This window comes from Trichomycterus rosablanca, chromosome 7, assembly GCF_030014385.1.
Source record: "Trichomycterus rosablanca isolate fTriRos1 chromosome 7, fTriRos1.hap1, whole genome shotgun sequence".
Taxonomy (NCBI): domain Eukaryota; kingdom Metazoa; phylum Chordata; class Actinopteri; order Siluriformes; family Trichomycteridae; genus Trichomycterus; species Trichomycterus rosablanca.
The window spans coordinates 39,921,900-39,993,988 of record NC_085994.1 but is presented as its reverse complement, the minus strand read 5'-3'; the positions used below and the strand labels follow the sequence as shown (position 1 = coordinate 39,993,988).

The window sequence follows — 72,089 nt, the reverse complement described above, 5'->3', positions numbered from 1 at the left end:
TGTTTTCATCCCTGCCTTTAGTCACAGTCTGTCAGGAGTTTAACATGTTCTCCACAATTGAGAATCGTGCAGAAGTTGGATTGGCAGCTCTAAATTCCATCCTTGTTTATGTATAAGCGATGTTGTTCAGGGTGTGTTGGCGCCAGATCTTTCACGACCCCCACGATGATGAAACTGTTATTACGAATGAATGAATGAATGGAAGAACTACTAACTGAACCATGCCACCTACTGGTATGTTGAATAATGTGCTTTTTGTCCCTTTGCAGGGCCTGTACGGGGCTGCTAGTGACATCATCAGACACCTGAAGCAGCGTTTTCCTCCTCACACTCAACATGCCAAGGTGAGACCACAATCAGAGTCCAGCCAAACTATTTCTCTTGCCCCCTTACAATCATTATAATGTTTATGCAACGCTGCTGCATTTTACTCCCAATTTAGTCATGTCCAATTCCTTTTTTTAGCTCCTGGTTGCACTACACACGCACACACGCACACACACACACACACACACACACACACACACACACACACTTCAAGCACTTCTTTTCACTTGATAACATTGATAAAGACACACGGCTTTCCTCCTCTGTGAGTTCCTATTCCCTTATGCAGGTGCCACGACCAGCCAGCAGAGGTCGCAATTCAGCAGCAATGAGGAACCCTGTTGACTTCTGTTAATCACAGCAGAGATTCGAACCCATGAGCCCTAGCTCACCACTGCTGCCACCCAGGTTCGAACCTCAGCGGTGCTGTCAGCCCTGTGATGGATGTCCTTTAAGCCCAATGATTCCTGGTGGAACCAAACCCCCTGTGACCCTGACCACAATAAAGCATTTAGATTACAAACTAAAGACCAATTTTAGCTCCCTCAGAATGACTAAACCCGGGCTGGTGAAGGATCATGTAAAGAAAATACACACTAATTCCAAAACTCCATGAAGCTCTACCGTGTGTTCCCTGTGGTTGCAGATCTGGATGCTGTGTGATCTGAATATCCAGTTTGAGAAAGCTATGAATGATGGGAAACATAACCTGGCTGAACCTCATGTCACCTCCATCTCAGCCCTCAGCAGTACGGAGGGTCTTTACAGGTACTGAGTTTGCGCATCTGGTTTGATCTCCATGATGACGTGTGTGTGTGTGTGTGTGTGTGTACACATTATAGTGTGTGTGTTCGTGATCGTGTGTGTGGGTTCATGAGTGTGTGTGTACTTGATGGTGTTTGTTCATTAGTGTGTGTGTGTGTGTATGTGTGTGTGTGTGTACATGATGGTGTGTGTGTACATGATGGTGTGTGTGGGTTCATGAGTGTGTGTGTACTTGATGGTGTTTGTTCATTAGTGTGTGTGTGTGTGTGTGTGTGTGTACATGTACATGATGGTGTGTGTGTACATGATGGTGTGTGTGTTCATGATTGTGTGTACATGATGGTGTGTGTACATAATGGTGTGTGTGTGTGTGTGTACATGATGGTGTGTACATAATGGTGTGTGTGTGTGCATGCAGGTGTGTGTGATTGTGTGTGTGTACATGATGGATTGTGTGTGTTCATGATGGTGTGTGCTTATGATTGTGTGTCATGATTTTGTGTGTGTGTACATGATGGTGTGTGTGTTCATGATTGTGTGTGTGTCCATGATGGTGTGTGTTCATGATTGTGTGTGTGTCCATGATGGTGTGTGTCCATGATGGTGTGTGTTCATGTTTGTGTGTGTGTCCATGATGGTGTGTGTTCATGAGTGTGTGTGTACATGATGGTGTGTGTTCGTTCATGATTGTGTGTGTGTGTGTTCATGATGAACTGTGTGTCTACATTATAGTGTGTGTTCATGAGTGTGTGTGTACTTGATGGTGTTTGTGTTCATGATTGTGTGTTTGTGTGTGTTCATGATGGTGTGTGTGTGTGTGTTCATGGTTGTGTGTGTGTGTTTACACAATGGTGTGTGTGTTCATGATGATGTGTGTGTGTGTGTGTGTGTTTAAAGAAAAGCTCAGCTGTTGAAGGCTATAAAACGAACATCAGAAGCATCTAAGATCCTGCAGCAGCTACAGCAGCAGTGTGAGAAGAACAAGAAGACTGAGATGCTCATCAGGTACAATAACACTCCTTACTCTGCATCATAGGGTCTGTCTCAAAACCTAGTGAGCTACCTTACTGCCTACTGCCTACAAAGCTGGTGTGTGTGTGTGTTTTGTAGGGTGATGTTAGCCACCGCAGAGCTACACTGGGACTCCAGTGGATTTTCGGCTGCTCTTCCTCTCCTGCTGAAGGCTCTAGCGCTCACACGCCAACACAACCTGCAGAGACTGGAGTCTAAAACTGTACTGCACCTCGCATACACACAGGTACACACACACACACACCATTATTTTCCTAAAATAAAAAATCGCCTTGATTTATGAAATATTCTGAACTGTGTGTGTGTGTGTGTGTGTGTGTGTTATATAGTTGATGTTGGGAGTACCAGAGCAGGCCCTTTCTCTGGTGGGTGACGTTTTGGAGAGTGTATTAGCCCACAGTGCACTGATGGATAAAGCTAAAGCTCTGCTGCTAATGGCACAGTGCCACATAGCTCTGTCTGCATCTGCCCCCGACCAAAACCGAACCCCCGGTGAGTTCAGATGCACCAATGTTGGCATTAATCCGAACATCGCTGGTACTAACAGCACGCTGTATCTCCTGTCCCGTTCTGTGTGTGTCTGTAGCACTGGAGTTGGCAGTACAGACTCTGGACGAGGCCGGTCTGTATTTCTCCCAGCTGGACTGTAAGCAGAGATTGCGGGACGTTCATTACCTGCAGGCTCGATTACATCACAAGCTGGGTAACGTCACGGAGCGCAATAAATGCGCCCTGCTGTTCCGCCTGCTGAACCAGGAACTGCTGCACTCGCCCGCCACGCCCGTGCATCAGCTCTGATCACACACAAACGTATTCATAGTCATGATGTCAATAATAAAAAAATGCTGTAAATTATACTGTCTACATTTTATGAAATGGTGTAATTTAACTTTGTGACATGGCTGCTGACTTCTCTGTGTCCATATTATTTGGGCTAGCTTGACTACACCTATTAAACAAAACCTTGTATTGCAATGGAAAAGTTTAAGAACTCCTGTACAGATTTTAGAAAGCACAGATCAGGAATGTGACTTCTATGTCCTAAAACTTGTCTTGATGGGTCAGATGTAATCCAAGAAGCAGTGCCATGAATTACTGTAGAAGCTGCTGGAACGAGGCTTGGAAGCTGCAGGACCAAAAATGTAGCTCCTGCACCAAATTTGGCACCAGGAAGCTAGACTGAGTTGTTTGCTGATTACATGATTACAAGGCAAAGCCTTCTGTAGGAAACTTCATTCAGGTACAGGGACCAGAAGAATTGTTTGTATGACTAAAAGTGAGCCATTCAATCCCAAAAACTTTACACTGTACCTACTGTGACGTATAATGGTGGTGTTATGCTCTGAGTTTTGTCTGACCTATCGAGAATGTGAATTGTACTGATAAGGCCAAGTCTGGGCCAGTAAACTAATAGTAATAGTACTAATTTACAAAACAGGTCTGTTGTTAGTTTGTATGGATTTCAGCTCATGATCTCAAAGTTAATTTCAATAAGAACACACATACTATTTATTCCTGGTGCTTTAGTGTGTATTCATGCCAACATCTAGTCATCTCTGAAACCTTGGTGTTGTCCTGAAGTCCCATCAGAAAATGCGTGCGCACAGCTGGTTTTCAATCTATGCAAGTGCTGCCACATCAGAAACTATAAAGACACGAGGAAGATGGACATCAAGGCTCTTCTTTGTACCAGGACCCAGGTGGTGGAATGAACTTCCCCTGTCTATTCGAACAGCTGAATCTCTTGCTGCCAAAAGCTTCTATCTGTTGTACCTATATTATTTTTGTTCTAACAGGGTTCCAGCAGAAACGGGTTCTTAGACTGATGTCTTCTGGTACTAGAATAAGAAAATGTTTAGCAAAAGCTGTACAGTCAGTTGCTCTGTATAAGTGCATCTAAACAGCTAAATGCTGTAAATATAACGATTAAGGGGTGATTCCTATTAAGTCCAATTAAGTCCTATTCCTATTAAAAAAAGGAATTTATTTATTAAGATTTTAACATTACACAAGATTCATCAGTCTACAAGGTCATATTGAACACAGTCGTGGACAATTTTGTATCTCCAGTTCACCTCACTTGCACGTCTTTGGACTGTGGGAGGAAACAGGAGCTCCCGGAAAAAACCCACACAGACACGGGGAGAACATGCAAACTCCACACAGAAAGGACCCAGACCGCCCCACCTAGGGATCAAACCCAGGACCTTCTTGCTGTCAGGCGACAGTGCTATCCACTGAGCCACCGTGCCCCCCAAACAAGTAATGAATTAGAACATAGCTATGTTGTTGGCTTGCTTAGACTGTAGGACTGCTTTTAAATCGTGACCGCAGGTAAATTGTTGGAATGGTTTGGTAAGCTGGGCTTTAAATTTGTGCCATAATAAGGGGCTTTATAAATATGTTAGTGGCCAATTATGCTATGGGTTACAGTGTGATTGTTCTCATGCTCGCCAACAGTTCCATTACTAATTTACCTGCTGGAATGTTATCAACTCTAACACAATTTTGTACGCACCAGAGTTACGTTTAAACATGTAATTCAGAACTAAAGTTTTAATGCTGAATAAACAAACTTGTCTTGGCTGGTCAGCTACATTTCAGGTGAGATGAGCAATGTGTAAATTCATCATCTAAAGGTTCTCAACTCTGGGTTTTAATATAGGGTTTAGTGAGAAACGTGGCTTCTTGTTGCTAAACTGCTCTGGAAGGTTCCTGCAGACTTTTTTGTTGTAATCTGATTCCTTCTCCACCTCCAAACATCTCCACTCCTCAACCCAAGTCCTGCATCTGCACTCCCCAACATGGAGGCTCTGGGTGGCTATCCCACCAAACCCTCCAGCTCCAAACCCGGAGTATCTCTAACCCTCTTACTGACTTCTGCGTTCTGCATGGCTTCTCTTTATCTACTGCACACTAAATTATCCAAACCCCGCAAATCTAAAGACTTCTACACGTTCCAGGTGACGGACAGCAGAGGACGGTTCGTTTCTCTGGAGAAGTTCAGGGGGAAAGTAAGTACAGCTACGTGTCACATTCAGTTCATCAATAACTGCGCTTGTTTTTATCACTTTATTACCATTAAACTACAACATAACAAACATACGTTCGCCATTAAAGGTTAGCGGCGGGTTCACAAACTTTTATCTATCAGTTTTAAGATTTTAGTCACAATCTGAGCTCCCTCACAGAAGAATCGCTGTGAATCACTTTACTGATTTGATTCTTTTTAGGAATCATTTGTAAGTGATTCGAGTTTTGATTCATCAGCTTCACACTAACAACTGTTTTGAATCATTTCGCCGACTCGATTTATCAGACGGAGCTGAGAAATCTATTTTTTTGTTAATTTGTGGCTTAAAATATAAATGTTAACATTTCTTGATAAGTTCTACCTGAGTGGTTTGCATTTTGGTTAATAAGATTTACAGAGAGGTTGTAAATATCGAAACAAATATGAATCGATTCGATTATCTCAAACGACACTTTCTAGGTGAATCATCACATATTAAATGTTGTTATCTCAGTAAAATATAATTTTTACCACCATTTTTCATTTATTCGTTGTTTAAAGAACCCAGTTGAGTTATTTAGGTTTTTAATTAGCTTATTTACACTTACTCACACTGCTGTCTGCTGTCTGTTATGAATCCACGTACCGATTCTTTGTAGAAGAATCGTTTGGTTTCCTATACAGATGAACTGCTATTTTACTCTCAATTTTCATTAATTTAATGTAAAATCCATGTGCATCATACCTAAATAGATTTTCACTATAAATTACCTTAATGTTCAATTATTTCAAATGCTGACAAATGCATGTTTTTTTTTTGTTTAAAAAAAGTTGAATGTGAGAAGTCTACAGCCCATAACATTATTAAAAGATTAAGAGAATGGATGGAACTATGTGTATAAAGGGCATGGCTAAGACCACTGAATACCAGTGAACTTTACTCCGTAATATTTCAGAAAACCCTCATCAATAAATACGGTTCATCGCTACTTTTACAAATAAAAGTTCAGACTTAAACACACAAAGCAGAAACCAACTATCAACAACATCCATAAATGCCAATGACTTCTCTGGGTTCAAACTCATCCACCTTTTAAACTGTTATTTGTACTGTTACTGTTATTTTGTTATTTGTAAGTAATGTTCTTTGATTACCAAAGGCCAAAGAGGGGAAATTGTGTTCGCAGAGACCCATCAGGTTTGCCTGTATAGTAGATGGAATTGGCCCACTATACCCATTTTATATTTTCCTGTATGTGTTGTGGTTTCAGGTTTCCTTGGCTGTAAATGTGGCGAGTCACAGTGAGCAGACAGAGCAGAATTACCGGAATCTACAGGAGCTTCACCGTGATCTGGGTACCGCTCATTTTACCGTGTTGGCGTTTCCGTGCTCACAATACGGAGAGACAGAAACCGGCACTAGCCGCGAGGCCGAGGCCTTTGCCAGATCCAACTACGGTGTAACCTTCCCCTTCTTTAACAAGATCAAAATCATGGGATCTGAGGCAGAGCCTGCTTTTAAATTTCTCACAGGTAAAAACCTACATATACAGTAGTTAGAAAAAGTAATTGCCCCCTTTCTGATTGTCTCTGTGATCACATATTTGTCACACTGAAAACATGATAGAAAGAAAACCTGATTAAAGCATTATTTAATTTATTTAATACAGTATACTATACTGGTAAACCATGAAAACAGCCACAACTTTAGCATCAGTCATCTTATATTTATGGTTCTTAGCAGACGCATTTTTTCAATGCGTCTTGAACCAGCAACCATCTGATTACTAGTCTTTTTTTTCTGATGACCTATCAGCAGACTACAAAGTTTTATATGTAAGGTCATTGAGCTTAGGTTTGCAAATCAGAATGAAAGTTTTTAAACAGCCTAGTCAAAGTCCTGGAACCGAGTAGAGACCAATATTAATAAATACTGTGTGTTCAAATGGATCACCATGTTTTTTTTTTGTACATAAGCTCCACAGCCAATCACAAAACATGTTTAATTATTGCTGGATTGATTGTTATTGTCAACTAAACTTACACTCACATCTCATCACACAGATTCTGTTAAGCGAATACCCAAGTGGAACTTCTGGAAGTTCCTGGTGAGCGCCGAGGGTCAGGTTCTGCGGGTCTGGAAGCCGGAGGAACCGATAGAGGAGATCAGAAAAGAGGTGGCGGTGCTCGTGCGAGAAATCATACTGAAGAAGAGACATGAGCTCTGAGAGATCTTAGTTACCGGGTGCTGTAAAGTGATGTGGAAAACGTTCAGAGGTTCCTGAGAGGAGAACCGGTACTTCTCAGAACAGGAAATGTGGAACTGAACTGTGTGTGTGTGTGAATATTTTTATTGTTGTGACTGAAGGGTGAATCTCAGGAATTCACATTGACCAATCAAATCGAACTGAACTGTGATGTTTATAAAGATTTATTATCGTTTATGCTGGTCGAGTTTCATCTCGGCTTTGACGTCTGCACGACCACTTTCATCTGAAATTCTAAGAAAAATAAAGCAAAACTAAAAAGCTAAAAAAAAATCAACATTACAGACACGTGTTCATTTGTAGGGATTTAAATTTGTTTTGTTTTTGCTTTTGTCTTTTCCAATTAAAACTTCTTAAGGCTGAGTGGCCGAGTAGATCCGATACTATTTGTCACAAATTATAATTTTGTTTTTACTTAATTCAGGGTTATGTGGAACTACTAGAGCAGCCAATAAACCCTCTTTATGTTTTTTTATTTGAGAGAAGAAACCCACACAGACTTAAATCCAAATGAAAAAAAGATTTCCTTTTATTTTTGCATAATCGCAAGCAGGATTACATTTAATAGCATTTACATTTACAACATCAAACCAAAATATTTTTAAAAATCTGATATTTACACAAATTAACATCAAATACACTATAAGGACAAAAGTATTGAGTCGTCCCTTCTAATTAATGCGTTTCGGCCACAATAATGGCTAACGGGTGTAATAAATCAATTAATTAAAGGGAATTATATGCTTCTGACTGTGAGAAGGTTTAGGGAAGGCCCCTCCTGTTCCAGAATGACTGCAGCCCTGTGCACAAATCAAGCCCTATAAAGACATGAAAATAGAGAGCACAGAGCCCTGACTCAACTCAGCCCCACTTAACAGCTCTGGAATGAACCGGAACATTATTTAAGGCACACAAATTCCCACAGAAATGATCTCAAAACAGCGACTGTTAAAGCTTAAAGATCACAGAGAGGTCACTCTGTTTCAGTACAGTTGGTTTTGGAAATGAGCTCATGATCTCAACAAGCTCATGATCAGGTGTCCAAATACTTTTGGACATATAGTGTATCAAATATCGGTAATATAATGCTATAATGCTTAGAAGGCACAATAATACAGCTATAATTTACACAGCATAAGACTAAAATACAGCATAGAGGGAAGGACAGACGAGGGCTCACCATGTTGTTCTACCACAAACGTGGTGGCTTACAGGATGTATAGCATGTTCTTTCATCTGTATGGTATTGGATTACTTAGATTAATTACACTGTTGGGCCCCTAAGCAAGGCCCTTAATCTTCAATTGCTTGAATTGTATTCAGTCATAGCTTCGGTTAGTCACTTTGGATAAAAGTGCTGTAAATGCATGAAAGCTTGAACTTGGGTGCCAGTCTAAAGATAAGGGATGTGTGTAAGAGCCTGAAAACCTCCCATACCAGACCATAACATTTTATGTTATTGTCCTATGTCAGTGAGCAACTCCAGGGTGGAAAAGCTGATTCTGCTGCACCCCTGGATGGGTGTTGCAGCACCCTTTGGAACTGGCACTTTACAGACTGAAGCGCCTCTGTTATCCACGCCATGTTATGTTTACTATTTAATGTGAAGAGCTACCGATTTATCCAGCGTCTGGAATACAGGGCAGACCTCCTCTCCGGGTTCCAGCTTCATGTTTTTGAAGGTGTAGATACAATCTCTGGTCTCAACGTTGTAGAACGTGACCCACTTCTCGTCCACGTCCAGGCACACTCCCAGCGTGCGGGGGACACCTTTGATTGGGAGCCGGGTAACGGGCTCGCTCAGGGCCGAGAAGGAGAGCCAGTAGTGAAAAACACACCAGTAGCCCTGAGATGGACCGAAGCTGAAGTGGCCCTTCCTGACCGCTGAAGCCTTCATCACACCAATGGTGAACTCTTTATTCACCTCCACCTGCAAACACACACACACACACACACACACACAAACATCATGCTTCATTTCAGCAAAGAAGCAGAGCAGGTGTGTTATCAGAAACAACATCGTGGCCGTAATTCAGTCAGGTAGGAACTGAAGATGAGTTTTGTAAATAATCACCTCTGTATTGTTATTAATGAAAACACACAAGTCATTTATGATAAAAAGCCAAACAAGACTAATGACGTCCATGATGACTTCTCATTCATTTGATTGAATGCAGTAATAATTGATGTTATAATGCAGTAGATAAACGGTACCCATGATAATCGGTCGGCTCATACCTCCCAGCAATGTCGGCCGGAGTTGAAGCCCTGCGTAGCGATCACGCAATGCCACCTGTCAAAACTGTTCGGACCCCGAGGGTGCTGCGATTTGACCCCTAGTCGGACTTGTTTACTATCACTGGAGAGGACAAGTGCGCTGTGGGCCGTCGTTCTATCCAAAATCACATCGACTAGAAGGAGAGAGAGAGTGTACAGTCATGAGCATGGTGAAACAAACCATCATCCAACCAGCCATTCATCCATCACTCACCTGACCCTGTAATGCATGAAAAAAAATCTACCTGGATAACATTTTGTCCATCCATTCATTTATCCATCCATCAAATCACCAATCAATCCATCCATTAATCACATCAATCCATCCATCTGTCCATCAAATCACCATCCATCCATGAAATCACCAATCCATCCATCAATCACATCACCAATTTATTCCTCCATCCATCCATCCATCCATCCATCAAGAATCCATCCATCGAGCACATCACCAATCCATTCCTCCCTCTATCATCCATCAAATCACCAATCCATCCACCCATCCATCACATCACCAATCCATTCCTCCATCCATCCATCCATCCATCACATCACCAATCCATTCCTCCATCCATTCATCCATCACATCACCATCTATCCATCCATCCATCACATCACCAATCCATTCCTCCATCCATTCATCCATCACATCACCATCTATCCATCCATCAATCATATCACCAATCCATTCTTCATCCATTCATCCATCCATCAAATCACCAGTTTATTTACTCGGATAACATTTTGTCCATCCATCCATTTATCTATCAAATCACACATCCATTAAATCACCAACCCAGCCATCCATCCATCCATCCATTAAATCACCAATCCATTTATCAATCACCTACCTGTTCCTCTAACTATGTATTGCCATTTTAATAGTTTGGGACTAGTATTAAAGAAAATAATGTTTTGGGACGCTGTTGTTTTGAGCAGAGAGCATGTTTTAAGCATTAGCCAGGACTTGAACTGCATTTGTTCAGCCTGTGAGTTAAATTAAAACTGAAGTTCAGGTGTTACTGCCCAGTGATGGATGTAGCAGCTACCCATTTACTCACACTTATTATTCTAAATATGCAGAAGGTGGATCGACTGCTTCTAAATTGCCTCTAGATGTGAGTTTTCATTTCTGTCCAATGTTAGCAGGTGACACGAGACCAACAATGACCCTGACCAGTATGAAAGATTTAGTAAAAATGAATGAATGCTGAATACTACTTCTTTCTCCGGTTCTTTACCTGCCGTAGGCGTTTTTCCTTTACAGATGTATTCAGGGAGCTGGGGCGTGGTCCTCTTCTGTTTCAGAGCATTGACCTCCTTCATCAGGGCGTTGTTCTCCTCCCTCACCATCGTGACCATCATCTTCAGCTTGGCGTTCTCGATGTAGATGTTCAGATTTTCTGTCACCTCTACCATCTGGTGCGTGGACATGATCTCGCGCATGTAGTGATCCCTCACGTGCTTCTCGCAGAAGGAACGGACACACGTCAGGCACGACTTACACGCTTTGAGTTTCCGTCCTTCACACAGACCGCAGGCCACATCGTCGGGTCCGGCGTACTGAGGCTCTGGTCTTGGTGCTCCGGTCATTGGTGATGACAGCTGGACCGAGGGGTTAGTGTACATTGACGGGTAGCTGAATGCTGGTGATGGGGGCCTAGAGTCAAAAATGAAATCAGTTACTATAGTGTTTTAATAACGTTTTTATCCACCAACCCTCATTTACACAGTTTTACTACAATTTTTAAAGCAAACGTGCAGCGGATGTGCAGATCGATTTACCTTTCTCCACCGAGACTCGGCGGTCTCTCCTTCGAGTAGTTACTCGCTACTGAAATCATTTCCTCCCTGTAAAGCGTACACATTTCAGTACCGGTTTGATCACCAGTGCTTTGTTAACTGAAGTAAACAGCGTTTGGTAGAATCAGATATATTTTGGTGTCGTGCTGCAGATCGATTTACCTTCCTCCACCGAGACTCGGCGGTCTCTCCTTCGAGTAGTGACTCGCTATCGAAATGGTGTCATTACTGTGATGCACAAAATGCACTTAATTAAAAACCTACACACATAAACATTACATAAAGAACACATACTATATGACCAAAAGTAAGAGGACACCACTTCTAGTTACTGAGTTCAGGTGCTTTAGCCACACACACTGCTTACAGGTGAATAAAATCAGTGACATTGATTGATTAGATGCTTTAGGAAGGCCTGTAGATGTTCCAGTATGACTGTAACCCTGTGATCAAACTGAGGTCCATAAAGACGCGTTTTGTGTGGCCTGCACAAATGCTGTTTTGACTAAAGAAGCACAAACATTCAAAATTCCGTATAGTATTTAAGATGCTACACAATAAGCAAGAAAGTCTGACATGTTTTCATTTGTGAACATTAAAATAGGGGGTGGAGTGAAGGGCAGGTCTAGCAGGAGGAATATAATGGCCGGTAATAATGAATGGCCGGTGTGATCTGATATATTTCGGTTTTGAAAGCGAATGTCGGAGGTGTTGATGTGCAGATCGATTTACCTTCCTCCACCGAGACTCGGTGGTCTCTCCTTCGAGTAGTGACTCGCTAACGAAATGTTGTGGTTACTGTGAAGCATAAAATGCACTTTATTTAAAACCTACATACACAAACATTACATAGAGAACACATACTATAGAAAGATTAGAAAGAAAGGTATCCTTTATTTGTCATATATACATATACAGATGTACAGTACAATAAAATTCTTTCTTCGCATATCCCAGCTGGTGTTGGAAGCTGGGGTCAGAGCGCAGGGTCAGCCAACTTACGGCGCCCCTGGAGCAGACAGGGTTAAGGGCCTTGCTCAAGGACCCAACAGTGGCTACATAGCAGAGCCAGGATTTGAACCGCCAATCTTCCGGTTGATAGCCCAAAGCCCTACCCACTAGGCTACCACAGGCCCAAAGTATAAGACCAAAAGTTGATGGACACCACTTCTAGTTACTAAGTTCAGGTGCTTCAGCCACTTCAAGGCCTTTAGCTGTTCCAGATGCTATACAATAAGCAAGAAAGTCTGACATGTTTTCATTTGTGAGTATTAAAATAGGTGGTGGAGTGAAGGGCAGGTATAGCAGGAGGAATATAATAGCCGGTTATAATGAATGGCCGGTGTGATCTGATATGGTGTGGATGTGCAGACTGATTTACCTTCCTCCGCCGAGACTCGGCGGTCTCTCCTTCGAGTAGTAACTCGCTTCTGAAATCATTTCGTCCCTGTAAAGCAGAGAATGCCACGTAAACATTTCAGTATCACTTTATTTATTGTATGAACTGTACCTGCATTCAACCTTCAGAACATGTTTCAGAACCCAATCCAAAAAAATGTGACGGTCAACTTTATTGATTTTTGAAAACATATACTAATTCCTAATTTGTTGCCTTCAACACATTTCAGAGAGTCGGAAACACTGTAAAACGATCATGTTTTTTTAAAAATCATGATTACACATGAGCAGGGATGCTTAAGGTTGCCAAATGGGTGAGCGAATAGTCCAACAGTTTCTGGAGAAGAATCTATCTATGCAATTAGCAAGAAAGTCTGACATGTTTTCATTTGTGAGCATTAAAACCAGGGGGTGGAGAGAGAAGCAGGTCTAGCAGGAGGAACCTAAGCAAGCCAGCCCGGCTCAGTGATTTTCAAATGTTGTTTTCTCAGTCTGATGCTCCACTTGATCTGATTTCATCATGTTCTTCAGATGTTTCAGTAATAATCAGTGCACCTTTATAAACTTTATAAGTCTTACCTTTCATGATCCATAGAGTCTAAATCAGAAGGACAATAAGAAGAGGCGTCAAAGTCAGTTTCCTGAGGGAGGAACCTAGAGAAGAGAACACAGAGATTATTATTTACATTAATGGCATTTAGCAGACGCTTTTATCCATTAATTGAGGGTTAAGGGCCTCCGTCAAGGGCTCAACAGTGACAGCTGGGTGGGAGTGAGGCTTGAAATGGCAACCTTCTGATTATTAGTCCAGTATTACTTAGCTATCACAGCCCTTATATATAAATATAGAGAAAGATAAACACCAGAACGCTTTACATTCACATGTAAATATTTAAGTGCCAGATATCTGCCATAATTATAATGTAAGGTCACTTAGCCAATGAGTGTATTAATGTTTAGAAGACAATTTCTAATCTCTAAGGACCACAGTTGGAAATTTGTAAAAACAGGAGCGTTTGGCATGACCAGATCTTTAAATGTACAATTTAATACTAACTAAATACACTTGATGGTAGTTTTGTATAGTTCAGGTGTTGAATGCTGCAGATCTGATCAACATGACGACCTCAGGGACCAAACAGACCATTGGGTTGAAGTATCTCCCAAACAGCAATGATTGTTTTAAAAAAACAGACACGCACCAACAAGGGACAAGCCACTAAACACTGACAGGTTGTTGGGCGGCATGTACTCATTGATGCCGGATGACATGGAGGCTATGGAGTCTGGTACGGACCAACAGAAGATCTACTGTGAATCCATGTCCCAGTGGGTCAGAGCAGTTTTGACAGCCTATTTAGTTTGAGTTCCTTGTGCTAAAAGCCAGAGTCACTAGTAGGTACTACTGGAAGTTTGTCTGGAACCAAATATATGGCTTTTGTTTGTTTGTTTATTAGGATTTTAACGTCATGTTTTACACTTTGGTTACATTCCTGACAGGAACGGTAGTTACTCATTACACAAGGTTCATCATTTTACACAAGGTTATATCGAACACAGTCGTGGACAATTTAGTATCTTCAATTTACCTCACTTGCATGTCTTTGGACTGTGGGAGGAAACCGGAGCACCCGGAGTAAACCCACGCAGACACGTGGAGAACATGCAAACTCCACACAGAAAGGACCCGGACTGCCCCACCTGGGGATTGAACCCAGGACCTTCTTGCTGTGAGGCGACAGTGCTACACACTTAGCCACCGTGCCGCCCTATATGGCTTTTTGGAAACTGGGTTTGGGATTTGGGGTAAAAGAATGATGACCCAACATCAATCTCCACTCTAAAATGTCCAAGTCTGCAGAAGGTTTATGGAAACCTTATTATACATGGAATCATGAACTATGAAATACCTGAAGACAAAATAATTTGTCTTTCATTGCCAAGAGTCTTCCAGCAGTAAAATGATCCATTACATATCATCATACAGGAGCACAGAATCATCCAGAGCACCCCAGTTTCCTGATCTAAAGGCCATTGGGAGACTGTTGGGTGAAGCTGAAGAGGAGTGTCTATAAAAATGACCTAAACGCCTGAAAGATCTGAGGACATTCTGACTTTGAGGGTTCACTCTGAATTCTTTTATCATATTAAGCATTACAGGAGAAGACTTAGGGCTCTGATCCTCATTTAAGATTGGATTTCTTTACCAAGGGTGCCAATAATTCTGGAGCTGACTGTACACGTGCAGTCTGAGGTGCCTGATTTACCTCTCATCAGAATCCGCTCCTCTGAAATGTTTTTCCGGTGACTCCACAGATGATGCACTCCTGGTGGAGCGTGTGCTCGCTCTAAAGATGTTTTTCAATGAGAAGCTGTACGACCTCGACCTGGACTCCATCCTGCTTCAGAGAAAAATCATTAGCGTCATACAATAGCAGTCATACAGGCATTACGGCCACTTTATTAGGAACACCTGGACACCTCTTCGTTCATGTCATTATTCGAAGTGTATAAAGTCATACAGACATGGGTCAGGAGCTGGTTTGTATCCCAGAAGCTGCTGATCTGCTAGAACTTTCACCATGAATGGTGGTAATTTCAAAGTGGACAGGATAATGGCCTCTCTAGTCACCAGATCTGAATCTAATAGACCAGCTTTGGGTTTGTGGTAGAACAGCATGAATGTGCAGCTGAGAAATCATCTCAACATGGAGCCACATTCAGAAGAAATGTTTCTAACATGAGGAGGTTCCGAGAGCAAAGCAGGTTCTACCCAGTGTTAGTATGGTGTTCCTAATAAAGTGGTCGGTGAGTGTGTGTAACAGTGTAGGGTTTCAATCATGTACTCGGGCGGCACGGTGGCTCGGTTATATCTGCGTGGGTTTACTCCAGGTGCTCCGGTTTCCTCCCACAGTCCAAAGACATGCAAGTGAGGTGAATTGGAGATACAAATTTGTCCAAATTGTCCGTAACTGTGTTTGATATAACCTTGTGAGCTGATGAATCTTGTGTAATGAGTAACTACTGTTCCTGTCATAAATGTAACCGAAGTGTAAAACATGACGTTAAAATTCTAATAAACAAACAAACAAACAAACAGTCATGTACTCCGGTTTCTGTTTGCCTCCTAAACATGCAGCAGGTGGATTTGCTGCAAGAAATTGCCCCATATGTGTGTGTCGCCCTGTTTTTTTTTTTCTAACTTGGGCCTAGTGTTTCTAGGTAGGCTTCCAAACCCAGTTCTGACTCTTATCAGGTTAAAGTGGTTAGTAAAAAATAATAAATAAATATGCTGGTCTTATCCAAATTAACTAATATTTACATTTTATACGTCTGTGTTTCCTTTATTTTCCTGTTAATTTCCCCACATCTTTCTCTGTTTTTATTTAGTTTTTTTAGTCCATTATTTATTATAAAATATATCAGACTTAACTTAATAAAACTTAACGTATAAAAAAAATAACATAAAACTTTATTATGAACAATAAATAAATGAAATTGTTCCAAACCCAGTCGTGGTCTTTCTTTTTAATAAGATTTATCCATATTAACTAATATTTACATTTTATACGTCTTTCCTTCCTTTATTTTCCTGTTTACTTATTTTTTATTATTTTATATTTATATATACGGGCGGCATGGTGGCTAAGTGGGTAGCACTGTCACCTCACAGCAAGAAGGTCCCGGGTTCGATCCCCAGGTGCGGCGGTCCGGGTCCTTTCTGTGTGGAGTTTGCATGTTCTCCCTGTGTTCGCGTGTGTTTTTCCTCTGGGAGCTCCGGTTTTCTCCCACAGTCTAAAGACGTGCAAGTGAGGTGAATTTGAGAGACTAAATTGTCATCTGGTTTCATTTTCTGTGGTCTGTTTTTGTAGATTACTCTCTGATAATTATGTTATAGTTTAATTATTGCACTGGATATGATATGTAAAGTAAATTAAATGTTCTACAGGAACACTGTTTAATATGTTTGATTATTTTAATGTAAATGTCCTTTAGATTTTTATCATTATGTAATTAGACTAGAGTGATTATCAAGTGAGGATTCATATAAATTCAGTAATTAAACATTGTAATGATGTCATTAAGATGATTCTTATGTTATATTTCTATATAAATATAGTATAAATATTTATAAAGCTCTTTTCTTACCCAGTTTTCTTACACCGCGGTGTGTTTGGTGTTCGTAAACCTGCGCTGAGGACGATAAGTAGGAAATGTACCTGCTCTTACCGTCACTTCTCCGGTCGTTTAGGAATGTGGATCAGCAGGTTCTCATTTCTCACGCAGGTTCTGCTTTGTGCTACTGAAAGTTTAAAGGTGTTGGTGAAAGGTGAAATGAAAGTATTTCCTTATAATCCCTTTAAATCCCCTGATCATTTTATTAAAGAACACCATAATTACTTTTACATTTGCAGCATTTAGCAGACAAGGAGACAATTACGCCTGATTAACCTATTAAAGGTTAAAAGCTCATGGGCCCAACAGTGGCATCTTGGACCAGCAACCTTCTAAATACTAGTTCATTACCTTAACCACTGAGCTACCATAATAATACTGGGTAGTGCCGGCTGCTTTCAAAACATCCTTAATTATTCGTTGCATTATTTCCACAATATTTTGCTCCGTGTTGACACGATTGCATCACTTCATCGCTGCAGAATCTCCAGTTCTGCTACATCTGTACAAGTGGAGCTGTATTAGATTCAGATCTGGTGCCTGTGGAGGCCATTGAAGCACACCAAACCCATTGTAATGTTTATTTTATGACATAGTGCTTCATCATCCTGGAAGTCGTAATCATAAGATCAGTTACTGTTATGGAGGATAGCATTCAAGCTGTGATTGCTATTAGGAAAACATTTACCTCACCACCACTAGCAGAGCTAGATTCATGCTGTTTAAGCCAAATTCTGACCCTACATCCTGCATGTCGCACCAGAAATCAAGATTCATCACACCAGGCAATGTTTTCCAATCTTCATCTGTTCGGTTTTGGTGAACCTGTGCCCACTGTGCAGGCGCCATCAATCAGCCAGCAGAGGTCGTAATTGCATTGGTTATGAGAGAGTCCCTATCCGGCTTAATCCCACCCCTATCTGAACAACAGGCCAATCGTTTGTTCATGTGGTTGCTCAGCCCGGCCGGCAGACAGAGCTAAGACTTGGTACGATGTATTCGAGATCCAGTTCTGGTTCCAGCGTGTGTTTTTACTGCTGTGCCACCTGAGTGGCCTTCCTTGGACCACTTTTGATAGATACTGACCACTGCAGACTGGGAACACCCACTAAGGTATAATTATTATTGATTATTATTGCACACTTAAATTTTCTCTCAAGTAAAAAAGCACGAGTGCGTTAGCAATTAATTTCAGTTATATCGTTTTTATTACTGAAGGTTCGTGTAACAGTCGTATAAATTATTGTTAAACACACAATTATGTAACAAACACTGATCACCAAAAATTATTACACAAATACGTACAAACGTTAACAAACACGTACCGGCCTCAACACCGAACCCTAACACTGTATCACTGAGTTACCGTTTACATGTGTGGTATTTAGCTAACGCTTTAACCCACGTGACTTACGATTGTGACTGAACACAGTGTGAGCAAATAGTGGTGAAATTGGCAGATGTGGGGCTCAAACCAGTGACCTTCAGATTACTAATTCTGTACCTTAACCTTACATTAATCTAACCACTAAGCCATATAGCGTCAAGATTAGTACGTTCTGAAAATGCACTGATACTAAATGTTTACACTAATTATTTATCATAGCAAAGAGCAAACTGATTAACGCAGTAAGCTAGCTACTAATGCTAGTCTGTTATATTAGCTAGCTACAATTAACTGCAGGAATAACGAACACCAAAAGCATCTTCTGCTGATCCTCAAGCACAAACTGTTTGGGTAGTTTCGGGTTTTTAAAATGTACATTTGGAGTTTACTCATACTGCCTTCCAACATCGCTATGTTAGTTAGCTTGCTCTTCACTCTTTACGCTGAATACCACAAGTGAACCAAACAGAACCAAAAAGAACCAAAAAGAAAAGAACGGAACAGAACATAACCAAACAGAACCAAGCAGAACAGAATGGAACAGAACAGAACCACACAGAACCAAACAAAACCGAAAAGAACAGAACCAAAAAGAACAGAACCAAAAAGGTGGAAATCAGATGGAGCTAAATCAGGACTATAAGTGTCTCTCAGTCTCTCAGACACGACCGATTACTACAGAACAGAACCAAAAAGAACAGAACGGAACAGAACAGATGGAAATCAGATGGAGCTAAATCTGGACTATAAGCGTCTCTCAGACACGACTGATTTCAACAGAACAGAACCAAACAGAACAGAACCAAACAGAACAGAACCAATAAGAACAGAACGTAAAAGAACAGAACCAAAAAGGTGGAAATCAGATGGAGCTAAATCAGGACTATAAGCGTCTCGCAGTCTCTCAGACACGACCGATTCCTCCTCCCTCACCGCTTATAACCAGAATATAAAAGATCCCTCGTATAATCGGACACTGTGTACACATTATATCTTAGATATTTTTGAATAATGGAGTAACCACGCTGGTGTTGCTGATTCAGTCTGTTTGAAGTTGAGCTGTGATGAGACCAGAAACCTGATGATCAGATCTGCTGGTTAGCACTGGGAAACCGAAGACAAACTCTTCCTTTCACTACTGTTAAATATGCTAAATATTGTTTAAATCCTGTGTACGACCAAATTTAGGCATATTTATAACCATAAATTACACAAGACGCACCGAATAACACAGACGACTGACGACAGACGTTAATTACAGACAGAACACTGAGACGACGTCACACCAGTACAGAAACACACACGGTGGAAGGACAACAGGTTATATCGTACAGGTACATCACAGATGTGCAGTATGATCGTCCTCTTAAAGTCCAGGTGTGGAAAACACCTGCTTTACATAAATGCTAACACGCTAGGACGAAGTGTTTACAACAACAGAGCGATAAATATTTCAAACGTCACATTTCTTACAGAAAATTAGCCATCTGTGGCTAACATGTGCAAAAAATATTTCTGTCCGCAGGTTTTCTCATTACACAGAAAGTCGTGAAGCTCGTATATGCTAGCTCTGCCTCTAAAGCCGACTAAGTACATGGTTAAATAACAGATCAGCTAGTTAATACAACCGACGTAAGGATGCGATGGCACCGGAAATGAGAACAGACTGCTGGGAATCTGTATGACTAAAATAGCACTGTTATTAATTTAGCATCGGCTGCTAATTTAACCGAAGCCCTTCATGCTATCTGAACCTCTAACTTTCCTTTGGCTACCTGAACCTAGAGCTCTCCTCGTGCTAGCCGAACCTAGAGTTTTCCTACTGCTAAGTAAACTTGGAGCTCTCCTCTTGCTAAAACTAGAGCTCTGCTCATGCTAACGGCACCTGGACCTTATGCTACATGATTCTAGAGCTTTCAACATGCTAAATGAACCTAGAGCTCTGATCACGCTGATGGCACCTGGAGCTCTCCTCATGCTATCTAAACCTATAAGTCTCCATATGCTAACAGAACCTAGGGCTCTACCCATTCTACCGAAATCTGGAACGCTCCTCATGCTAAATATACCTAGAGCTCTCATCATGCTACCTGATTCTAAAACTTTCATCACGTCAACTGAAACTAGAGTTATACTCACGCTATCTAAACCTATAGCTGTCCTTATGCTAACTAAACCCAGAGCACTCATTATGCTAAGTGAACCTAGAGCTCTCCTTATGCTAACTACACCTAGAGCTCTACTCATGCTACCTGAACCTAGAGCTTTCATCATGCTAACTGAACCTAGAGCTCTCCTTATGCTAACAAAACCTGGATCTCTACTCATGCTAACTGAACCCACAGCTTTCCACATGCTACTGACACCTGGAACTCTACTCATGCTAACTATACCCAGAGCGCTCTTTATGCTACCTGAAACTAGAGCTTTCATCATGCTAACTGAACCTAGAGCTATCCTCACGCTAACTAAACTTAGAGCTCTCCCCGTGCTACCTGATCCTAGAGCTTTCATAATGCTACTGACACCTGGACCTCTCCTCATGCTAACTATACCCAGAGCGCTCTTTATGCTACCTGAACCTGGATCTCTCCTAAAGCTAACTGAACCTAGAGCTCTGCTCATGGTAACTAAACACTTTGTGGACCAAAGCAGACTTGTTTCCTAGATGCTTTCAAAACAGACTAACTTTAAAGGGTCGACAAACCTACAGGAAGTAATAAAAACTAGCCCTTCTCTTCTTAGCCTACTTAGAGAAATGATAGTTACTAACAGTCAACGTAATTGTGAATAATTGCTTTAAACAAAGAGGAAACGCTAAATATGTTAAAACAGTTAAAAGTTCTGAAGGCAGGCTAATGCTATTAGCATTACCACAGGTCAACAATTTAAAATGACGTTTTTAATGTAGCATCACTGCCGTGCTAATGCCAGCAAGACCTTGCAGGCTAGTTTTTAGAACTACGTTATACTTTATCTCTCTTGTTTAAACGGTGTTAGCGTAGAGAAACGAATGAAGTCAAAAGTTTACATACACGCTTGAAACATCAGTTCTGCAACTGTTTAGCGTCTGTGACCAAATGTAAGATCTTGAACGTGTTACTCGCGGGTTTTCTGAAACTGGTTACACACTAGATGTCCTGAAGCAGGGGTGTCCATACCGTCGTGGAGATCCACTTGAGATCCACTAGACATATTCGAAATCCGATTTGAGTTTAGTTTTCTTTACAAAAATCTACACAAAATAGCCCATAATGACAAAGTGAAAACATGTTTTCAGACATTTTTGTAAATCTTTTAAAAATGTAAACATTTAAACATAATAGGTACATAAGTATTCACACCCTTTGCTATGACGCTCAAAATTGAGCTCAGGTGCATCCAGTTTACACTGATCATCCTTGAGATGCTTCTACAACTTGATTGGACACCACCTGTGGTCAATTCAGTTGATTGAACATAATTTGGAAGGTCTCACAGTTGACAGTGCATATCAGAGCAGAAACCAAGCAATGAAGTCAAAGGAATTGCATTTAGACCTCCGAGACCGGATCGTGTCAAGGCACAAATCTGGGGAAGGATACAAAAAAATTTCGGCAGCATTGAAGGTCCCGAAAAGCACTGTGGTCTCCATTATTCGGAAATGGAAGAAGTTTGGAACCACCAGAACCCTCCCTAGATCTGGCCGCCCGACCAAACTGAGTAATCGGGGAAGAAGGGCCTTGGTCAGAGAGGTGACCAAGAACCCAATGGTCACTAAGGCGGAGCTCCAGTGTTCCCTTGTGGAGATAGGACAACCATCCAGTAGGTCAACCATTGCTAACACACTCCACCAATCAGGCCTTTATGGTAGAGTGGTCAGATGGAAGCCACTCCTCACTAAAAGGCACATGGCAGCCCGCTTAAGGATTCTCAGACCAGAGGAATCAAAATTCTCTGGTCTGATGAAACCAAAATAGAACTTTTTGGCCTGAACTACAAGCGTCATGTCCGAAGAAAAACAGGCACTGCTCATCGCCTGGCTAACACCATCCCTACTGTCAAGCATGGTGGTGGTAGCATCATGCTGTGGGGATGTTTTTCTGCGGCAGGAACTGGGCGACTAGTCCGCATAGGGGGTAAGATGACAGCAGCCAAATATAGAGAGATTCTTCAAGAAAACCTGCTCCAGAGTGCTCTGGAACTCAGACTAGGGCGACGATTCATCTTCCAACACGACAATGACCCAAAGCACACAGCCAAGATAACAAAGGAGTGGCTCCAGGAGCAGTCTGTGTATGTCCTTGAGTGGCCCAGCCAGAGCCCGGACTTGAATCCAATTGAACATCTCTGGAAAGACCTAAAAATGGCCGTCTACAGACGCTGCCCATCCAACCTGACTGAGCTTGAGAGGATCTGCAGAGAAGAACGGGAGAAAATGCCCAGAAACAGGCGTGCCAAGCTTGTACAGACATACCCAAGAAGACTTGAGGCTGTGATCGCTGCCAAAGGTGCTTCAACAAAATATTAAGCCATGGGTGTGAATACTTATGTACCTATTATGTTTAAATGTTTACATTTGTAATAAATTTACAAAAATGTCTGAAAACATGTTTTCACTTTGTCATTATGGGCTATTTCGTGTAGATTTTTTTTAAAAGAAAACTAAACTCAAATAGGTTTTCAAATATGTCTGTAACGTAACAAAATGTGGAAAAAGTGACGGGGTGTGAATACTTTCTGATGGCACTGTATATATATATATGATCCGACATCATTCTGATCGTGTCATTTTCTGCTCTCTAATAATAATAATGGTCGTCTTAACCCACAACACACACAATGTGTAAATGTTCCAGCCAGCTTCCGGCGTAGTGATGAAGCGTCGCTCCCTACTTAAAATGGTGGAATACCCTACCTAGTGCACTTCACAGTAACAGATCATGTGAATGGAACGCTCCTACAGAATCGGCGCTAATGATTGTAAGAACCGCTTTCTGAACCAATCAGAGCTTCTGATTGTAATTGTTAGTAAGAAATGCTGTTATTTGCATTTATTCAGTTTGCAGCGTCACACAGATGACGTGGTAATGAAACGCTCGATCGGCTTTCTAACGACTTCCTGTTTTACTTCACAATCGGGAAAAGTTTGGAGGTTTTTAATTATAAGCACATTTACAAAATAACGGATTCTGTTCCTAATGGGACACACGCTTATAAATGTAATAGCATCTGGAAGAACAGAAGCTAAGGTAAGCAGTATTATGGATTTTTTGCTGTGTTTGGGATTTTGGCCGCTGTGCCGTAATTTGCAATGAAAACAAAACGTCAGTTGAAGCTTTTAACTGGTAACGAGGAAAGTAAAGGCACGAAGTAAAACGGGTAAATACACTCGCTAATCTGTTGTTGTTTTTTATCTGAACTTACAGATTATTTCTTTATTTCTACGCTACACTTGCAATATGTGTTTTGTGTTTATTATATTGACTCGTGACTCGACTCGGACTCTAGCCTGAAGACTCGTGACTCGACTCGGACTCGTATTTTGTGACTTGTGAACATCTCTGGTATTGGGCACCCCTGATCCAGACCATTTTTTCTTAGCATAAGGAAGCAGATTTGATTTTTTTTTCCTTGACCATGAGACCACTGTTCCATGTATTTGTCATATTTCCAGAGAACCCACAATACGCTTATATTTGTGAGAAAAGACATGAACTGCACGTTGCTTGCAGGCGTATGTAAACTTTTGACGTCAGCGTGGTCTTACAGCTAGCATCACAATGTTGCTATTTTTATGGAAAGCTTTTCCCAAAGAAAATCTGATTCCTGTTCTGTCACCAAGTTAGAGCTGAATGAGGAACTAGCGCTTTACGCTCTGAGCTAAAAAAGACGCTGGCGCTAATCATTAACACACATAAAATAACAACACATCTATGTTAAGTGTAGCAAGTGTAGCATATTCCACAGATACACGAGTGAATACTGACGAGCGGACATTTCGGAAAGAAGGGGAGAAAAGTCTTGACTTAGCGGTTTTGCTAAGCACACGTGACACAGGCTGGGTTTGTCGAGCGGCGCTCATGGCTTTTGTTGGAAGATTAGCAAAGAAAACAGCGGTGAGAAAGCGACAGTAGTGTTAGGAGTAGCGCTCGCCGAACCTCTTTGCCCGGTGCACACACACATATACGCACACACACATACGCACACACACACCCAACCGACCCTACATTAGCTAAACGTTTACATACCCAGAACTTCAAAAACCATCAGTATGCTAATCAGCTAGCCATGCCGCTACACTTTATCTGGATTACTACCCATGCAGAAGAAAGAAACGTCTCTGAAACGCGTCACGTTCCCTCCAACGGTCCGTCGCTCCACGCCGATCAGCGTCCACGACCAAAACGGTAAGTGCGGCTAATTTTTTTACGCTACTCGAACCTTGGTCACATCCGGCTCCCCGTGTGAATGCGATGGTGTTGGATCACGAACAAGAAGCCACAATGGGGAACAGGAAACTGATGGAGCAACAACAAGTAGTGCAGAGAGGTAGCGTCGGGTTCCTCCATCCCTCCGCCTTGCATCGGCTTCCTCGTTACCTCAAATTCTCCATCGCCGGGTGATGCCACGGGTCCGAGGTTAGCTTCACCTTTGGCAGTAATTCAGGGTGAAGCTGCCTGAACTTTTCTGCTCGGCGATGCTCCACTGCTCCAGATCCAGCTTATCGTCTAGCTCATCGTCTTCCTCTTCCTCCTCCTCGTCCTCCTCGTACAGACTCGGCTCCTCTATAGAGCTCTCCATGCGGTAGCAGTACGGCTGGCCCTCCGTGTACTCGTATATGGTGGGTAGACTGCTCTTCAAGCTGCACCGTCGCCTCAGCGCCACCAGGAGGGGCTGTAACAAGAGAAAAATTGACTTTATTGAAATCCGTTATATGACCAGAAGTATGATTTTAAGTGTTTCAGCTACACCCATAACAGATAAGTTTAGGGAAGGCCCTTTCTGTTCTAGCATCACTATCACCCCCCCCCCCCCCCCATGTCAATAAAGACACGACTCGGTCTAAAGCAGCCGTCCCCAACCTTTTTTTCACCACAGACCAGTTTCATATAAGATATAATTTCATCGACCGGTTGTTCATGCCTTGTTTCCTCATCAAACACGAGTAAAAATAAAGAAACAATGACGTCAAATTAGTCATTCAGTCTTATAAAAATGGTTTCAGCACTCAGATACACTCAGATACATTCAGCATTGTCTGGAATTCCTACTAAAACGTTTGGTTTTTACTGCCACCTAGTGTCTGTATACTTGAACTAACACTAAAATGTGTAGTATAGTAAAATTTGACAGGTTGAGAACATAAAATCTTGCAGAATTTCTACATAAAATCTTGAATTTATTCATAACGCTATATGGCCAGAAGTATATGGACATTCCTACTTATCGCTGATTTCAAGTGTTTCAGCCACAATCATAACAAATAAGTTTGAGGAAGGCTCTTTCTTTCCAGCATGACTATGACCCCCAATGTCCATAAAGGTTTGGCTTGGTCTACAGGAACCCAGGTAGCCTGCACAGTCCTGACCTCAACCCCACTGAAAACCTTTGGGATGAATTGGGATGTTGATTGTGAGCCATATCTTCTCGTCCAACACCAGTGCCTGATCTCATAAATGTTTTTTTTTCTGTCAAAATGGACACGTTATGCACAGTATGAAGTCTAAATTACAGAACAAAAAGGATGCAACGTGGTCTTGTTGTTCATGCCTTGTCTGTTCATCAAATACGAGCAAGAATAAAGAAACAGTAACTAATATTAGTCATTCAGTCTTATAAAAATGGTTTCAGCTCTCAGATACATTCAGCAGCGTCAGAAATTCCTTGATGATCTCCTGCAGAATTTCTAAATACAATCTTGAATTTATTTGTTGTTCTTTCTGTAATTGGAAGCTGAGGGAGCTAAGTAATCTCAGTCCATATTTTTCTTGCTTATTCACATGAAGCATGACTTGATTTATTTCCCCGTCTAAGAGTGAACAATGATGACTTACTAAAAAGTTTAAAACATAACATTTGTATAAAAATTGCCACTGTGAACGATGCTAAGCTAAACAATGAAGTGTGATTTTTTTTCTGTGACTTCTCCCTCTACCCAACCCTGATGATGATCCAGATGGGCCAGTGATAGCTCAGTGGTTAAGGTACTGGACTTGTAAGCAGAAGGTTGCCGGTTCAAGCCCCGCCACCACCAAGTTGCCACGGTTGGGTCCCTAAGCAAGGCCCTTAACCCTCAATTGCTCATCGTGTTCAGCTCATTGTGTAAGTCGCTTTGGATAAAAGCGTCTGCTAAATGCTGAAAATGTAAATGTAAATGTAAATGATGATATGTCAGGTGAACGCTGGTGTTCTAGGTCGCACCCGTTACCTGTGGCATGGTGAAAATGTCCACGTTGTTTCCCAGGTCGATCCAGGCCAGACAGGTGAAACTTTTGGGATTCTTCATGGCCTCTGTGAGATCCTTCATGATGGAAAAGGTCAGTCGGTTCCCGTTCAGTGCCAGCGTGGTGAGTTTGGGCAGAACACTCAGGATGGGCAGCAGGATTCTCATCCCTTCGTCCCTCAGCTCTGTGAAGCTCAGATCTACTGATATAACGGCGCCCCCGCTGTTCTGGAGGTAGTAGGCTACGTGTCGAACATCTCGGGTGGATAGTGGGATCCCGGCGAGATCCACAGAATCACTGCAGAGCTTCTTCTGAAGAGTCGTCTTCAACCTGCAGAGAGAAAACGACTTTATTAATCAGACCAAGAGGATCCAGCACTGAGAAGATAATCAAGACTACTTCAGTCAGTACTGTTAGTGTTAAATCAAAAGGCTTTTCTTACATGGTACATTATAGGTTAAAACTATCTGGACACCCCTCTTTATTATACCCCAGATGTTTCAGCCACACCCACTGCTAACACTTTGTGTAAGACCCTCCAGTTCCAGCATGACTGTGCCACTGTACACAAAGGGAGGTTAATGGTTCGATTGCTTTGGCGTGGAGGAACTCCAGTGGCTTGCACAGAGCCCTAAGGTCAACCACACTGAACACCTTTGGGATAAATTGGAACTTTGACTGTCAGCAACCTGGCCACTGGAGTTCTGACATCAGTGTCTAACCTCACCAATGCTCTACTGACCAAATGGGCACACATTCTCACAACCACAAGCCTTCACAAAGTGGGGCTACATACGAGGTGGGGCTACATATACATGTACAGGGCAGGCTGGCTGTAGCTAAAGACTGAGGGTCCTAATGTAGCCATGTGTGTACGTACTTGTATGCACATGCATGTGCAAATGTATATATATATGTGTATTTATTTGCATATGTGTATATGTATGTATATGTGTATATACAGTGTATCACAAAAGTGAGTACACCCCTCACATTTCTGCAAATATTTCATTATATCTTTTCATGGGACAACACTATAGACATGAAACTTGGATATAACTTAGAGTAGTCAGTGTACAACTTGTATAGCAGTGTAGATTTACTGTCTTCTGAAAATAACTCAACACACAGCCATTAATGTCTAAATAGCTGGCAACATAAGTGAGTACACCCCACAGTGAACATGTCCAAATTGTGCCCAAAGTGTCAATATTTTGTGTGACCACCATTATTATCCACCACTGCCTTAACCCTCCTGGGCATGGAATTCACCAGAGCTGCACAGGTTGCTACTGGAATCCTCTTCCACTCCTCCATGATGACATCACGGAGCTGGTGGATGTTAGACACCTTGAACTCCTCCACCTTCCACTTGAGGATGCGCCACAGGTGCTCAATTGGGTTTAGTCCATCACCTTTACCTTCAGCTTCCTCAGCAAGGCAGTTGTCATCTTGGAGGTTGTGTTTGGGGTCGTTATCCTGTTGGAAAACTGCCATGAGGCCCAGTTTTCGAAGGGAGGGGATCATGCTCTGTTTCAGAATGTCACAGTACATGTTGGAATTCATGTTTCCCTCAATGAACTGCAGCTCCCCAGTGCCAGCAACACTCATGCAGCCCAAGACCATGATGCTACCACCACCATGCTTGACTGTAGGCAAGATACAGTTGTCTTGGTACTTCTCACCAGGGCGCCGCCACACATGCTGGACACCATCTGAGCCAAACAAGTTTATCTTGGTCTCATCAGACCACAGGGCATTCCAGTAATCCATGTTCTTGGACTGCTTGTCTTCAGCAAACTGTTTGCGGGCTTTCTTGTGCGTCAGCTTCCTTCTGGGATGACGACCATGCAGACCGAGTTGATGCAGTGTGCGGCGTATGGTCTGAGCACTGACAGGCTGACCTCCCACGTCTTCAACCTCTGCAGCAATGCTGGCAGCACTCATGTGTCTATTTTTTAAAGCCAACCTCTGGATATGACGCCGAACACGTGGACTCAACTTCTTTGGTCGACCCTGGCGAAGCCTGTTCCGAGTGGAACCTGTCCTGGAAAACCGCTGTATGACCTTGGCCACCATGCTGTAGCTCAGTTTCAGGGTGTTAGCAATCTTCTTATAGCCCAGGCCATCTTTGTGGAGAGCAACAATTCTATTTCTCACATCCTCAGAGAGTTCTTTGCCATGAGGTGCCATGTTGAATATTTAGTGGCCAGTATGAGAGAATTGTACCCAAAACACCAAATTTAACAGCCCTGCTCCCCATTTACACCTGGGACCTTGACACATGACACCAGGGAGGGACAACGACACATTTGGGCACAATTTGGACATGTTCACTGTGGGGTGTACTCACTTATGTTGCCAGCTATTTAGACATTAATGGCTGTGTGTTGAGTTATTTTCAGAAGACAGTAAATCTACACTGCTATACAAGCTGTACACTGACTACTCTAAGTTATATCCAAGTTTCATGTCTATAGTGTTGTCCCATGAAAAGATATAATGAAATATTTGCAGAAATGTGAGGGGTGTACTCACTTTTGTGATACACTGTATGTGTATGTATATGTATGACTATATTGGCCTCATTGTGTAATATTGTCACGTCACTTTACTATTTAATCATTTAATTACTAATCAATCTTTATACTGAAACTAAACCTCATGCATAGTCATAATCTATCTATCTATCTATCTATCTATCTATCTATCTATCTATCTATCCATCTATCTATCTATCTATCTATCTATCTATCTATCTATCTATCTATCTATCTATCTATCCATCTATCTATCTATCTATCTATCTATCTATCCATCCATCCATCCATCCATCCATCCATCCATCCATCCATCCATCTATCATACATACAAGGGTTCTCAGTCACCTTCCGAGGCCGTCAGCTAAAAATGTGTTCGGTTGAGCTCGTAGCCACTGATGCGCCGCTGCTTTCACATCATCATCACATGAAAATCTTCTTCCCCTTAAAGCTTCTTTGAGCATCCAAAAAGGTAGAAATCACTAAATCCGGACTATAAGCGTCTCTCAGTCTCTCAGACACGAGCAATTACTACTCCTTTCACCCTCACTGCTTATAACCACAATATAAAAGTGAGGAAACTCTCATATTACTGGCCATGGTTTTGGAATGGTATGTCCACACACTTTTGGCTATAATTGCTGGTAATTGTGGCTAAATTACTCAGTCCTTGTTTCATTTTACAAATCTGTCCTACAGAAGATTGTACATCTGGATGTTTTACGCTTTTATTGGTGATGAGTGGTGATTGACTAGATGAATTTGCTTTTTTAAAAGGACGTGAACATGCTTGTGTTCATGTATTGTATATAATTTGAGACAGAGCTCCTGTGTTGAATATGTAACATAAAATCATGCTTTTTATTGATTGCTTATTCTCCTCAGTGTTAGTGTTAGCGTGTGGCGTCTCCCTGGTGTCGTTTCTGTTCTGTTCCGTAACTCCGTGTTCTCCTCTGAATCGCAGGTCAGCGTCAGAAACCCTCTCTGCGTGTCTGAATGAATTGGAGTCAGAATCGATTTCTGGTGAGCTCACTGCTGTGTGACATTTCCGCGCTTTGAAGGTTCTTCAGATCAAGCCCACGTGGACTCAGCGAGAAGCTTCTACTGCTGGGGAATATCTGAAGGTCAGTGCAACCTTCCGAGCCGGTTCTGAGTCACCCAGTTAATGCTGCCGCTCGTGAATCTGATCTAATGCACAAATAAAAAAATAACTGAGTCCAAAATCGTAGAGACAAGTAAGATTAGTAAATACTCTGGATGTTTAGACACGTCTGAAACACGTCTGGTATCTAAACAATGATAAATCATTCCCGATGATTCCATAAGTACAAATGATGCTATTAAGCTGTTTATTTACCTAAACACAGAGGTTCCGTATTAATGCGATTTTTTAAAACCATATGCAAGTTTGGACACCCTTATTATATAATATGTAGAATATACAGTATTTATAATAATTTCACTTATATGAGTTAATATTTACAGAAAATAGTAAAATCCTTAAAGAATGTTTTACTTTTTGGTGTTTTAGCCCCAGCTTTACTGTGAAGCATCTAAAATTAACCACCATCTCCATGATCCGAACCCTGAGTTCAAGTCTCAGAGGAGATATCGGCCTGGTCGGCGCTCTACAGACACGCGAGCATGTCTGATGGAGGGAAGTTTGTCCTTATTGCTGTAATAGCGCCTCCTACTGGCAGTTTAGGGAACTAGAAGGGGTGGTGGAGGAATACAGACAGTGTAGTGTGTTTCTTCATACACATTAAGGCTCTCTGTATAAATCCACCACTGACCGGTGTAAAGAAGCTACCAATGGCCTCACACGGTTTTGGAGGATGCTAGCCTGTACTAGTCTGTGGCATTTTCTGACCAGTGAGGGTGTGGTGCAACCAGCAGAGGTCACCAGAGGGGAATTGAGTATACAATAATAATGTCTGAATACTTTTGGCATTGAGTAACTGGATTTAACAGCAGCTTTTAAAAAAGGTTCTTTGGAGGACATCTGATCCCAAACTGCTCCACCAAAACAAACTCAGATCGATCTAAAGATTCACCTTGTACTTACCATGTAATGCATATTTTAGTAAATAGGTCTGGTGGTTGGTGCCACACACCAACATGTGCCCTAAAGACCTGGGTTCAAACCCCATATCTAGTCATTGTGAGCCTGTACTGAATATAGTCATGCACTGGACCCACTGTTTTTAGACCCACCAGGCCCTGACCAGTGATGTTGATATTATGAAGCACATTTGACTGGTATCACATTCTGATAAACCAGAAGCTAATACTGTTACAGTACTTGTGGTGCAGACTGGACTTCAGTATCCTCTGCACAAATACTGCATTTGTTTATTCATATCACAAACACTGCACATGCAGGAGAGTGTCCGTCCGTCCGTCCATCTGTCCATCAGTGTGTGTGTGTGCAGGTTTTAACAGAAATGCAAAATTGTTAAACTTGTATAAATAAAAGAATCTCCAGGCTGAAGCATCCGAGTGTGTTTGTGATTAAATGTCACATTCAATTTCATCAGTCCACTCGTCTCGCTTCTTCTCGTCTGGTCTGGTGTCTCCAGGCAACTACTGACAAGTGTGTGTGTGTGTGTGTGTGTGTGTGTGTTTTCCTCCTGTCACTTTCAGCCTAATCATGGATGGATGTGACCATAACCACGTTTCAAAGTCAGATCTACCCTGTGTGACCAAACATGAGCTTATTGGGCATCCCATTCCAAAACTAGTAAATTAATACAGATTCACCCACCGCCATCCTTTGCAGCTAGGCTTCTCGGATTATTTCAAGCTCTCTGTCTGTAGGAATTTGTACCCTAAACCTGAGCTGTATTTATGGTTCCAAGGAAATTGGTTTTGTTTTTGCAGAGTCATACATGATTCAAAATCTCTCCATTATTCATTCTGACCTGCAACCACTTTCTCTCACTCTCGATTCTTCTCATTTTTTCCTTCCTCTCTCTCGATCAGTCCCTGCTGGACCTCTTTTACATCTTTTTATATTTTCTCTCGTCTTTCACTCTCTGCACCTCCAGGCTAAACATTTTAGCATGTATACAGTCCGTAAATGAAGGCTGAACAGTGGGAGACATCCCATCATGCAGCACGACTCGGATGTCCAAAAAAAAAGCATCAAAATATAGACTAGGCACTGAACGCTCTCAGTTGTACTGAGCTGGATCATCATCTGCCTCCGGCTGCTCCCTTCAGCGTTTGCCAGAGCAGATAATCTGTCTCCATGTTGCCCTGTCCTGAACATCCTCCTCAGAACATTCCTTCCCCCAACTTCTCTTTCTCCTCCTTGGCCCAACAGTGGCATAGTTTCCCGGGCCTGGACCGACCTGGTACACTATATTGCCAAAAGTATTCACTCACCCATCCAGACCATTGATTTCAGGTGTTCCAATCACTTCCATGGCCACAGGTGTATAAAACCAAGCACCTAGGCATGCAGACTGCTTCTACAAACAATAGTAAAAGAATGGGTCGCTCTCAGGAGCTCAGTGAATTCCACCGTGGTACGGTGATAGCAAGGTCCATAAAGAGTCCTGACCTCAACCCGACAGAACACCTTTGGGATGAATTAGAGCGGAGACTGTGAGCCAGACCTTCTAGTCCAACATCAGTGTCTGACCTCACAAATGAGCTTCTGGAAGAATGATCCAAAATTCCCATAAACACACTCCTAAACCTTGTGGAAAGCCTTCCCAGAGGACTCTAACCTAAAGACTCATGACTCGACTCGTGATCTGGTGTCTACATACTTTTGGCCGTATTGTGTATCTGAGCCTCTGTGACTGATCTGGGATTAGAGAAACGGGGTTGCTGAGAGGTGCCACCACATGATCGAAACTTTGTTTGTGTCTGGAAAGCCATTAGCGCGCCCACGGATTTAAACCCCGTGTTTGGTGCATCAGCATTCACACCGCTGGGACTGAAATAGAATCTAATGAAAAACAATGAGGAGAGGAAAGCCAGAGGGGCCAACAGAGAGATTGGTATGAGTCGGTTGGCATGGTGATGCCCATTCCTACCCAACCGAGAGACTTGCACCTTTATATGGTGTGAGATTTCAATTTGCTCCTTACAAAACCAGCAGCTGCTGAACCATCTGCACCAGAACCGCGCCGCTCAGCAGGAGCTCGTCTCAGAATCATCACAGCAGTATAAAGAGCTGATCTTTCAGCACAGGCTAGAGTATCAGGGGGGGTCCAGTGTTCCCTCACGCTCCATTTTATAGAGTTTACAGAGTTTTTGCATGTTCCTACTGAAGGAAGCGGGGATGGCCCAAAGCCCTGTCCAGGGTATTTCTGCTTTGCACCCAGTGTTTCCTATTGAAAACGCACCTGGCACGACCCTGACCAGGATAAAGCAGTTGATGGAAATTAAATGAATGATTGTAACACAAAGTTCTTCATCTGCAGGGTTAATGATGTCCAAATTTTTTGCTCCTTACTATGATTGACTACAAACAGTGTCTCTGTTTGACTTCCGTTATGTGACTGACCCATGTACTAAACAAGTCAGGAATGTCTGTGTGTGAAAAATGCATGGAACAGCGGTCTCTTTACCAAGGTCTGTAATAAAACTCAAACTGTCAGCTGTTATGCTGAGAGGCAATGTGTTCCAACAGACATCCATAAAAATGGGTCTACCGCGAATTAGATGCTGGCCTGGAAAACAGGTATCACTGTTTACAGTCAAGCAAGCTTTACACTGTCACTGGCCTACATCTGTTGCGGATCACATGGACAAAAGGTTCTGGAGAAATGTTGTGGTCAGATTGAGTTATTTGGCCACAATGATGTTTGGAGAAGAACGTCTGGAGCCTAAAAGGTGAGACATTCAAACCCAACAACCCTGTACCTACTATAAACCATGGTAAGAAGGAAGAAGAACCTCAAAATTAGGTATTTCAGCAGGACAATGACCCAAACTGCACATCAGAACTATATGGTCAGAAGTATATAGACACTTTTGACCATATAGTTTCAGCCACACTACTGCTAAATGTAAATGTAGGTGTAAATAATTAATCCAACAGTTTGGGGAAGGACTTTCCCTGCTCCTGTGCACAAAGCATTGTCCATAAAGACATTCAGTGAGCTGGTGTGGTGGAACTCCAGTCGATTGCATTAACCTCAATCCAACTGAACACATTTGGGACAAACTGAACAGCCAATTACAAGCCTGGTCTCCTTGTTTAGCATCAGTATATGCTCTTTTGACTGAATTGTCAATAAATCCCCACAGACACTCTCCAAAATCTTGTGGAAAGCCTTTTCAGCGTGACCTCAAGATCTAACAAGCTCATGGTCATGTTGCGCTGGTCACAGCATGCTGTGTTGGTATTTTCAGATGCGTTCTGGTAACCTTGCACAGATTCATTCCACCGCTGATAAGAGCCGAATGGAATATAATGTACGTCATGTCATATAATGTCGTCAGGAACAGAGACACTGTGGCTGTGTGAAGATATGAAGATGCCACCAACCACAAACGAGAGTCGTGCTGATTGGTGAGGTTAAAATCCTTGTTTATTTTGAGGAACGTTCAGTCTCTGCTTCTGTGAGACCTGAGCTGGACAGTCAGCATTAGTACATGCAGCTTACAGAAGATCCTGGATCATTTTCAGGTCTACTTAGTTCAGCTGGAGGTAAGATCATCATCCACCATCCACGTTCTTCAGCCTGTAAGCTTTTAGTTCTAGACGAGAACTTTGTTCTCTTTAAACGATGAAGGATCAGCACTATATGCACACCGCCTTACACCTCCTGTGAACTCCTCCATGTTTTGTAGTTACAAACTGAAACTAGGGCGGCACGGTGGCTCGGTGGGGAGCAAGAAGGTCCTGGGTTTGATTCCCAGATGGAGCAGTCCGGGTCCTTCGTGTGAGGAATTTGGGTCCAAAGACATGCAGTCAGGCTAACTGGAGATAGTAAATTGCCCCTAGGTATGAGGTATTTTGCCCAGTGAATTGCACCCACTGCCACCCTGGTGGTAAAACAGTCAGTGAATGAATGAACCTGGAAGTAAATGGGTTTAGCAGGGATTACATACTATGTGGCCAAAAGTATGTGGACATCCCAGTTAAGAACCATGCACATTAATACGGAGTTGCTTCATTTAGTCATCAGGGACCAAGAAGTCTCTAAGCCTATGGTGATTTAAAACTTGCTTGACTGTGGACATGATGCACAGTTTTGTACGCAGTTATGAGGCCATGCCACGAAATTTGTGGCACAGTGGCATTTTTATAGAACTACAAAATCCATCATCTAAAGTTAAGTCTTTATATTATATTATTGATCTTTACATATGGTCTCTTAAGAGATGATATCTACAAGTGTGTGTGTGTGAGCTCCAGAGGAAAATTGAGCAAGGCATTCTGGGTAATTGAAAATGTAGACAGGGTTCATAGAGCATCTATTATAGCTGAACACACACACACACACACACACACACAGATATTGATCTGTACTTCCTGTACGGCAGCCTGGTGCCACATACATCGTAACGTCTGGACATATTTCCACTGCTACGTTCACAATGTTCTGTGTGTGTGTGTGTGTGTGTGTAGCAGGTACAGAAAATAAAGATTTTTATTCATTATATATATTAGTTTTTCCACTATTTCCTCCCAATCCAGTCAGGTAAAAAAAGTATCTAAGAGTTCTCTTTAATCACTGCGCTGGCCCGCCCTGATTTAGGAGGACAGATGCTCTTACATGCCTCCTTCGCCCTGATTGCTTCTTTTCACCTGTAATTTGGTATTTTTTTATTCAATATAAGTCTCCATCAGAAAAAATAGTTATTTTGCATCACATGGTGTGTTTTGTGATGTGTTTCTGTACTGTCTCTTTAAGAGAGGGTGACTTGCGTGTTAAGACATTAAGAACTTCTCTTATATAGTCTCAGGTTTTACATTGTTCCTTCTCACTGAGATCAAACAAAATACAATATACAGTTTGCTTATGTAACGCTGCGTGGTAGCTGAGGCTCACTCCAGTAATCGGATCGGTGCAACACCATTTTCACGGCCTGCGTGTGTGTGATTAATGGTGCAGCACATTAGGGTGTAATGAGTTCTAATTCGCAACATTTAAGCCGTGCAACACCCACGCCATCCGCACACACACCATGAACACCATTAATAAAGCTAGAAACGAACGCTTCCAGCTTGGTCCGTATCATCTAATGGCTTCTCCTATAGTTCCTGTCCTCATCCTGTGCTTTCATTCTTCAGACACTCAGGTTTCAGCTCGCATCCTAACATGTCAAAAGAAACCTCATCATAAGTGTCAGCTTTCATAAGTGTCTTCACCGTATACGCTTCAAGCAATCAAGGACTAAGGGCCCTGCTTAGAGGCCCAACAGAGGTAATGGTGGTGGTGGTGGTGGTGGGGCTAGAACTAGCAGTCTTAACCTAAATTTCACCATGACTGAGCTGAGGCACATTCACATGCAAAAAGTGGACCAAATGATCACTAAACCATTTTCAAGATCAACTGAAAAAGGTTCCACAACATGAACAGTTAAGAAGGAAACAGAACAGAGCAGAAGGAAACAGAACAGAGCAGAAGGAAACAGAACATTGTAGAAGGAAACAGAACATTGTAGAAGGAAACAGAACAGCAGAAGGAAACAGAACAGCAGAAGGAAACAGAACATTGAAGAAGGAAACAGAACAGCAGAAGGAAACAGAACAGAGCAGAAGGAAACAGAACAGAGCAGAAGGAAACAGAACAGCAGAAGGAAACAGAACATTGAAGAAGGAAACAGAACAGCAGAAGGAAACAGAACAGAGCAGAAGGAAACAGAACAGAGCAGAAGGAAACAGAACAGAGCAGAAGGAAACAGAACAGCAGAAGGAAACAGAACATTGAAGAAGGAAACAGAACAACAGAAGGAAACAGAACAGAGCAGAAGGAAACAGAACAGAGCAGAAGGAAACAGAACAGCAGAAGGAAACAGAACAGAACAGAAGGAAACAGAACATTGTAGAAGGAAACAGAACAGCAGAAGGAAACAGAACAGCAGAAGGAAACAGAACAGCAGAAGGAAACAGAACATTGAAGAAGGAAACAGAACAGAACAGAAGGAAACAGAACAGCAGAAGGAAACAGAACATTGAAGAAGGAAACAGAACAGAGCAGAAGGAAACAGAACAGCAGAAGGAAACAGAACATTGAAGAAGGAAACAGAACAGAACAGAAGGAAACAGAACAGCTCAGAAGGAAACAGAACATTGAAGAAGGAAACAGAACAGCAGAAGGAAACAGAACAGCAGAAGGAAACAGAACATTGAAGAAGGAAACAGAACAGAACAGAAGGAAACAGAACAGCTCAGAAGGAAACAGAACATTGAAGAAGGAAACAGAACAGCAGAAGGAAACAGAACAGCAGAAGGAAACAGAACATTGAAGAAGGAAACAGAACATTGAAGAAGGAAACAGAACAGCTCAGAAGGAAACAGAACAGCTCAGAAGGAAACAGAACCTTACAGAAGGAAACAGAACAGCAGAAGGAAACAGAACAGAGCAGAAGGAAACAGAACAGCTCAGAAGGAAACAGAACAGAGCAGAAGGAAACAGAACAGAGCAGAAGGAAACAGAACAGCAGAAGGAAACAGAGTAAATAATAAAGCCGAGTGTTTATTACCAGGCCTGAGCTTTCCTGCTGCTCACGCTCTGTCTCAGCCATTTGGAATGTGGAGTCAGATGATAGATGAGCTGCCTGCAGATTTTATCAGACGATTTCAGCATGTCCGAGTCCTAACACACAATCACACAAACACAATCAAACACAACAGGCTCGATGGGTCACGTCTGGCGTGTTTTTTTGTGTCTGGTTCTGATTTTGCACGTCCAGTGTTTATCGCAGAGAAAACTAGTCCACCATACAAACACAATATAGCATCTCCAAATCTCAAAATCCACACACACATAATACTCAGAAGTCTTTTACCCCCAACGGGAACCTTAACGCCCTCTGATTAGATTTGTTCCGACAGCAACGCTGGCTGAAGTGTGTGAGACAATAACATCCCGTCTTTAGCAGGAGGAGAAATTTGATTTCTGTTTTTTTTCACTGTGTGGTTTCTGTATTACTTTCTGAATAATTTAAAATGATAAATATTTTATTATTCTAACCACACAGCACAAAAGTCCATATAGACACAGGGGTGCATTCCAATCACCTCGGCAGTCACCGGCGAAGTGGATTATTCAGGTAATTAAAGTAAGATGCCAAATCTCAGTTGGAAGGGAACTCTGTGGAATAGAATCCAGCTATGGTTTGGTGAATTTGGTCTGACGGAACTCGTGTTCTGCACAAATCCCTGACCCTACTGACCACCTTTGGAATGAATTGGAATGTCCACTGTGAGCCAGGCATCCCATCCAACTTCTCGTCTTTGCTGGAGCGAATATTGTTCCTCACCTGTTTAGGACACTGCATATCTCGGGCGAGGCTCAGCAGCAGCTCGTGTGAGATGGGATCCACCAGGTTGAGGAACGCTGCGTTTTTGTATAAAATGTCGTTCAGGGATGTTCCTTCTAATCCCAGATCCTACAAACACACACAAACACAAAACTTAAGTTTGGAGAAAGAAGGATTGTGTGTGCACAAAACTTCAATAAAGTATGGTGGTGGGAGCATCATCATATGGAGCTGCTCCTTTGCAAATGCTACTGGAGCATTACACGTCATTTAAGGAAACATACATGGAGCAAAAGTATTGGGACACATTAGAGAAGAACTTTATCTCATCAAGACATTAAGAAACTAAATCTGGATGTATATATATATATAATGTATTTTCTCCCCCTTTTCTCCCTTTTAGAGTGTCTAATTGCCCGATTGCGTCATGTTTCCTATACACCAATGCTGATCCCTGCTCTGATTGAGAAGAACGAAGCTAACCCACGCCCCCTCCGACATGTGGGCAGCATGCTGTATGCATCTTATCACCTACACTTTGACGAGTGCAGCTCAGCGTTGTGTACGCCGAGGACACACCCTGAGAGCACTCTTTTCTCATCTCTGTGCAGGCGCCATCAATCAGCCAGCAGAGGTCATAATTGCACCAGTCATGGGAGAGAGAGACCCCATCCGGCTTAGTCCCGCCCATATCTGAACAACAGGCCAATCGTTGTTCATGTGGCTGCTCAGCCTTAGCCAGCAGGCAGAGCTGAGATTCGATGCGATATATTCGAGATCCCAGCTCTGGTTCCAGCGTGTGTTTTTACCGCTGCGCCACCTGAGCGGCCAATCTGGATGTTTTATCAACACATAAAACCACAAGAACTCAAGATTGGTTCCTAAAGAAGAAGGTGAAGGTTCTTGCATGACCAATCATCTGATCCAAATCCTATTAAAAAGTATAAAGGATTTTTAAATTGTATGTGAAAACCTAACCATAAGATTGTTGAGTCTCGTTCCGGCATCTAATTTGAGGTTGTCCTTATTTTTGTATGCATTTTCTCCCCATTTTGCTATAAGACTGCATCGGAGGAGAGCATGTCACTGCCCATGGCTCTTCCAAAACGTGCACAGCCCTCCGCTTCTTGCCTCTTCTTGCCTCTTCCACCAATCAGGGTCTTTAAACAGCGAATGAAGATCCCACCCACACATAGTCCGGTCGTCCCACCCTAGCAGATACGGTGGGCAATTAGTATTATTATTAGCCCCAAGCTGTGCCAAAATCAATGAACCTGTCTGATGGTACCTACACACTCCAGCAAACACGCCGCCCCCATTCCCGCATGCACAAAATGATACCATGTACACATGGCAACACCAGAAATGGGTTTTAGCCCAGTCTGAGACAGAGCTGAGGAATCACTGCTGGGATTCTGCACGTGTACAAACACACACACTTCAATTGTAACGTCCAGTCAGTTTAAATAAATGTTTCATGCTCACACAAATGAGCCTGTGGATTAAACGCTGCATACACCATCACTGCTAGAAGCAGTCTCTAGAGTCTCACACACACCCACAGTGCCAGCTCTGAGTTGATTAATGATGCCAATTTGTGCCATGAGCTGTCAAACCATCAAAGTAATTAACTACAGAGAGAGTGAGAGAGACGGTAACGCTAAACCCAGACCAGCGTCCTGCCCCCTCACGTCTATAGAAGTGAGCTTCACTGCACTAATCCATGCCAACACGTACATTTATAATCTTGTTTTGTGTATTTTTGCCACATTAGCGTCTTCACTGTATTTTCCTGATGTTTTATGTCCACACCACTCTATAGAAATAATAACCAGTGGCATGCTGGGTATGTACAGGTGTCTGGGCGATACTGATGTGCATTACATAAGAGCCAACATACTGACTTCTATATACTAGAAAAAGTTATTAAAGATTCACCTGCTTATGTGCATAAACGCCTATTCATTTTTGGAGAGGTTTTCTATGGGATTTTAAAGTCTGTCTGTTGGAATTTGTGCCCATTTAGTTAAGGTCAAGCTCTGATCCATTTTATGAGTTAAGGCATTGATGCTGGACAGTGGTGTGGTTCTCAATTCACATTGCATTAAAGGTGTTCAATCAGGTTGAGGTCAGGGCTTTTTGGAGGCTTGTGACAGTGTTTATATTACAGTAGTGTTTTTATTATTACAGATTTTATATTGTGATACTGTATATTATTTTATATTATAATGTTGTTTATTTTAGTTTTATACTGTAGTACTGTTTATGTTATGCCAGTGTTTATATTGTAATATTGTTTATGGCAGTTTTATATTGTAGTAGTGTTTATGTTATGACAGTGTTTATATTTTGGTAGTGTTTATATGATGTTGTGTGTTTATATTATGACAGTGTTTATATGATGTTGGGTGTTTATATGATGTTGTGTGTTTATATTATTACAGTGTTTATATGATGTTGTGTGTTTATATTATGACAGTGTTTATATGATGTTGTGTGTTTATATTATTACAGTGTTTATATGATGTTGGGTGTTTATATGATGTTGGGTGTTTATATTATGAGAGTGTTTATATGATGTTGGGTGTTTATATGATGTTGTGTGTTTATATTATTACAGTGTTTATATGATGTTGTGTGTTTATATTATTACAGTGTTTATATGATGTTGGGTGTTTATATGATGTTGTGTGTTTATATTATTACAGTGTTTATATGATGTTGTGTGTTTATATTATTACAGTGTTTATATGATGTTGTGTGTTTATATTATTACAGTGTTTATATGATGTTGGGTGTTTATATGATGTTGGGTGTTTATATTATGAGAGTGTTTATATGATGTTGGGTGTTTATATGATGTTGTGTGTTTATATTATTACAGTGTTTATATGATGTTGTGTGTTTATATTATTACAGTGTTTATATGATGTTGGGTGTTTATATGATGTTGGGTGTTTATATTATGAGAGTGTTTATATGATGTTGGGTGTTTATATGATGTTGTGTGTTTATATTATTACAGTGTTTATATGATGTTGTGTGTTTATATTATTACAGTGTTTATATGATGTTGGGTGTTTATATGATGTTGTGTGTTTATATTATTACAGTGTTTATATGATGTTGTGTGTTTATATTATTACAGTGTTTATATGATGTTGGGTGTTTATATGATGTTGGGTGTTTATATTATTACAGTGTTTATATGATGTTGTGTGTTTATATTATTACAGTGTTTATATGATGTTGTGTGTTTATATTATTACAGTGTTTATATGATGTTGTGTGTTTATATTATTACAGTGTTTATATGATGTTGGGTGTTTATATGATGTTGGGTGTTTATATTATGAGAGTGTTTATATGATGTTGGGTGTTTATATGATGTTGTGTGTTTATATTATTACAGTGTTTATATGATGTTGTGTGTTTATATTATTACAGTGTTTATATGATGTTGGGTGTTTATATGATGTTGTGTGTTTATATTATTACAGTGTTTATATGATGTTGTGTGTTTATATTATTACAGTGTTTATATGATGTTGGGTGTTTATATGATGTTGGGTGTTTATATTATTACAGTGTTTATATGATGTTGGGTGTTTATATGATGTTGTGTGTTTATATTATTACAGTGTTTATATGATGTTGTGTGTTTATATTATGACAGTGTTTATATGATGTTGGGTGTTTATATGATGGTGTGTGTTTATATTATTACAGTGTTTATATGATGTTGTGTGTTTATATTATTACAGTGTTTATATGATGTGTGTTTATATGATGTTTGGTGTTTATATTATGACAGTATTTATATGATGTTGGGTGTTTATATTATTACAGTGTTTATATGATGTTGGGTGTTTATATGATGTTGGGTGTTTATATTATGAGAGTGTTTATATTATGAGAGTGTTTATATTATGACAGTGTTTATATTGTGGTAGTGTTTGAATTGTGTTCATGTTTATATGATGTTGGGTGTTTATATTCTGTTAATGTTTATGTTATGACAGTGTTTATATTATGACAGTGTTTATATTGTGGTAGTGTTTGGATTGTGTTCATGTTTATATGATGTTGGGTGTTTATATTCTGTTAATGTTTATGTTATGACAGTGTTTATATTCTGTTAGTGTTTATACTGTGGTAGTGTTTATATTATGACAGTGTTTATATGATGCTGGGTGTTTATATTATGACAGTGTTTATATGTTGGGTGTTTATATTCTGTTAGTGTTTATACTGTGGTAGTGTTTATATTCTGACAGTGTTTATATGGTGTTGGGTGTTTATATTCTGTTAGTGTTTATATTCTGACAGTGTTTATATGGTGTTGGGTGTTTATATTCTGTTAGTGTTTATATTATGACAGTGTTTATATGGTGTTGGGTGTTTATATGGTGTTGGGTGTTTATATTATGTTAATGTTTATATTATGTTAGTGTTTATATTCTGTTAGTGTTTATACTGTGGTAGTGTTTATATTATGACAGTGTTTATATGGTGTTGGGTGTTTATATTCTGTTAGTGTTTATATTATGACAGTGTTTATATGGTGGTGGGTGTTTATATTATGTTAGTGTGTATATTATGTTAGTGTTTATATTATGTTAGTGTTTATATTCTGTTAGTGTTTATACTGTGGTAGTGTTTATATTATGACAGTGTTTATATGGTGTTGGGTGTTTATATTCTGTTAGTGTTTATATTCTGACAGTGTTTATATGGTGGTGGGTGTTTATATTATGTTAGTGTTTATATTATGTTAGTGTTTATATTATGTTAGTGTTTATATTATGTTAGTGTTTATACTGTGGTAGTGTTTATATTCTGACAGTGTTTATATGGTGGTGGGTGTTTATATTATGTTAGTGTGTATATTATGTTAGTGTTTATATTATGTTAGTGTTTATATTCTGTTAGTGTTTATACTGTGGTAGTGTTTATATTATGACAGTGTTTATATGGTGTTGGGTGTTTATATTCTGTTAGTGTGTATATTATGTTAGTGTTTATATTATGTTAGTGTTTATATTCTGTTAGTGTTTATACTGTGGTAGTGTTTATATTATGACAGTGTTTATATGGTGGTGGGTGTTTATATTATGTTAGTGTGTATATTATGTTAGTGTTTATATTATGTTAGTGTTTATATTCTGTTAGTGTTTATACTGTGGTAGTGTTTATATTATGACAGTGTTTATATGGTGTTGGGTGTTTATATTCTGTTAGTGTTTATATTCTGACAGTGTTTATATGGTGGTGGGTGTTTATATTATGTTAGTGTTTATATTATGTTAGTGTTTATATTATGTTAGTGTTTATACTGTGGTAGTGTTTATATTATGACAGTGTTTATATGATGCTGGGTGTTTATATTCTGACAGTGTTTATATGGTGTTGGGTGTTTATATTATGTTAGTGTATATATTATGTTAGTGTATATATTATGTTAGTGTTTATATTCTGACAGTGTTTATATGGTGTTGGGTGTTTATATTATGTTAATGTATATATTATGTTAGTGTTTATATTATGTTAGTGTTTATACTGTGGTAGTGTTTATATTCTGCACGCTCACCTTCCTCAGTAGTCTCAGTACGCTCGTGGCCTGCTCGATCTTGCTCTCGCGCAGCAGCTTCTGGATGTCTTTGATCCACGCGACCCGTCTCATGTACGGACTCTGTCCGCTCGCGCCCAGCCTGTCGGTCCGCAGCAGCAGCACAGCGCGCGGGAACGGGATTCCGGTCTGCTCGGGCTCGGTGCCGCCGCTGTCCGCGCGCTTCCGCCGCGCTCTCCTGCGCGAGCCCCCTCCAGCGCCTCCGTCCAGGCTGCTCTGGCGGCTCAGTCTCGCGCCCATGTCCGCGCGCGCCTGAGTTCCGCACGCTCAGTCCGCTGATCGGTCTGTTTATCCCCGTTAGTTCTGGGTCCTCATACCGTAACGGGTCCGATTATATCCGATAAACACGTCTAACGTACACAGTGCACACACAGCAATACATCCAACACACACACACACACACACTCACAGTAACACACATCAAACATACAAACACAAACACCGCAGCTTCAGCAACATCGAGCATCCACCACACGTCCCACTCTGTGTGCGTGCGTGTGTGTGTGTGCATGTATGCGCGTGCATGAGTGTGTGTGCGTGTGCGTGTGCGTGTGTGTTAGACGTTAAGCAGGAGAATCTCAGTATTAAAGAAGATAATGAAATAAAAAATAATGTAAATAGAATGAATCCGTGCCAGACCTTCCAAACCCCCCCTTACCCCTAACCTCTCTAATGTCTTAAATGCTCTTTTTTTGTTATAAATACAAGAATATTTACCTTAAATCTTAAATTATAGAATAGATAATACTGTAATAAACAATAATAAACAACAATACACAGTAGTACTGTACATAAACACACACATCGCATTTCAGTACAGTACTTGTGCTGTACCAAACACCATAATACATTTCCTTCTTTTTTTTTATAAAATGTATCAACCAGAAACAACAATAACTCTCATATTTCTCTATTATTTCCTTCTTTATTTTAGTAGTGTTGTATTTTGTAGGTGTAATTGCACGAAAGAAAGAATACTTTACTCAGCCGAATTCCTTCTTCTCTCTCACTCACTGTCCCCTCTGTCTGATACACAGTGACACCTACTGGCAGGAATAATTATACAACAACAAATGTAATAGATTTTTTTATTTTTCACAACAACGCTTTCTCTGCACATTCTTTGTGGACATTTAAAAATTTTGAATTTTACAAAATATAAAGAAAACACAGAAAAAACTCCGTCCACTGTCCAAATGTTATATGTATATATATACTGTATATATATATATATAGAGAGAGAGAGAGACGTTTGGAGTCAACTTGTTCGTGACGTCACGTGTTTCGCGAATTTCAGTTCGTAATCCGAATTTTGTTCATACGTTAAGTTGAAAAAAATCTTTCGTAACCCGAAATGTTCGTATGGTAAAGCGTTCGTAACTCAAGGGTCCACTGTACAGTGTTTATTTCACCCTATAGTTGGTCGATATGCAAAAATATCATGATATTTTGATACTCGTTTTTCTTACAAGACTGGACATCAGTGTTTATTACTGGCTGTGTCTGTTGGTGTTATTATAGTGTTTTATATACACTCCCCTTCCATAGCATCCTCAGTACAGCGGTGTTTCTGATGACTATGTGTTTGTTGTAGTGTTGAAACTACAGTATATTGGTGTTTGTTCTGTACGATGATTAGCCAAAACATTTAGACCACTTTCCTAATTCTTGTGGTGTATTTTACATACCTTCACAGTACGTACGCATGCTTCACAGTAGGTACAGTAATGTTGGGTTTGAATTCCTTAGCTTTTCTCTTCCAAACTAAAAAAATCTTTTTGTAGGTAGGTATACAATTACTGACTGTTGCACATCAGCTGCTCTGTATACTTTCTCACCCCTCTTCTATAGCCCATTTCTTAATGAATGAACCCCTACTGACCAGACGATGCACTGACACTAACACAGTAATGACATGGTGGTGTGTTGATCTGTGTATGTATGAGCGTATTAGGTGCAGCAGTGTTGTTGTGATTTTTAAACACATTTAAACCACTTTCCTAATTTTTGTGGTGTCTTTTACATACCTTCACAGTACGTACGTATGCTTCACAGTAGGTACAGTGATGTTGGGTTTGAACCTCAGCTTTTCTCCTCCAAACGCACTTCTTTTTAAAGTCCTGACCTCAACCCCACTGAAGACTTTGCCCACTTCGGGATGAATTCGAATGCCAGGCTTTCTCGTTTAACATCAAAACCTGAACTCACAAATGCTCGTTTGACTGAATTGCCGCAAATTCCCACAGACGCACTTCAAAACCTCCTGACCTCTGAGAAGAGTAGACACTGTTATAGAGATCCTACATTAACACGCATGGTTTTGTAATCAGATTACCGACAAGCTCTGGTTGTGGTGTACAGATACTTTTGGCCACATTGTGTATACCTTCCCCATGGTCTCACTGCCATCAAAACTGGTGACCATCATGAGCTTACACATCAGGGATTGAATCTGGATTAATAAAGCTGGGCAGCACCTACACAGAGGTAAACATGAGCACCCAAACCACTCTAATCATGCTGTAGTGAACAGTAGTAACACTGCACCGCACACACCTCTATTAGTACCCTCACACGTCATAGTAAACACTACAGGATTCGTCATGCAGCTTTCCAGATGAACTTTGTAGGTATACAAGTACTGACAGCCCATCAGCTGCTCTGTATACTTTCTCACCCCTCTTCTATAGCCCATTTCTTAATAAATGAACCCCTACTGACGAAACGATGCACTGACACTAACACGGTAATAATATGGTGGTGTGTTGGTCTGTGTATGTATGAGCGTATTAGGTGCAGCAGTGTTGTTGGGATTTTTAAACACCTCAGTTCTGAATCTGGGAGAAAATTTAAGATCCAACCAAAACAGGCGTGATCAGAAAGTGTCCAAAGATAATCAGGTAGTGGATTATGTTCCTAATACACAGGCCAGGACCAACAACACTGCTGCACCTGCTACACTCATACCAGAACACACACTACCAAGTCATTTCCGTGTTAATGTCATTGCAGTCCTGAGAATAATCCAACACCCAAACATCAGCTGGTCAGTGGGGTACAGTCAGTAATTGTATATCCACACAGATCATCTGGCTGGTTGATGTAGCTTATAATAAATAAATGAATGTACATAGCCGATAGGTGTTCCTAATAAAGTGCTCAGTGAGTGAACATATTTGACCGGCCAGCATGAAACAAAACCACATTGTGAACAAGCCGACACCCCTAATTACAGTAATGACATGTTTGTCTGGTTATAATCAGAGCCTGGACGTAATAACAGCCTTAATAACATCTCAGCTGGTCAGAACATCACGTCTCACTGGGATCATTTACGCCTCACAGCTCACATTCAGCTTCATCAGGGAATCAGGTGTGAACGTCCTGTAGTCTGGTCTCAGAGGTGGAAGGTTCAGAAGGTAAGAAACCTGGAGATTTTGGGGCCCTTGGTCTTTCTATGAGCTGCACTGTGATAAATGTGTTTGTTTTTTGTTGCTGCTGTTGTTCCTGATACATTATGGTCAAAAGTATGTGGACAGTCTGTGGGAGTAAATACATGCTTTCAGCTTTGTGTCAACGTTTTGAGGAAGGTCATATTGGTTCCATCATGAAGTGAGAATAAGGAGGACATGGTGTTATGAGGTAGGTGTTGAGCTCTGATCTCCTGATATCAACAATTGCAATCCAAGTCTTCTTGTTTAATCCACAGTTTTGTGAAAAGCCTTGGCAGAAGAGTGGAGGCTGTATATTTCTGCCCATCGTTTTGAAATAGGTCTGTCAGACAGACGTAAGGTCAGGTGTCCCAATACTTTTGTCCATAAAGTGTATATACAGGAAATGGTAACGATTTTAATTGTTAATCGACACCTTAATCAGGTTTCTTACATTACTTTGATCATTCCACCATAATACTAATACTACCACCACCTTGCTTCACAGTAGGTACAGTAAGGTTGGGTTTGAATTCCTCAGCTTTTCTCTTCTAACAAATTACTTGTAAAGCCCTGACATCAACCCCAATGAACACTTTGCCCACTTTGGGATGAATTGGAATGTCAGTTTTCTCATTTCCCCAGAGCCAGGCTTTGTAGTTTGCCATAAATTCCCACAGACGCACATCAAAACCTTCTGACCTCTGAGAAGAGTAGACACTGTTATAGAGTTCCTACATTAACCCCAATGGTTTTGGAATGAGATTTCCAACAAGCTCTGGTTGTTTGGGCATTTAGTGTGTGTTTTTGTTTGTGTTTGTGTGTGTGTGTGTATGTGTTGGAACAGGATCAGGATGAAGAAGTCTCTGGTTGCCGGCCTGGTGCTCGTCTTGGTGGCCCTTTTGGCGTTTTTCCTAGTTCTGATCATCTGGGTTGGAGATAAAAATTCCACCAGCAGCTCCGGTCATTTCTACTCGAGAGCGGCTGTAGCAGCCGACGCTGGGAAGTGCTCCGAAATCGGCAGGTAAGAAAAAGACAGTGTGGTTTATACACGGGGTGCCACAATAACAAAAACCTGGAATTATCATCTGGTTATGGTGGGACCAGTGACACTCAAAACCACTGGGCGAATGCATCCATTGCAGTGTTTCTGTGCATCTGAGGCTGTATATTAGACATTATAATTATGAGGAACAGTAAAGAACCTTCACACACACAATGTTTTTCTTCAGGGATATACTGAAGCGTAACGGTTCAGCAGTGGACGGCTCCATCGCGGCTCTGCTGTGTGTCGGCCTGCTGAACGCTCACAGTATGGGACTCGGAGGAGGACTGTTCTTCATCATCTATAACGCTTCGACAGGTGAGTCTCACTTCTCTGATCTGGACTCATCCCAAACACTGACACGCTCACTTCTGCGCTTTCTATAAATCCTCCACAGTTCAATTCCCAAGTTTAGACACACTTACACAATTTCACAGACGTCTGTGACTAAATTAAATTCCTTATAGTTTAGTTTCTTTAAATTCCCCAATAAACTCACAACCGGTGGCCAGCCGAGGAAGGTAAAGCCATTATCTCAGCGAGGGATTTCTACAGAGAGCACTACAGTACATGCACTAAGCAACATGCTATACTCTCTGTATTCCTTCACCCCTTGTGCGACTGCCTTGATCAGACGCTAGGAGTCACTGTTGCAATGGTAAGAGGTGATTCCCAGTCCAGCCTTTCCTCACTCAGACCTAACCAGGCCTGTTGTGCCGCTGAGATTTGGTCTCTACAGTGTTCTAAACAGTACCTTAACCAGCTACAATATCTATTATAATATAAATACAGTTTAATTATGGTAAAATTAAGCAAATGATTGGAGCTAAAGGTAAAGTTTGACTCGATTTGTGAAAGTGCACTGTGTGTGGTTTTCTGATAGGGAAGGTGGAGACCATCGACGCCAGAGAAACAGCGCCCATGAACGCCACAGCAGACATGTTTGGGAACAACACGCAGCTCTCACGAAGAGGTACCGAACATCCCGAGCCCCAAGAATGGGCTATCTATTTACTGGTGTCTTTCTTACATACCCTGGAGATCGAGTGTGATGCATTGGAAAGGATCTTTGCTTATTTTCAGTCGCATGTGTGTTCTGTATAACCAGGAGGATTATCCATTGCCATTCCCGGTGAGATCCGTGGGTACGAGCTGGCACACCGGCGGCATGGCCGTCTGCCCTGGAAGGAACTGTTTGAGCCGAGCATCGAGCTGGCACGCAGTGGGTTTCCTGTCGGCCGAGCTTTAGCTAACGCTATAGAAAGGAACCAGGAGTTTATTCTGAGTGATGTGGCCCTGTGGTGAGGATCCATTAACTTCAAATGTACTGTACAATAAATACTGTTCACCCCCGGTAACAGAGCTGCTAACAGACCATGTAACTCCTGTAACACAACATGTAGTACCCTATAATGCACCCAGTAACACCATGTAACACAGCCTGTTACACACCTTGTAACACCATGGACACAGCCTGTTGTATAACCTCTAACATATTACACACCTTGTAACACCACAGACACAGCCTGTTGTATAACTCGTAACACCCTATAACATACTTTGTAACACACTGTAACATAGCCTGTTACACACCTTGTAACACCATTGACACAGCCTGTTATATAACCTCTAACCTGTTACACACCTTGTAACACCATTGACACAGCCTGTTATATAACCTGTAACACCCTATAACACACTTTGTAACACACTGTAACATAGCCTGTAACACCTTGTAACACCATGTAACACAGCATGTTACATAACCTGTAACACCCTATAACATACTTTGTAACACCATGTAACACAGCCTGTTCCACACCTTGTAACACCATGTAACACAGCCTATTATATAACCTGTAACACCCTATAACATACTTTGTAACACCACGTAACACAGCCTGTTTCACACCTTGTAACAAATCCTACAATACAGCTTGTCTTGTCACTCAGCTTGTAACACACACTTAGACGTTTTGTAACACAGCCTGTAACACCCTATAACGCACCTTGTAAAACTATGTAACACCGTGTATTATATACTGTATATTTATGTAACATAGTGTATTATGTAACACGGCTCATAACACACTTTGTAATCCAGCCTGTAACATATTGTGTAACACCATCTGTTACACACCCTGTTACATGTCCTACAACGTCCAATAAACATGTCAAAATGACGCTGAAACACACCCTGCTCCTGCTGCTGTGTGGAATGTGTATTTTGAAGGTCATGGGTAAACAATCGTACTATTGATTGTTAATGTATTGATTGCATAAGGAGAATTACATAAGTAACTACTAAATTAGCATTTTTACTATTAAAAACACAATTATTAGCATTATTGTTTACTTTCTTTGTATTAATTCGCTGTTGTCCCGTACATTATAAACACTCTGACTCTTGTTTTCTTTTCTCTGTTTTGTTCTAGTGAAGTTTTCTGTAATGCTAATAAAACCATCCTGAGAGAAAATGATATTATCAGATTTCCTCGACTTGCTGATACGTACCAGATGATCGCTGAGGGAGGACCTGATGTTTTTTATAAGGGAGCCGTGGCTAACACAATAGTGAAGGACGTCCAGGCTGCAGGTCTTGTGAATGTGCATTTATTTAGCATTATTGAGTATTAATCACATTGCAGTTGTATGCTAATGCTAATCAGATTCTGACTGTTTTCTGATGATCCAGGTGGAATTATAACTCTGGAGGACCTGATGGGATATAAACCGGTGTTAAATGAAAACCCACCCAGGCTAAACATCGGTGAATACACAGTCCACGTCCCTGATGCTCCGTCCAGCGGCCCGGTGCTAGCGCTAATTCTCAAAATATTAGATGGTGAGTCTTTATGTGTTTGTCTGATTACGTTTTCTGGACCTGAGTGACTTTGGAACAAATGAAGTGACCAAATGAGGGACGATGTGCTGCATAAAATACTTCAACCTTTTAAACACTCAGACTTTATGCTAATTCAGTTTTAGCCACTTAGCGCTCATTAGCTCCGTTAGCTGAAGGAGTTAGAGATCAAACAGAAGAGCTGGAGGTCAGAGATCAAGTCCTTCAAAGATGATGAAGAGCCACCAGGAGAAAATGATTGGTTTAATGGAGCGATGCGGTGAATAATGAGCCGGATCAGACTGGGAATCTGAGCACACGTAAACTTTATGGCCAAAAGTATGTGGACACAAGACCGTAAGCTTGTTAGACCTCCTGATCAAAAATTAAGAACATTAATAGGGAGTATTAATGTTAGACAAACAGAGCGGCATCAGCCAGCTACTGGTCTAAACTGGTTTCTGCAGCCAAATACAAAACCATAACAAGTCTAAACTAAGTGGTAGCTGGTAAATGAGCACTAGTTAATGATGGGAATGGTGGGAACACAACAAATGCTGGACTTTAGGGCAATGTTGGCTCAGCGGTTAAGATGCTGGGTTAGGGTTTAGGGTTAGGGTTAGTAATCAGAAGGTTGCTATTTCCAGCCCGTACAGCCCGTACAGCCAGGTTGTTTGGATCGTATTTGATCACAATAAGTCGCTGCACTAACACGGAACCCAACGCTGGCAGGTGATAAGAAGTTGCCGCAGATAGGACATAGGGGGCGTGTGCTGATCCAACTCGAGTGTTTTTAGGCAGGAAAGTCTTTAAACTCTGCTGGACTTTGGTCCTTCAGGACCTCAGTAATAAGAAACAAATGTAGTAACTGGAAAATCTGTTGCTGCTGCTTCTGTACAGGTTACAATTTCTCACCCGGAAGTGTGTCGACGGCGGAGAGGAAGACGCTAACGTATCACCGTATCGTCGAGGCTTTCCGCTTCGCCTTCGCTAAGAGAAGCAAGCTAGGCGATCCACGCTACCTCAACATCACCGACGTAATCGTGCTAAACATTATCTGCACACGTTCTGTAAACGAGTTCTGTGATTGTATTATTAGAACACTCGTCTTTGTACCAGAAAATATGCAGCTTCAGGACACAACATGAGCTTGAATTTTATTATATCGTTATTTATTATATTTTATTGTATTATATTATTATTTTGTGGGTTTCTTTTGCCCCTCCACAGCTCATCCACAACATGACCTCAGATTACTTTGCAGCTGATATTCGGAGGAAGATCTCAGATGACACCACTCATCCCGACAGCTACTACGAGCCTGAGTACTTCGTCCCTGATAATCACGGGACGGCTCACCTATCCATCATCGCTGAGGACGGGAGCGCGGTGGCAGCGACGAGCACCATCAACCTGTAGTACGATCAACCGCGACCACACCAACTCACACCAACCTGTAGTTACAGCAAACACAAACACACTAACCCGTAGTAACACCGACCACACCGACCTGTAGTTACACCAAACACAACCACACCAACCTTTAGTGATACCAGCCATAATCACATCATCAACCTGTATTTACACCAAACACAATCACACCAACCTGTATTTACACCAGTCACAGCCAACTGTATTTACACCAATCACACCAACCTGTAGCGACACCAAACACAACCACACCAACCTTTAGTGACACCAGCCATAATCACATCATCAACCTGTAGTTACACCAAACACAACCACACCAACCTGTAGTATGATTAATCACAACCACAACATGCTGAAGTAAAACCAATTACACCAACCTATATTGACACAAAACACAATAACACAAACCTAAAGTAACACAAAACACAATCACACCAATCTGTAGTTACACCAAGCACAATCACACCAACCTGTAGTAACAATAAACACAATCACACCAACCTGTAGTTACACCAAACACAATCACACCAACCTGTAGTAAAACAAAACACTATTACACCAACTTGTAGTGACACCAAACACAATCACACCAATCTGTAGTTACACCAAGCACAATCACACTATCAACCTGTAGTAACACCAAACACAATCACACCAACCTGTAGTGACACCAAACACAATCACACCAATCTGTAGTTACACCAAGCACAATCACACTATCAACCTGTAGTAACACCAAACACAATCACACCAACCTGTAGTAACAATAAACACAATCACACCAACCTGTAGTAAAACAAAACACTATTACACCAACCTGTAGTTACACCAAACACAATCACACCAACCTGTAGTACCACCAATTACACCAATTAGCAGTAACACCAAACACACCAACCTTTAGTACCACCAGACACAATTACACCAACCTTTAGTTACACCAATCACATCAAGCTGTAGTAACAATGAACACAATCACATCAACTTGTAGGAACACCAAACACAATCACACCACTATGATCAACCACGGCCACACCAACATGCAGTAACACCAAACACAATTACACCAACCTGTGTTTTTTCACACAACAGCTCCCACTAACATACCTACACCTACAACAATGTAGTAACACAAATCAGTGCCTTCTGACAGATGACTGGAGTGTTTTGGTAAACTCAGTGTGACGCAGTTTGATATTAATAAAGGTTTTGAATTACTGATGGAATGAAATCAGTTCTTGATTGTGTTTATGTGAAGTTTTGGATCAAAAGTGATGTCGCGCTCGACTGGTATCATCTTTAATGATGAGATGGATGATTTCAGCTCACCGTACATCACCAACGACTTTGAGATCCCACCGTCTCCCAATAACGTCATCCAGCCAGGTACCAGAATTCATCAAATGTTTAGATTTACTTCCATAGAAGTGATATACTGTTATATACTGAGACGTTAACATGTGCAGTTATATCATGGACACGAAAATATGTCACACGTTTGCTATGAAGGAACCCTGACCACCCTCCAGTCTACCCAGATGTTTTCTGTATGATCCAGGTAAGAGGCCGCTCTCGTCCATGTGCCCCACCATCATTTTCGACAAACAGAACAAAGTTAAACTGGTGGTCGGAGCTTCTGGAGGGACGCAGATCACTACAGCAACAGCTCTGGTAACACCTCATGATTACCCACAATTCCCATTCATCATAGATTTAATTATAGTAGATAAAGTGGGCGGTCAAAAGTTTACATACACCAATATCATCTGTACAAAGAAAGCTCATGGAACAGTGGTCTCTTTGCCAAGGCTGGAAAGAAAACTCAAACTATCATCTTGTAAATGTGCCCGTATAGTCAAGCAGTGAAGGTACTGGACTAGATAATGGAAGGTTGCTGGTTCAAGCCCCACCACTGCTAGGCTACAACTATTCTTTTTTCCAGGTGATCCTGAACTCTCTCTTCTTCAACTACGACCTGAAGAAAGCCGTGACGGAACCTCGCCTTCACAATCAGCTCAACCCCAACACAACCATCGTGGAGCAGGACTTTGAGAAGGTTCTCAGATATCATATCAAAACATAAAACTCATTACAATATACACTACTGAGCCAAAAGTATGTGGACACCTAACCATGAACTCCCATTCCAAAACCTTCTGCTGCATAGTCTCCTCTGGAAAGGCTCTTCTGGCTTACAATTGGGGTTCCAAGTCATACTGGTGTTCTGTGGGGTCTGGGTCAGGGCGTGTACATATGTTTGACTGTATAGTAAATACGGTTGTGATTATGTTATTCTGTGTGTGTTTACAGGCTGTGATAGATGGTCTAACACAGAAGAACCACGTGACCGAGTTGATGAGGAGTCCCGGTGCGGTGGTCCAGGCCGTGCTGAGGCAGGGAGATCTGATCTACGCTGAATCCGATCCCAGGAAAGGAGGACTTCCGGCAGGCTACTGACACCACCGTGAAACCAGAACATCAACACACGAAGCAGCTTCATGGACGTACTGCTGTTTAAAAGTTTTTTAACAACTTGACATTGTGAAAACAAATCATTAAAAATATATAATTAAATATGATTCTCCAAAGAGAGCCGGAGCGTGTACAGAGAGACACACTATGCTCTATGTGTTCTTCCACTCACTTGACCGGACAGGAGGTGTTGCTGTTGCGACAGCAATAAAGAGGAACCCTATCCAACCGTCTCTCCCACAGCGCATGGCGAGGACTGTAGCACCTCAGAGACCCAAACTCAGGAGATTTAAACTCTACATAGTGGCGAGATAGTTTAGACCACTAGAGTCCTTTTTAAACAGGATTTTGGGTTGGGCGCATGCTAAATAAAAACAAAGCCTAGCTAGAAAATCAAAGCTGATGGCTGACCCAGCAGTATAGTTTGTGTCAGGATTAGTGATGGTGGTGCTGAGGTGGGACTGGGGAGGAACTTCAACGTCCATGCGGTCATGAAACACACCAGTTCTGAGTCTATAGTGAACTGGGAGGTATTTTCCTTCTTGTTTTTATTTTTATTTTTATAAGATTGTGATAATATTGTACCCACCACATACCTGTATGCTTACAATCAAGTTAGTATTGAGCTGACTGACCGGCCTCCAGGAGAAGAAAAATGTAAATACTGGCAGCACCTGCAATTTATTCCTAAATTGAATTGAATTAAATCCATATTGCCTACACGGAAATGTAATATATGACATATGTATATGCTCCTATGTCAATAATGGTTTTTCCACATATGTCACCTGTATAGTGATATATTATTATAACATGTACATATACTAAATATATCTATAGCATTATTTTTTATATGATAATTTGTGGTGTACAGCCAAAACAATAAAACCACCTCCTTTTATTTAGAAAAAATTTCATTTTTGTAAACATTCATTTATTTATTACAGATTAATAAATCTATTAAAGTCTACAAAAGTCAATGTATTAAAATCAAACTATCAATGTTCCTTATCTACTACATATTTTATTTTTATTTTTATATTAATTTAATATGAAGATCAATAAAACAGAATTTTATTTAGAAATGTTTCTTGTATATCGGCATCAATTTGAAGTTCCAATTTATAAAGATTTTCATAATATGTTTTAAATGTGTTATTATTAATTTCTTTGGGATTTGTTGTATTGACCCCTGTGTTATTCCTTATTTCAGATATTGCTTTTTTATTTTGTAGAGATTTAATTCGCCAAGCCAATAATTTCCCAGCTTTCTCCCCTTGATCATAATAAGTCTGTTTTAATCTATTTATACTAGCTAAGGCGTTATTTGCCATTAATTCCTCATATTGAGCCTTTAGGAGTGCAAGCCCTTGCTGATGTTCTGGACTGTTATCTATTTGCAGGTCATCTTCTAGTGCTTTAATATCTCGTTCTAGTTGAATCAACCTGCTTCTGAACATTTGGGATTTGTAACTAGTGTAACTCAGTATCTGCCCTCTGATACTAAAGAAGATGTTTGGGAAGTGTTCAGCTGAAAGTATAGATTTATTAGTTCCTCAGTATACTTTATAAAATCTGGGTCTTGCATGCAACCGATTGAGGTTAAGGCGCCACCTAGGGGTGTCCTTAAATTTCTCCAATGTTCTGTACTCCATGGAGACTGGAGCATGGTCAGAGAGAACTATACCACTATAACAAAAACAACCTTCCACATTTGATATCAAAGATTTTGAAATTAGAAAGAAATCTAATCGGGAATAAGATTTATATGTTGCTGAGAAACAAGAATATTGTTTCTTATTTGGGTTTAAGGTCCTCCATATCTCACATAGTCCTAACTCTTCCATGAAACTAGTGATAGTTTTTCTTAATTGGCTATGAGTGCTATCTTTACCAAACAGTCGATCCAATTTTGGTACCAAAGTACTGAAATCCCTACCTATAATGATATATCCTATTAGTGCAGCCAGTGTTAAAAATACACTCTCAAAAATGTTGGTTGATCCCTAGTAGGGCCATAAATATCAACGAGATTGAGACATTTCCCAAGTGAATGAACCTGTACTATGATCAATCTACCACTCATATCTACCTCAACATTGTTGACCTGAAAAGGAATAGACTTGTGAATTAAAATAGCCACTCCTCTGGCTTGAGATAAAAAATTAGCAGTAAAAACTTGTAAAAACTAATGGCATCATTCGCTGTTAGATGTGTTTCCTGAAGAAACACCATATTTGCCTTCAAGTACTTAAGCCTAGGCCTCTAACATTCCACGACGTTATCCTACACAAGTTATTAACCGTCACTTATCCTGATATTTTGCAATTATGATACTATTTGCAAATATTAACTTGATACAAATAGAGATGAATAACCTGGATAATCACCAAAAGAAAATAAATTAAAAGTGTCACTGCATTATAAAAGACACCAAAGTAACAACAAAACAACACACATAAACATGGTACAATTTGAACAAGTACCAACCCAAACTTGGGTTAACACCACCCAGACTGCCTTAAACTAACTTTAACTCTAACTTCCTTAATGTCATCTAGTTCTTTACAAAAAAGAGCAGTACATTATCTACTGCACACATGAACCTGAGCTTCGGAACATATCTTTATCTATTGTCTGTTGTACACTACTCTGTCCGTCAACACTTGGTCACGGACAATATTTTAAAATTATTTAAAGTTATTTATTTTAAGTATTTTACAACTTATATAACAAGCACTAATTAAATGCCAAGCATGCGTTTTAGTCTAATAAGTTTATATAAAAACACAGTTATAAAACAGTTAAAGTCAATATAAAAAATACAACAAAAGCCGAACTTTACTTTTAGTCAAATCAATTTTATTTTTATAGCACCATTTACAATGAACATTGTCTCAAAGCAACTTTACAGACTCAGACTATTATTGATCAGAAGGTTGCTGGTTCAAGCCCCATTGCTGCAAAGTTGCCACAGTTTGGCCCCTGAGCAAGGACTTAAACACTGTCTGATCTCTTTCATATGATCCAATTTTTAGTTTTTAATTTCTTTGTCCCGAGCCAGCATTATGGTCAGTCAGTGCTTTGTAAGCCCTTATAAATTAAGGGTTTTGTGTCCGGCGTGAAAAACGGATCACGACTATTGAGGTGTAGCGACCTAAACAAGAACGGAACAATTATTATTATTATTCAGATTAGTTCCTACACTGTGTATATTTAATATACTGTATATATATACATTTACTCTCTACACACTCACCCACCCACTCACTCACCCACTCACCCTCCCTCCATACACTCACCCTTCACACACACTCACCCACTCTCCATACACTCACCCTTCACACACTCTCACCCACTCTCCATACACTCACCCTTCACATACACTCACCCACTCTCCATACACTCACCCTTCACACACACTCACCCTCCCTCCATACACTCACCCTTCACACACACTCACCCACTCTCCATACACTCACCCTTCACACACACTCACCCACTCTCCATACACTCACCCTTCACACACACTCACCCACTCTCCATACACTCACCCTTCACACACTCTCACCCACTCTCCATACACTCACCCTTCACACACACTCACCCACTCTCCATACACTCACCCTTCACACACACTCACCCACTCTCCATACACTCACCCTTCACACACACTCACCCACTCTCCATACACTCACCCTTCACATACACTCACCCACTCACCCTTCACACACACTCACCCACTCTCCATACACTCACCCTTCACACACACTCACCCACTCTCCATACACTCACCCTTCACACACTCTCACCCACTCTCCATACACTCACCCTTCACACACACTCACCCACTCTCCATACACTCACCCTTCACATACACTCACCCACTCTCCATACACTCACCCTTCACATACACTCACCCACTCACCCACTCACCCTTCACACACACTCACCCACTCTCCATACACTCACCCTTCACATACACTCACCCACTCTCCATACACTCACCCTTCACACACTCTCACCCACTCTCCATACACTCACCCACTCACACACACTCACCCTGTCTAATGTTCGCCAACATGTTTTCCACCCGTGTCTCTACTAGCTGTATACCGTCCTCCAGCACATTCTCCACCTGTGTCCCTTCTGACTGTCTAACGTTCACCTGTGTCTCTTCTGACTGTCTAACGTCCTCCGACACATTGTCTACCAGTGTCCCTTCTGACTGTCTCCTGTCCTCCGACACATTGTCCACCTGTGTCCCTTCTGACTGTCTCCTGTCCTCCGACACATTGTCCACCTGTGTCCCTTCTGACTGTCTAATGTCCTCCGACACATTGTCCACCTGTGTTCCTTCTGACTGTCTCCTGTCCTCCGACACATTGTCCACCGGTGTCCCTTCTGACTGTCTAACGTCCTCCGACACATTGCCCACCTGTGTCCCTTCTGACTGTCTAACATCGTCCGACACATTGTCCATCTGTGTCCCTTCTGACTGTCTAACGTCCTCCAACACATTGTCCACCGGGGTCCCTTCTGACTGTCTTCTGTCCTCCTGCACATTGTCCACCGGTGTCCCTTCTGACTGTCTAACGTCCTCCGACACATTGTCCACCGGTGTCCCTTCTGACTGTCTAACGTCCTCCAACACATTGTCCACCGGTGTCCCTTCTGACTGTCTCCTGTCCTCCTGCACATTGTCCACCGGTGTCCCTTCTAACTGTCTAACACCCTCCTGCACATTGTCCACCGGTGTCCCTTCTGACTGTCTCCTGTCCTCCTGCACATTGTCCACCGGTGTCCCTTCTGACTGTCTAACACCCTCCTGCACATTGTCCACCTGTGTCCCTTCTGACTGTCTCCTGTCCTCCTGCACATTGTCCACCGGTGTCCCTTCTGACTGTCTAACACCCTCCTGCACATTGTCCACCGGTGTCCCTTCTGACTGTCTCCTGTCCTCCTGCACATTGTCCACCGGTGTCCCTTCTGACTGTCTAACGTCCTCCAACACATTGTCCACCGGTGTCCCTTCTGACTGTCTTCTGTCCTCCTGCACATTGTCCATCTGTGTCCCTTCTGACTGTCTAACGCCCTCCGACACATTGCCCATCTGTGTCCCTTCTGACTTTCTAACATCCTCCGACACATTGTCCACCGGTGTCCCTTCTGACTGTCTAACGTCCTCCGACACATTGTCCACCGGTGTCCCTTCTGACTGTCTCCTGTCCTCCGACACATTGTCCACCTGTGTCCCTTCTGACTGTCTAACACCCTCCAAAACATTGTCCACTGGTGTCCCTTCTGACTGTCTAACGTCCTCCAACACATTGTCCACCGGTGTCCCTTCTGACTGTCTTTTGTCCTTCTGCACATTGTCCACCGGTGTCCCTTCTGACTGTCTAACGTCTGCCGACACATTGTCCACAGGTGTCCCTTCTGACTGTCTCCTGTCCTCCGACACATTGTCCACCTGTGTCCCTTCTGACTGTCTAACACCCTCCTGCACATTGTCCACCGGTGTCCCTTCTGTCTGTCTAACGTCCTCCAAAACATTGTCCACTGGTGTCCCTTCTGACTGTCTAACGTCCTTCAACACATTGTCCACCGGTGTCCCTTCTGACTGTCTTTTGTCCTCCTGCACATTGTCCACAGGTGTCAATTCTGACTGTCTAACGTCCGCCGACACATTGTCCACAGGTGTCCCTTCTGACTGTCTCCTGTCCTCCGACAAATTGTCCACTGGTGTCCCTTCTGACTGTCTCCTGTCCTCCGACACAATGTCCATCTGTGTCCCTTCTGACTGTCTAACACCCTCCGACACAATGTCCATCTGTGTCCCTTCGGACTGTCTAACACCCTCCTGCACATTGTCCACCGGTGTCCCTTCTGACTGTCTAACGTCCTCCAACACATTGTCCACCGGTGTCCCTTCTGACTGTCTCCTGTTCTCCTGCACATTGTCCACCGGTGTCCCTTCTGACTGTCTCCTGTCCTCCGACACATTGTCCATCTGTGTCCCTTCTGACTGTCTAACATCCTCCGACACATTGTCCACCTGTGTCCCTTCTGACTGTCTAATGTCCTCCGACACATTGTCCACCTGTGTCCCTTCTGACTGTCTCCTGTCCTCCGACACATTGTCCACCGGTGTCCCTTCTGACTGTCTAACGTCCTCCGACACATTGCCCACCTGTGTCCCTTCTGACTGTCTAACATCGTCCGACACATTGTCCATCTGTGTCCCTTCTGACTGTCTAACGTCCTCCAACACATTGTCCACCGGGGTCCCTTCTGACTGTCTTCTGTCCTCCTGCACATTGTCCACCGGTGTCCCTTCTGACTGTCTCCTGTCCTCCGACACATTGTCCACCGGTGTCCCTTCTGACTGTCTCCTGTCCTCCGACACATTGTCCACCGGTGTCCCTTCTGACTGTCTAATGTCCTCCGACACATTGTCCACCGGTGTCCCTTCTGACTGTCTCCTGTCCTCCTGCACATTGTCCACCGGTGTCCCTTCTGACTGTCTCCTGTCCTCCTGCACATTGTCCACCGGTGTTCCTTCTGACTGTCTCCTGTCCTCCTGCACATTGTCCACCGGGTTCCCTTCTGACTGTCTAACGTCCACCGGTGTCCCTTCTGACTGTCTAACGTCCTCCAGCACATTCTCCACCTGTGTCCCTTCTGACTGTCTAACGTTCACCGGTATCTCTTCTGACTGTCTCCTGTCCTCCGACACATTGTCCACCTGTGTCCCTTCTGACTGTCTCCTGTCCTCCGACACATTGTCCACCTGTGTCCCTTCTGACTGTCTAATGTCCTCCGACACATTGTCCACCTGTGTTCCTTCTGACTGTCTCCTGTCCTCCGACACATTGTCCACCGGTGTCCCTTCTGACTGTCTAACGTCCTCCGACACATTGCCCACCTGTGTCCCTTCTGACTGTCTAACATCGTCCGACACATTGTCCATCTGTGTCCCTTCTGACTGTCTAACGTCCTCCAACACATTGTCCACCGGGGTCCCTTCTGACTGTCTTCTGTCCTCCTGCACATTGTCCACCGGTGTCCCTTCTGACTGTCTAACGTCCTCCGACACATTGTCCACCGGTGTCCCTTCTGACTGTCTAACGTCCTCCAACACATTGTCCACCGGTGTCCCTTCTGACTGTCTCCTGTCCTCCTGCACATTGTCCACCGGTGTCCCTTCTAACTGTCTAACACCCTCCTGCACATTGTCCACCGGTGTCCCTTCTGACTGTCTCCTGTCCTCCTGCACATTGTCCACCGGTGTCCCTTCTGACTGTCTAACACCCTCCTGCACATTGTCCACCTGTGTCCCTTCTGACTGTCTCCTGTCCTCCTGCACATTGTCCACCGGTGTCCCTTCTGACTGTCTAACACCCTCCTGCACATTGTCCACCGGTGTCCCTTCTGACTGTCTCCTGTCCTCCTGCACATTGTCCACCGGTGTCCCTTCTGACTGTCTAACGTCCTCCAACACATTGTCCACCGGTGTCCCTTCTGACTGTCTTCTGTCCTCCTGCACATTGTCCATCTGTGTCCCTTCTGACTGTCTAACGCCCTCCGACACATTGCCCATCTGTGTCCCTTCTGACTTTCTAACATCCTCCGACACATTGTCCACCGGTGTCCCTTCTGACTGTCTAACGTCCTCCGACACATTGTCCACCGGTGTCCCTTCTGACTGTCTCCTGTCCTCCGACACATTGTCCACCTGTGTCCCTTCTGACTGTCTAACACCCTCCAAAACATTGTCCACTGGTGTCCCTTCTGACTGTCTAACGTCCTCCAACACATTGTCCACCGGTGTCCCTTCTGACTGTCTTTTGTCCTTCTGCACATTGTCCACCGGTGTCCCTTCTGACTGTCTAACGTCTGCCGACACATTGTCCACAGGTGTCCCTTCTGACTGTCTCCTGTCCTCCGACACATTGTCCACCTGTGTCCCTTCTGACTGTCTAACACCCTCCTGCACATTGTCCACCGGTGTCCCTTCTGTCTGTCTAACGTCCTCCAAAACATTGTCCACTGGTGTCCCTTCTGACTGTCTAACGTCCTTCAACACATTGTCCACCGGTGTCCCTTCTGACTGTCTTTTGTCCTCCTGCACATTGTCCACAGGTGTCAATTCTGACTGTCTAACGTCCGCCGACACATTGTCCACAGGTGTCCCTTCTGACTGTCTCCTGTCCTCCGACAAATTGTCCACTGGTGTCCCTTCTGACTGTCTCCTGTCCTCCGACACAATGTCCATCTGTGTCCCTTCTGACTGTCTAACACCCTCCGACACAATGTCCATCTGTGTCCCTTCGGACTGTCTAACACCCTCCTGCACATTGTCCACCGGTGTCCCTTCTGACTGTCTAACGTCCTCCAACACATTGTCCACCGGTGTCCCTTCTGACTGTCTCCTGTTCTCCTGCACATTGTCCACCGGTGTCCCTTCTGACTGTCTCCTGTCCTCCGACACATTGTCCATCTGTGTCCCTTCTGACTGTCTAACATCCTCCGACACATTGTCCATCTGTGTCCCTTCTGACTTTCTAACATCCTCCGACACATTGTCCACCGGTGTCCCTTCTGACTGTCTCCTGTCCTCCTGCACATTGTCCATCTGTGTCCCTTCTGACTGTCTAACGCCCTCCGACACATTGCCCATCTGTGTCCCTTCTGACTTTCTAACATCCTCCGACACATTGTCCACCGGTGTCCCTTCTGACTGTCTAACGTCCTCCGACACATTGTCCACCGGTGTCCCTTCTGACTGTCTCCTGTCCTCCGACACATTGTCCACCTGTGTCCCTTCTGACTGTCTAACACCCTCCTGCACATTGTCCACCGGTGTCCCTTCTGACTGTCTAACGTCCTCCAAAACATTGTCCACTGGTGTCCCTTCTGACTGTCTAACGTCCTCCAACACATTGTCCACCGGTGTCCCTTCTGACTGTCTTTTGTCCTCCTGCACATTGTCCACCGGTGTCCCTTCTGACTGTCTAACGTCTGCCGACACATTGTCCACAGGTGTCCCTTCTGACTGTCTCCTGTCCTCCGACACATTGTCCACCTGTGTCCCTTCTGACTGTCTAACACCCTCCTGCACATTGTCCACCGGTGTCCCTTCTGTCTGTCTAACGTCCTCCAAAACATTGTCCACTGGTGTCCCTTCTGACTGTCTAACGTCCTTCAACACATTGTCCACCGGTGTCCCTTCTGACTGTCTTTTGTCCTCCTGCACATTGTCCACAGGTGTCCCTTCTGACTGTCTAACGTCCGCCGACACATTGTCCACAGGTGTCCCTTCTGACTGTCTCCTGTCCTCCGACAAATTGTCCACTGGTGTCCCTTCTGACTGTCTCCTGTCCTCCGACACAATGTCCATCTGTGTCCCTTCTGACTGTCTAACACCCTCCGACACAATGTCCATCTGTGTCCCTTCGGACTGTCTAACACCCTCCTGCACATTGTCCACCGGTGTCCCTTCTGACTGTCTAACGTCCTCCAACACATTGTCCACCGGTGTCCCTTCTGACTGTCTCCTGTTCTCCTGCACATTGTCCACCGGTGTCCCTTCTGACTGTCTCCTGTTCTCCTGCACATTGTCCACCGGTGTCCCTTCTGACTGTCTCCTGTCCTGCGGAAGGTTTTCCTCCGGCTCCGGATGCACCGCGACATCTCGGGTGCGCTTAGATGCTCTAACCCATTTCTTGTAAAGCAGATAACAGCCGGCAGCGGCCGCAGCTGCAACGCCGACCGCGACGCCTGCTGAGCGCAGTCCGCCTCCCCATGTAAAGCCTCGGAACGCCATCGAGAATCCGCGGAACGCGCGTGATAAACCGCCGCGTGTGTCTCGGTCGAGTGTCGGTGAACGACTGACGGAGGCTCGTGCTGTCTGCGCTATTTATACCCTCGTGAGTGGAACTCTTCTACGTCATAAAGGTCTAGGCACCAGTGTTACCACCGACCCCCAACACTGATCAAATCCAAGGAGGATTGATTCATTTAACCATGATATGAATTGTTTCTGATCTATTTTATTAGGTTTCCATTTCAGTCAATAATGTATAATGTTATTATAGTTCATGTATAAATAATAATAACGCGATGCTGCGTGGAGTACTGTACTGTACTGTACTGTGTGCAGTGGTGTATAGTAATGAAGTAAATTACAGTAATAATACTTCGTTACAGTACTTAAGACGTTTTTTTATTACTTCTGTATCAACTTCTCCAACTTATTATGGATGATATTATGGCTGCTGCTTCAAGTTGACATATAAGTTAGAAATGTTGTTTTCTTAAAGTAAGAATACCAATATTTTTTGAGTTTAACACATGCCAATCAGGGAGTAGATACAGCCCAAAAAGATGATTTAAATACAGTTTATTTTACCCAGATATTTCGATTTACACTAATGGTTGAGATAGATAGATAGATAGATAGATAGATAGATAGATGGATAGATGGATAGATGGATAGATGGATAGATGGATGGATGGATGGATGGATGGATGGATGGATTGATGGGTGGGTGGGTGGGTGTGTGGGTGGGTAGGTAGATAGATAGATAGATAGATAGATAGATAGATAGATAGATAGATAGATAGATAGATAGATACTTTATTGATCCCGAAGGAAATTAAAGCCCCAGTAGCATAATACAACAAATAATTAACAGTACAGTACAAAACAAAAGCAAACAGAAAAAATAGAACTGAGTATTTCTTGTAATTTACATAAAATGAATAACTGGTAACTGTAACGAAGCATGATGTTTAGTTTTAGTGTAAAGATTGAATAGTAATTAAATTATTAAACAGTAAAGTGACGTGACAATACTGCACAATGAGGACAATATAGTCATACATATACATACACATATATACACATATACAGTGTATCACAAAAGTGAGTACACCCCTCACATTTCTGCAAATATTTCATTATATCTTTTCATGGGACAACACTATAGACATGAAACTTGGATATAACTTAGAGTAGTCAGTGTACAGCTTGTATAGCAGTGTAGATTTACTGTCTTCTGAAAATAACTCAACACACAGCCATTAATGTCTAAATAGCTGGCAACATAAGTGAGTACACCCCACAGTGAACATGTCCAAATTGTGCCCAAATGTGTCGTTGTCCCTCCCTGGTGTCATGTGTCAAGGTCCCAGGTGTAAATGGGGAGCAGGACTGTTAAATTTGGTGTTTTGGGTACAATTCTCTCATACTGGCCACTGGATATTCAACATGGCACCTCATGGCAAAGAACTCTCTGAGGATGTGAGAAATAGAATTGTTGCTCTCCACAAAGATGGCCTGGGCTATAAGAAGATTGCTAACACCCTGAAACTGAGCTACAGCATGGTGGCCAAGGTCATACAGCGGTTTTCCAGGACAGGTTCCACTCGGAACAGGCTTCGCTAGGGTCGACCAAAGAAGTTGAGTCCACGTGTTCGGCGTCATATCCAGAGGTTGGCTTTAAATAATAGACACATGAGTGCTGCCAGCATTGCTGCAGAGGTTGAAGACGTGGGAGGTCAGCCTGTCAGTGCTCAGACCATACGCCGCACACTGCATCAACTCGGTCTGCATGGTCGTCATCCCAGAAGGAAGCTGACGCACAAGAAAGCCCGCAAACAGTTTGCTGAAGACAAGCAGTCCAAGAACATGGATTACTGGAATGCCCTGTGGTCTGACGAGACCAAGATAAACTTGTTTGGCTCAGATGGTGTTCAGCATGTGTGGCGGCGCCCTGGTGAGAAGTACCGAGACAACTGTATCTTGCCTACAGTCAAGCATGGTGGTGGTAGCATCATGGTCTTGGGCTGCATGAGTGTTGCTGGCACTGGGGAGCTGCAGTTCATTGAGGGAAACATGAATTCCAACATGTACTGTGACATTCTGAAACAGAGCATGATCCCCTCCCTTAGAAAACTGGGCCTCATGGCAGTTTTCCAACAGGATAACGACCCCAAACACATCTCCAAGATGACAACTGCCTTGCTGAGGAAGCTGAAGGTAAAGGTGATGGACTAAACCCAATTGAGCACCTGTGGCGCATCCTCAAGTGGAAGGTGGAGGAGTTCAAGGTGTCTAACATCCACCAGCTCCGTGATGTCATCATGGAGGAGTGGAAGAGGATTCCAGTAGCAAACTGTGCAGCTCTGGTGAATTCCATGCCCAGGAGGGTTAAGGCAGTGCTGGATAATAATGGTGGTCACACAAAATATTGACACTTTGGGCACAATTTGGACATGTTCACTGTGGGGTGTACTCACTTATGTTGCCAGCCATTTAGACATTAATGGCTGTGTGTTGAGTTATTTTCAGAAGACAGTAAATCTACACTGCTATACAAGTTGTACACTGACTACTCTAAGTTATATCCAAGTTTTATTTCTATAGTGTTGTCCCATGAAAAGATATAATAAAATATTTGCAGAAATGTGAGGGGTGTACTCACTTTTGTGATACACTGTACATACATATACACACATGCAATTACATGTATATATATATATATACTGTATATACATACACGTTTGCACATGCATGTGCATACAAGTACATACACACATGGCTACATTAGGACCCTCAGTCTTTATCTGCAGCCAGCCGGCCCTGCCTGGTGGAGTTGTAGAGTCTAATGATAATATAATGATAATGAGTAGACCATTGAAGTGCTAAAAGTGTCACGTGTTTGGTGAGTGGACACAGTGGGTATTTAACAACTTCAGCAGCGCTGCTGTGTCTGATCCACTCATACCAGCACAACACACACTAACACACCACCACCACGTCAGTGTCACTGCAGTGCTGAGAATGATCCACCACCTAAATAATACCTGCTCTGTGGTGGTCCTGTGGGGGTCCTGAGCATTGAAGAACAGCATGAAAGGGGGTAACAAAGCATGTAGAGAAACAGATGGACTACAGTCAGTAATTGTAGAACTACAAAATGCTTCTATATGGTAAGTGGAGCTGATAACATGGACAGTGAGTGTAGAAACAAAGAGGTGGTTTTAATGTTATAGCTGATGTACACATAACTGTATGTGTACTGTACATCTATTACATTTGCGTTTGGGTGTCAGCACCATCTCTCATCCTAAAAGCTGCGTTACATTCAAAGCAGTTTATTTATGATTTTATTATGTGACGTGTCTGATCTTGTATGATATTCATGCAGAAGAATTAATCCTGCTGTACATGTGAATTATTTATGTTGATCTGTCAGAGCTGCTGGTGTTTGTTCCACTTGGGTCAAAAAACTGTAAACAGTTTAATGAACTTGTGTGACACCCTCTGGTTTTAATACAGTTAATGCGTACTGTGGTTTTGGGGGCATTATGACGAGTATTGACCCCAAAGTATGTAACTGTAGGTTTTAAAGCACCCATCTCCACAAGAGTCTGCCATGTTTTCATTTGTGAGCCATATAGATTATAATTGGAGTGCGTCTATAACAGGTTAAAAACCCCAGTTCAAAAGACACTTTATTAAACTCACAGTGCTCAGAATGATCCAACATTGTAGTGTCCTTGTGTCACCACACATTTCTACCTCATTTACAATAATAAGAATAAATGACACATTACCCAGTGCACCTTTAATTGTTAAACGGTCACATACTGCAGCTTTAATGTCTACATTTCTACACTAGATTCACACAGTTAAAGGGTATGGTGGTGCGACAGAGCAGGAGATCTTAGTGACCTGGGTTTGATCCTTATCTTCAGTCAGTGTCTGTGAGAAGCTTTGCATGTTCTCCTAGAGTGTGTACACATTTTCTCCATGAACTCAGGTTTCACCCCACTAAAGCATGCAGAAGGTGGACTGGCTGCTCTAAATGATTCCTTTAATGCTGAGTGAGTGATGGTCAGTGATGGACTGGCGCTCTGTCTTGTTGTATTATTAGAACTTCATACCAGAAAATACGCAGCCTCATGACACAACATGAGCTTGAATTTTATTATATTATTATTTATTATATTTTATTGTATTATATTATTATTTTGTGGGTTTCTTTCGCCCCTCCACAGCTCATCCACAACATGACCTCAGATTACTTTGCAGCTGATATTCGGAGGAAGATCTCAGATGACACCACTCATCCTGACAGCTACTACGAACCCGAGTACTTCGTCCCTGATAATCACGGGACGGCTCACCTATCCATCATCGCTGAGGACGGGAGCGCGGTGGCAGCGACGAGCACCATCAACCTGTAGTACGATCAACCATAACCACACCAAGTAGTAACATCAAACACACCAACCTGTAGTTACAGCAAACACAACCACACTAACCTGTACGTACACCAGACACACCAAGCTGTAGTGACACCAAACACAATCACACCAACCTGAACTTACACCAAACACAACCACATCAACCTTTAGTGACACCAGCCATAATCACATCATCAACCTGTAGTAACACCGAACACAATAACACCAACCTGTATTTTCACCAACCACACCAGCCTGTAGTTACACCAAACACAACCACACCAACCTGCACTATGATTAATTACAACCACAACATCCTGAAGTAACACCAATTACACCAACCTATATTGACATAAAACACAATAACACAAACCGAAAGTAACTCCAAACACAATCACACCAACCTGTAGTTACACCAAACACAATCACACCAACCTGTAGTTACACCAAACACAATCACACCAACCTGTAGTAAAACAAAACACTATTACACTAACCTATAGCGACACCAAACACAATAACACCAACCTGTAGTAAAAGAAAACACAATCACACCAACCTGTAGCGACACCAAACACAATCACATCAACCTTTAGTGAAACTAGATATAATCACACCATTAAACTGTAGTTACACCAAAGACAAAAACACCATCAACCTGCAGTAACACCGAAAACAATAACACCAACCTGTATTTTCACCAACCACACCAACCTGTAGTTACACCAAACACAACCACACCAACCTGTACTATGATTAATCACAACCACAACATCCTGAAGTAACACCAATTACACCAACCTATATTGACACAAAACACAATAACACAAACCTAAAGTAACACCAAACACAATCACACCAACCTGTAACCACACCACTATGATCAACCACGGCCACACCAACCTGCAGTAACACCAAACACAATTACACCAGCCTGTGTTTTTTCACACAACAGCTCCTACTAACATACCTACACCTACAACAATGTAATAACACAAATCAGTGCCTTCTGACAGATGACTGGAGTGTTTTGGTAAACTCAGTGTGATGCAGATTGATATTAATAAAAGTTTTGAATTACTGATGGAATGAAATCAGTTCTTGATTGTGTTTATGTGAAGTTTTGGATCAAAAGTGATGTCGCGCTCGACTGGTATCATCTTTAATGATGAGATGGATGATTTCAGCTCACCGTACATCACCAACGACTTTGAGATCCCACCGTCTCCCAATAACGTCATCCAGCCAGGTACCAGAATTCATCAAATGTTTAGATTTACTTCCATAGAAGTGATATACTGTTATATACTGAGACGTTAACATGTGCAGTTATATCATGGACACGAAAATATGTCACACGTTTGCTATAACGGAACCCTGACCACCCTCCAGTCTACCCAGATGTTTTCTGTATGATCCAGGTAAGAGGCCGCTCTCGTCCATGTGTCCCACCATCATTTTCGACAAACAGAACAAAGTTAAACTGGTGGTTGGAGCTTCTGGAGGGGTTTTTCTGTGTGTGTTTACAGGCTGTGATAGATGGTCTAACACAGAAGAACCACGTGACCGAGTTGATGAGGAGTCCCGGTGCGGTGGTCCAGGCCGTGCTGAGGCAGGGAGATCTGATCTACGCTGAATCCGATCCCAGGAAAGGAGGACTTCCGGCAGGCTACTGACTCCACCATGAAACCAGAACATCAACACACGAAGCAGCTTCATGGACGTACTGCTGTTTAAAAGTTTGTGGACACCAAGCTTTTTTTAACAACTTGACATTGTAAAGACAAACCATTAAAAATATATAATTAAATATGATTCTCCAAAGAGAGCCAGAGCGTGTACGGAGAGACACACTATGCTCTATGTGTTCTTCCACTCACTTGACCGGACAGCAGGTGTCGCTGTTGCGACAGCAATAAAGAGAAACCCTATCTGACCGGCTCTCCCACAGCGCATGGCCATTTTAAACTCTACATAGTGGCGAGATAGTTTAGACCACTAGAGTCATTTTTAAAAAAGGATTTTGGGTTGGGCGCATGCTAAATAAAAACAAAGTCTAGCTAGAAAATCAAAGCTGATGGCTGACCCAGCAGTATAGTTTGTGTCAGGATTAGTG

General features: G+C 42.2%; 6 protein-coding genes across 6 annotated transcripts in view; 4 read left to right on the top strand and 2 right to left on the bottom strand.

The window, feature by feature from the left end:
• Window positions 1–2,979, top strand: part of anapc5 (anaphase promoting complex subunit 5) — a 9,850-nt gene extending 6,871 nt beyond the window's left edge. The window contains exons 12-17 of the mRNA XM_062999470.1: window positions 270–344; window positions 974–1,095; window positions 1,990–2,097; window positions 2,203–2,350; window positions 2,454–2,616; window positions 2,711–2,979. Of these exons, the coding sequence (XP_062855540.1) occupies window positions 270–344; window positions 974–1,095; window positions 1,990–2,097; window positions 2,203–2,350; window positions 2,454–2,616; window positions 2,711–2,922 (828 nt within the window). The 3' untranslated portion in view covers window positions 2,923–2,979. The remainder of the gene's footprint in view (window positions 1–269; window positions 345–973; window positions 1,096–1,989; window positions 2,098–2,202; window positions 2,351–2,453; window positions 2,617–2,710) is intronic.
• Window positions 2,980–4,928: 1,949 nt separating this feature from the next.
• gpx8 (glutathione peroxidase 8 (putative)) lies at window positions 4,929–7,648 on the top strand. Its single transcript, XM_062999584.1, has 3 exons — window positions 4,929–5,138; window positions 6,409–6,670; window positions 7,202–7,648. Exons 1-3 carry the CDS (start codon window positions 4,929–4,931, stop codon window positions 7,363–7,365), a joined length of 636 nt encoding a protein of 211 aa, XP_062855654.1. The 3' UTR covers window positions 7,366–7,648.
• A 17,072-nt stretch (window positions 7,649–24,720) lies between these two features.
• lrrc75ba (leucine rich repeat containing 75Ba) lies at window positions 24,721–44,867 on the bottom strand. Its single transcript, XM_062999540.1, has 5 exons — window positions 44,455–44,867; window positions 38,865–38,993; window positions 38,085–38,197; window positions 26,856–27,201; window positions 24,721–25,321 (listed from the first exon to the last, which is right to left on the bottom strand). The coding sequence occupies exons 1-5, from the start codon at window positions 44,731–44,733 to the stop codon at window positions 25,073–25,075; spliced, it is 1,116 nt and encodes a 371-aa protein (XP_062855610.1). The 5' UTR covers window positions 44,734–44,867; the 3' UTR covers window positions 24,721–25,072.
• Window positions 44,868–48,778: 3,911 nt separating this feature from the next.
• On the top strand, window positions 48,779–55,699 carry LOC134318529 (glutathione hydrolase 1 proenzyme-like). Its single transcript, XM_062999516.1, has 12 exons — window positions 48,779–48,948; window positions 49,157–49,287; window positions 49,853–49,942; window positions 50,078–50,270; window positions 51,405–51,565; window positions 51,665–51,814; window positions 52,712–52,848; window positions 53,042–53,229; window positions 54,501–54,628; window positions 54,801–54,913; window positions 55,185–55,298; window positions 55,553–55,699. Exons 1-12 carry the CDS (start codon window positions 48,779–48,781, stop codon window positions 55,697–55,699), a joined length of 1,722 nt encoding a protein of 573 aa, XP_062855586.1.
• A 2,855-nt stretch (window positions 55,700–58,554) lies between these two features.
• LOC134318470 (mucin-22-like) lies at window positions 58,555–65,595 on the bottom strand. Its single transcript, XM_062999432.1, has 2 exons — window positions 59,777–65,595; window positions 58,555–58,871 (listed from the first exon to the last, which is right to left on the bottom strand). Exons 1-2 carry the CDS (start codon window positions 65,541–65,543, stop codon window positions 58,816–58,818), a joined length of 5,823 nt encoding a protein of 1,940 aa, XP_062855502.1. The 5' UTR covers window positions 65,544–65,595; the 3' UTR covers window positions 58,555–58,815.
• Window positions 65,596–69,796: 4,201 nt separating this feature from the next.
• LOC134317499 (glutathione hydrolase light chain 2-like) lies at window positions 69,797–71,649 on the top strand. The gene is given in 4 exon segments (XM_062998198.1): window positions 69,797–69,972; window positions 71,095–71,222; window positions 71,395–71,449; window positions 71,451–71,649. Coding segments are annotated over 4 exon segments (558 nt in total).
• Window positions 71,650–72,089: the final 440 nt, after the last annotated feature.

Excerpts from the sequence above, each read along its gene's own strand:
- gpx8 (XM_062999584.1), top strand. The coding sequence starts at position 4,929 with ATGGAGGCTCTGGGTGGCTATCCCACCAAACCCTCCAGCTCCAAACCC. Across the intron at positions 5,139-6,408 it reads TGGAGAAGTTCAGGGGGAAA|GTTTCCTTGGCTGTAAATGT; the intron begins GTAAGTACAGCT and ends TTGTGGTTTCAG. Across the intron at positions 6,671-7,201 it reads TGCTTTTAAATTTCTCACAG|ATTCTGTTAAGCGAATACCC; the intron begins GTAAAAACCTAC and ends CTCATCACACAG.
- LOC134318529 (XM_062999516.1), top strand. The coding sequence starts at position 48,779 with ATGAAGAAGTCTCTGGTTGCCGGCCTGGTGCTCGTCTTGGTGGCCCTT. Across the intron at positions 51,566-51,664 it reads GAAGGACGTCCAGGCTGCAG|GTGGAATTATAACTCTGGAG; the intron begins GTCTTGTGAATG and ends CTGATGATCCAG. Across the intron at positions 52,849-53,041 it reads GCTACCTCAACATCACCGAC|CTCATCCACAACATGACCTC; the intron begins GTAATCGTGCTA and ends GCCCCTCCACAG.
- LOC134318470 (XM_062999432.1), bottom strand. The coding sequence starts at position 65,543 with ATGGCGTTCCGAGGCTTTACATGGGGAGGCGGACTGCGCTCAGCAGGC. Across the intron at positions 58,872-59,776 it reads GTTGGCGAACATTAGACAGG|GTCGCTACACCTCAATAGTC; the intron begins GTGAGTGTGTGT and ends GTTCTTGTTTAG.
- lrrc75ba (XM_062999540.1), bottom strand. The coding sequence starts at position 44,733 with ATGGGCGCGAGACTGAGCCGCCAGAGCAGCCTGGACGGAGGCGCTGGA. Across the intron at positions 38,994-44,454 it reads TACTGAGACTACTGAGGAAG|GATCTGGGATTAGAAGGAAC; the intron begins GTGAGCGTGCAG and ends GTGTGTTTGTAG. Across the intron at positions 27,202-38,084 it reads AGCAGGAAAGCTCAGGCCTG|GTTGAAGACGACTCTTCAGA; the intron begins GTAATAAACACT and ends TTCTCTCTGCAG.